This window comes from Quercus robur, chromosome 4, assembly GCF_932294415.1.
Source record: "Quercus robur chromosome 4, dhQueRobu3.1, whole genome shotgun sequence".
Lineage (NCBI taxonomy): Eukaryota > Viridiplantae > Streptophyta > Magnoliopsida > Fagales > Fagaceae > Quercus > Quercus robur.
This window is the reverse complement of record NC_065537.1, coordinates 28,032,906-28,104,686: the sequence shown is the minus strand read 5'-3', so window position 1 is coordinate 28,104,686 and position 71,781 is coordinate 28,032,906. Positions and strand designations below refer to the sequence as shown.

Here is a 71,781-nt window from a genome sequence, read left to right as displayed (position 1 = left end):
GTTATGTGAGAAAAATATCGCAAAATTGCATAAGTGTATACATGTTATGACGATCTGAGATATGAGAAAATCACTTTAACTCATACACAATCATAATTGTTTGATGGGGACTATCACCTTCGAGGTACATCCTATAACTCTCACATCTCCTAGAATACACGCTTGCAATCATATTTAAAAGCATTTTGATCTTTTTGCTTTTTATTTTTCTCTGCATATTTTTCTTTTAAGCAAATCATTCATGGGCATATAAGAGATAGAAAAGAAATACCCAATTATGTTAAGCATTTGACATTCCAATTTTGCTATGCCGAGGCATATAAATTTCATTTCATGATTGGCGGGCAACAGTGGTGAGATGGTTATTTATGCCTTTCTCTTAGGATTTTCTAGTCCTTCCAGTCAAAAAGAGTGATACGAGTGTTAAGTATAAGAGATTACTTAATCTTACTCATTACAAACAAGAGCCACAAAGCTCACTTGCTTAGTTGTGCATAGAGATGCTCATCTAAGCTACAAACGATACAAAGTTTAGAAAACTTTGTTTCATTGGTCATCCAAGTTACACAAGTACAAATGTACACAAAACACACTGTTTTTGTATTTTTCTGATTTTTCAATTTTTTTATATGAAAAACAAAATAAACAAAATTGAAAATAAACAAACAAAAACATGTTAAGCAAAGTAAAGCATAAAACTAGATACAAATGCATGAGGAGGAAGGAGGAGAGAAGGAGATCAATCCATGGAGATGACACCGATGTTTTGATGAAGGAATTCAAAACTTTTACTATCCAGAGGTTTGGTGAACAAATTAGCCTTCTAATCATCAGTTTGAATAAACTCAAGAGTGAGAGTACCATTTTCGACAAGCTCCCTAATGAAGTGATGTCGAATTTGTGTTTAGTTTGAGAATGTTGAATCAGATTCTTAGAGATGTTGATGGCATTGGTATTATCACAGTAGATGGTAAGATGCTCTTGACAAATACCATAATCATGGAGGAGTTTTTGCATCCATAGAAGCTGGGTGCAACAGCTACCGGCAGCGATGTACTCAGCTTCTGCAGTGGATAATGAGATGGAGTTTTGCTTTTTGATCATCCAGGAGACAAGATTATTACCCACATAAAAACAACCCCCCGATTTACTCTTTCTATCATCAGCATTCCCAGCCCAATCAACGTTAGAATATCCAGCTAAGACATCATTTACTCATCTCGAACTCGGCTTGCATGAGTTTTGAGAAGCCATGAGCAAGTTCATCCTTAGTCGACCCAAAGATGATATCATCAACATATACTTGAGCAACTATCAACTCGCCATATTCATTTTTAATGAAGAGAGTCTGATTAGTTTTTCCTCTTATGAACCCATGTGATAGCAAGTATTGTGTGAGCTGATCATACCAAGCTCTAGGGGCTTGTTTTAAGCCATAAAGTGTCTTCTTGAGATACAACACATGATCTGGAATGTGTGGATCAATGAATCCTTTTGGTTGAGCCACATAGACATCTTCTTTAAGTAGCTCATTCAAGAAAACAGTCTTTACATCCATCTGATAAAGCTTGAACTTTAAATGACATGCTAGGGCAAGGAGAATTTTGATGGACTCCATACAGGCAACTGGGGCAAATGTTTCATCATAGTCCACTCCTTCCATTTGTGAGTATCCTTGAGTTACAAGTCAAGCCTTGTTGCGGATCACATTGCCCTCCTCATCAGTCTTATTGCAGAATATCCACTTTATGCCGATGATGTGCTCACCCTCCGGTCTAGGTACTAAAGTCCAGACATCATTCCTTTAAAACTGAAGCAGTTCATCATGCATTGCTTCGACCCAACTTTCATCCTGAAGAGCTTCCTTAACTTTAGTGGGTTTAACCTGTGACATATAACAAGAATAAGACACAAAGTTAGCAACACATTTATCAACTATACGTTTCCTTAATGTGAGTTCATTCATGTTTCCCACAATAACTTCTGGAGGATGATTTAATTTAATTTTGGAGGAAGGTCCTTTCTCTTCATGAGATTCAGAATCTAGTGAAGTGGGTATATCTGCAGAATCTTCCACAACACTGGGAGTATCGGGAATACTTGGAAATGCAGGTTCTTGTTCAGCAATTTCTTGAACTTTCATAGGCTCAGGAGGAAGAATTTCTTTGGGGAATTCCTCAATACCTTTCTCAGGACCAGAATCTGAAGACTCATCAATAATAATATTCACTGTCTCCATTACCTTCATAGTTCTTTTGTTGTATACCTTCATCGCTCCAGGAGTCAAACTTTCCCACATTCTCTCTATCCTTGAGGATGAAACAAGTACTTCCAAAGATTTTGAAATACTTCACATTCGGCTTCCTTCCTTTCCATAACTCATATGGAGTCTTCTTGGTACCGGGTCTGAAGTACACCCTATTAACCGTATAACATGCAGTGTTAACGGCTTCTCTCCACAAGTTTCTAAACACATCCTTGTTGTTCAACATGGCTCTGGCCGTCTCCTGAATAACCCTGTTCTTTCTTTCTACTACACCATTTTAGGTAGTTGACCACCCTAAGAAATCTTGCACTGTGTTGTTTCTCAACTTCTTCCTTGATCTTAAGAGTCCATTCTGACTTCATTCTTCTCAACTTCTTCTTGATCGACTTTATGGTTGGATCTATTGGAATGCAATGCTACACTATATTTGTATCAATCCCAGGCATGGCTTCGTATGACCAGGCAAATACCTCTTTGAATTTTGTCAGTAGGGCAACTAATGCATCTTTCTTAAAGGAGGTTAGAGTGTTGCCCAGTTGTATCATCTTAGGTTCATCATCAGTTCTCAGGTTAACAGGTTGGGTTTCTTCTTTTATAGGTTCTACATGCCCTTGTTTCAATTCCTTATTATTAAGAGTTTTTTTACCAATTTCTAAAATAAAAACATTCAAAGCCAACAAATAAGCATAATAAAAAATCATATTATAAGGAAAAGAGTTCTCAACAGGCTCAACAGAAACAGACTTTATAGGAATACAATCACAAACGGACTCAACAGCAACAATAATACTAGCAGAAACAGACTCAATTGGGATAGAAACAATATTTTTGGCAGGAGTGATTGGCTTAATGGTCTTGATCTTTTTCACAGAGTCTTCTATGGGGTGGGCGGCTCTCTCCCATGCCCAATTCTTTAACTCGGTTGTGGTTTCAACGATGGCGGGTGGCTCCAGTGAGTTTCTTCTTCCCTCAGCATTAGTACCATGGGGTCTTCATCCATATAATCTGTGCCTTCACCATCAATCTCCATATCTATCTAGGTGCTCTATACTGTCCAACCACTCACCAAACAGATCTTGCTTTCCTTTGTTGCTCGAGCGAATGTATTAAGGGAGGTATTCTGAATCATTCCCTTCCATTCTCTCATCTTCACCTTCAAGACTCTCCAGTGTTAAGTTTCTAAAACCGTGGATCATTAGCTTTCTGTCTAGGGTGGCCAATCTAGCATCTATGTCATCTTCTTCCTCAGTGCATGGGGTTAGTGAGCCAAGTTCTGAATTGTGGAATGACTCTAACTCAAGAATTTCTCTACCATGTTTGTCATAATGAGGACCTGACCTTGAACTAACACCAGTAATGCATCATTAGTGGGCTTATAACCTAGCCCAAAAGGTGGTGTGGTAGTGGGAATTATTGGGACTTGAGCAGTTGCCTTCTTCACAGTCTTCCCTAAGTTCACCCCTGGAAGGTAATTCATTCTCCTCATCATTGCCACCACATTATTGTTGCTGGAAAGAGCAAAGTCCATGGGGATCTTCTCCATTTCTTTTCTCTTCTTCCAAAACTAGGCTTCTCAATTTCAAAGCCATCCAAGGTCAATGGCTCATTCTTAGAATCAATACCAAAAATGGGCTTCGGTATGGTCAGAGTATCACCATATATGGTAACTATGGCTCCTTTATGAGGAAACCGAACCATTTGGTATAGGGATGAAGGTACGGCCCCTGTGTCATGGATCCATGGTAGCCCAAGGAGCATATTGAAGCACGATAGCATATTGAAGCATGATGCTATGTTCAGGACTTGAAATTCCACCTTCTTGATCATTGGCCCTATAGTGAGCTCCAGTGTTACGGTTCCCAAGACCTCTCTTTTACCATTGTCGTACGCCCTCACATGATGATCAGTTGGCACAAAATCTTCGATACTTAGGCCTAAGCAACTTGCAGTTTTTAAAGGATACACATTTAAGGCACTTCCACCGTCAATTAAGACCATTGGAATCCTCTTGCCTTTAGCATTTATAGTAATGTGCAATGGGTCATTGTGGTGCTTCCCCTTCTTTGTCAGAGTAGGAAATTGTGAGTTCCCTACTTATAGACCCAATCATAGCATTCAAATCTTGAGAATTAGTGGTTGTGGGGACTTGGATTTGATTGAGAAGGTCTACTAGATTCTGACGGTGCTTGTATGAGGCTATGAGTAAACCCCATAAAGATATACTGGCTTTTGTGTTTTGTAGCTGTTTGAGGACCTCATCCTCTTCAGTGGGTGTTTGTTGAGTGGATTTGTTCAAGGCTTCTATCGAGTTGTCTGTCTCCAAATGTGCGGGTTTGAAATGTCTCCCATCTTTTGTGATGTGGGCAATTTTTGATGGGTCACTTAGATCGGTATCTTGGGGTTTAAAGTATCTCCCCCTGTGTGTGGGTGTTGGGTTATTTGATTGGGGTTCGATGTGTCTTCCCCCATATGTAGGTCTTGGATTGTTTGATTGGGGTTCGAAGTGTCTCCCCCCATATGTAGGTGTTTGGTAACTTGATTCGAGTTTGAAGTGTCTCCCCCCATTTATGGATGTTGGGTAGTCTAATTGGGGTTTGAAGTGTCTCCCCCCATTTGTGGATATTGGGTAATTTGGGGTTTCTATAACATATTCACTCATCAACTCTTCCCATGTCATCATAAATCACTCGGGTAGGTCATAAATCAACTCAAACGGGTCCTCTTCACTTTCCTCTTCAGTCATCAGGCAATTAATTCTCGGTCCTCTCCCAAAATTGTGGTTAGGCAAGGGATTATTAGTGATGCTAGGCCTTGTAGGTGGTGCAATCACCTTAGTGTCTATTAGAACTTAAATTGCATGATGAAGGCCAAAACACTTGTCAGTGTCATGGCCAGGGCTTTGATGGTAGGCACATCTCCTACTCACATCAAATCTTGCAGGCAATGGGTTTGAGATTGGTCTTGGGTCTAAGGGCTTTAGCAACCCCTTTGCTTTTAGTTTTTCAAACACTTAACTCACGAGCATATACAACTTATAAAATTCTCTCCTAGGCCTTGGAGGCGGCCCTTGTGATATTTGCATGGGAGCAATAGGAGCAATAAGTTGGTAAGGATCATTCTTGTATATATTAGAAACTTCTGCAGTTTTAGAACTAGATCCTAAATTCTTTTTAAACCTTGGTGGGTCCTCATTCTTTATAGTGCCATTATTTATTGCATCCTCAATTTGGGTTCCAGCAGCAATCAAAAGTTTAAAATTAGGACAGTATTGAGCAAACAAATACTTATGATATAGAGGCAATAAGTGTTTTACAATCATGGTTAATTTTTCTTTTTCACTCAGCCTATTCATCATTTGTGCAGCTTTAGACCTCCACTTGGTAATGAAGTTAGTGAAAGATTCTTTTGGTTCTGGCCTAGTGGTCTCCAAATCTCTCCTTGTCACATCCACCTCTATGTTGTACTTGTATTGATTGTGAAACTCGCAGTAAATGTCCTCCCAACTCCTTGCTCTAGCATCATTTAGGTTGAGGAACCACCTAAGAGCAGCTCCCGTCAAGGTATTTTGAAACATTTGAGCAAGTAATTCTTCAATTGCTCCTAGGGGCTGCATGGCCCTCATGTACATCTTCAAATGGGACTTTGGGCAGCCAGTCCCATCGAACTTGTCCAAGGTTGGCATCTTGAACTTGAGCAACAATCTCACATCGGGGAAAAGTGAGAGTGATTGGTAGTCCATGAGGTCTTCCATCTTACGGGCTTTTTTGATCATCTCTTCCACCTTGTTTATCCTCTCATTGATCTTCTTCTCACCCTCCATGGTTAGGGGATTATGATTAGTCTTGTCATTCTCTTGGCCACCCTTCAAGTTTTGAAATTGTTACACAATAAGGTTCATGTTTTCCCTCAATTGGATTTGGCTAGCTACCATGGTGTTTAGTAGCTCTTGAGTGTTCATGGGTTTTTCAGTGTTTGGATGTTCTCCCCCTTCTGCCATAGTGATGGAGTCTTTGAACTTCTTATGGCTTGGACTATCTTGTAGGTCGAACACGGGATTGTGATGTTGCAGCAGTGGAGTGTCTTTTATGCTCAAGGGCTTCAGTACCGTGATGGGCTTGGAACTGGAACTACTAGCTTGAATGTCGATCTTGGGTTCTCTTTGGAGTCTTCCCTCTGATCTTGACCAAATTCTCCCCTAAGAAAAGTGTTAAGGACATATTTTATGTAATTGGTTAATCCTTTGACAAAATGCATTTTACTTGTAATTGGGTAGATCTATGATGGGTTTAGTACTTTAAGAAACAAGAGTTCAAGTAAACTATTAAAGCCATGAAGATTGGACCAAGAAACAAGTGAAGAAAAGTTGTTTATTAAAGCTCGACATATACCTCAATAGAAACAGTATCTATCGAGATTTAAGAACGAACCTCATATTGCCTGTTTATTAACTCCATCTTTGCTTGATCTCATATTGCCTGTTTCATATGCATTTATAATTTTCTGCTTACAATGATCATGGTGTATTGTTGTGTTTCAGGAGTTTATGTTCATATGATTCAAGTGCTTCACAGCTTCTAGAGTTAGGTGTGAGTGAGTTTTGTTCAACTGTTCCCAACTCACATGTTAAGTCTAGAGTCTGTTTTAGGGTTTTGTCACGGAATAGCCAAAGGGGGAGATTGTAAGGTTGAATTTATTCAACCATCTAATTGGCTTTATTCCGTGCCAAATTTGCTTGTAATTCAACATTTAGTAACCCTGTATTTTGGTGGGTTTATTGTAAGGGTAGTGAGTGAGATAGAGTGAAGATTGCTCAAGAGTGTGCAAGAAAACAGAGTGTCGCGGCTGGGACTCGCGGGTGGACTCGCGGCTGCAAGCCGCCAGAAGCTGCACACGAGCCAAGCATGCTGGAAGATGAACAGTCATGCTAGCTGGAGCACTACAGGACAAAATAGAACAACAGGTCAAGCCGCGAGGTCAAGCCGCGAGCCACCCCTGTTTTGCCAAAACCTGACGTTTCACATTCCTCTCCACTCTAGTATAAATACCCCTTTAACCCACGATTGAAAGAGAGCCTCCAGAGAGAATTTTGAGAGAGAAACCCTAGAGAAAAACAAGATTGATTCATCCACAATCTTCACCTAAGAGACTCTTCAAATTCCTCTACTCTCTTCCTCTCCATTGATACATCCTTGAGAGGTTCTTGGCCAAATCCTTTTCTCACCATACCCATATCTGTGAGAAGGTTTATTTGGTGCTTTGGGAAGCAGTTAGGAAGGAACCAATCTACATTGGTTGATGCTATGGTCAAGTAGCGAAATCCGGGAAGCTAGAAAAGAAAACGGTTCGGCGCAACCTCGTTGGAGCAAGAAGCTTGGAGGGCTTAGGTACATCGGGTAGATTAGGCTTGGAGGGTCTATTGCTGTTCATGTATCCCAACTACATTTTCTAGTGGATTATTGACCGCTTGGAGGGCGGCGGAGAGGTTTTACGCCGAGGGCTTCGGTTTCCTCTTCGATAACACATCGTGTGTTGTCCTTGTGTTTGCATCTCTCTTCCCTTTATCTTTGCCTTTTATTTTCTGCTGTGAATGTGATTTTAATTGGCTTAGATTGTTTATCAATTCTGTATTAAGCTTTTGTTCATGTTCCGCACATTAATTGTTTGATATAAAGCTTGAATTGGTAATTTGTAATTTGGGGGTCTAAACGTTCAAAGGTGTTTATACACGTTTTTGAACTTTCAATCTCTAAATGTGGGGATTTGAAGTGTCTCCCCCTCTTATGATGTCGGCAATTTTGGTTGAATTATGGGGATCAGTGTTTCAGGGTTTGAAATGTCTCCCCCCATTTATAAGTGTTTGGTTATTCTCTTAGGATTTGAAGTGTCTCCCCCCATTTATGGATGTTTGGTTGTTTTCTTGTTCTGGTACTTCATTTCGTATGTCAGATCCTATGGTGGTAGTAGAGGTTCTATCTATTAATGCATCCCATGTCATCATGAAACACTCGGGTAGGTCATAGATTAAGTCAGACGGGTCTTCCTTATTCTCTTCTTCGGTCTTTGAGAAATTAACTCTCAGTCCTTTCCCAAAATTGTGATTAGGCAAGGGATTGTTAGTGATGCTAGGCCTTGTAGGCGGCACAATCACTTTAGTGTCTATTAGGTCTTGAATTGCATGACGAAGGATGAAACAACGGTTAGTGTCATGACCAGGGATTTGATGGTAAGCACATCTTTTATTCACATCAAACTTTGAGGGCAAGGGGTTTGGAATTGGTCTTGGGTCTAAGGGCATCAATACCCTTTTGCTTTTAGCTTGTCAAACACTTAACTCATGGGCATGTACAACTCATGAAATTCTCTCTTGGGTCTAGGCCCTTAGGGTCCTTGCATAGGTGTAATGGATGCAATCAATTGATAAGGATCATTTTTATGAATATTGGAAATTTCTACAGCCTTAGAATTAGACCCTACATCCTCATTGTTTATACATCCTCAATTTGAGTTCTGGCAGCAATTAAAGCTTTAAAATTGGGAAAATACTGTGCAAACAAATATTTATGATATACAAGCAATAAGTTCTTTACAACCATGGCTAACTGTTCTTCTTCACTCGACCTACTCATCATTTGTGCAGCCTTGGCTCTCCACTTGGTAATGAAAACAGAGAAGGATTCTTTCAGCTCTTGCTTGGTAGTCTTAAGGTCTCTTCTTGTGAAGCCCACTTCCATATTGTACTTGTATTGCTTGTAAAACTCTTGGCAGATGTCCTCCCAACTTCTTGCTCTTGCATTATCCAAGTTAAGGAACCACCTAAGAGCGACTCCAGTCAGTGTGTTTTGGAACATCTGGGCAAGTACCTCTTCGGTTACACCTAGGGGCTACATAGCCCTCATATACATCTTCAGATGGGACTTTGGGCAACCGATCCCATCAAACTTGTCTAGGGTTGGCATCTTGAACTTGGGTGGCAGCCTTGCATTAGGGAACAAGGAGAGTGAATCGTAGTTCATAAGTTCCTCCATCTTGCGGGCTCTTCTAATCATCTCATCCATTTTATTCATCCTCTCATTGATCTTCTTCTCATTCTCTAGGGTTGGTGGATCATGATCAGCCTTGTCCCCCTCTTGATTACTCTTCAAATTCTGAAACTGTTGCATCATACTCTTTATGTCTTCCCTCAGCTGAATCTGACTAGCTACCATAGCGTTGAGTAGCTCTTGGGTGTTCATGGGTTCCTCTGTGTTTGGGTGTTCTCCCTCTTCTGCCATGTTACTAGGAGCTTCAAACTTCGTGTGACTTGAACTATCCTGGAGGTTGAGGATGGGGTTGTGATGTTGCAGCAATGGAGTCTCTTCTACGCTTCAAGGCTTCAGTATTGTGATGGGAGTGACAGGCTTGGAGCTGAAGCTACTGGCTTGAGTATCGGGCTTTGGTTCTCTTTGTAGCCTTCCTTCAAATCTTGACTAGATTCTCCTCTAATGACAAGCTTTGTCGAGTTAATCAAAGCTAAGACCCTATCCACATCCATTAGTCAATCAAAACAAACACACATAACATGCAATGCAATTTTAAACTGGACCGACCTAAGGGTAGGCTCTAATTCATTATGTTGTATGGTAGGTTTGTTGTTTCATTGTTTCCCATAGCTCGAACATTACATATCCCAACTTGTAATGTAATGAACATTGCGTTGGTCTAAATAGCATGGTTTGTCCTTACAGTCAGTAGGAAATGATCCAGTGACTTTGGGCTATAAGTTGGTGAGTTCACCACTGGGTACCCGAATCTAATGAAGACCGGTGATCCATGGTTACTACTACCACAAATTGTTGAAAGGGGTGTATACATTATTGTTTGGATGGCACACACTATAACAGTTTGGGAAAGATTTTAACAACCAAAACAAAAAAACAAAATATCATACACCACAATATTATGCAACATCCCATCAAACATAAATAAAAAAAACAAACAACTATATCACGCAAGACCATTCAAAACAAAGGTACATATTTGGTCACATAAGTCTAATATGAAGCTTAGCCCTTAACATCCCCAGTGGAGTCGCCACTGTGAGAGACCTCAACGAAAAGCATCCCTCAAAAAAGAGATTCGAGTACCTTTTAAGGCACCTCTCATTTTGAGTAAGTGGTATGGAGTCGCCACTTATTTTTCTTTATACAAAAAAAGAAAAAGAAAAAATACTAATTATAAAATACATGACTGAATAATTTCATTCATTGATTGAATAAAAATTACATTTCTTGAAAAACATGAAAATTATATAGCTTTGGGTCCTAGTTACAATTTACCAAATAATTACATGGCCTATTGTCCTAGTTACATTCTACCAAAAATAAATAAAGACAAGGCTAGATCTACTAAACCAAAAACCTAAATCTGGAGGCTAAGTTATGGAATGGGAAGGTGTTAGGCACCCATTCCCCCTAGTCTTCTAGACTCTTGTGACCAATGTACTTTCTTATGCATGTTAAGAATGAAATGTTGAACATGTGAGACAAAACTTAAATCACATAAATTTATTTATGAATGAAATCTCTTTTTTTGTTTAAAAAAATCAGATCTGTTTTTATTGTTAAAAAAAATTGATTTTAGTTTGTTAAAATATAGATCTGTTTTGTGGGATGTACAAAAAAAGGGTTTTTGATGATAAAAATTTAGTTTTTGCTATGTTTAAAAGAATGATTTTTTGATGACAAACATTCAGATCTGTTTTGCTATATATTTAAAAAAATGATTTTCTAAGAAGAGAATTCCACTCACAATCTAAATTTATGCAATCATGAATTAAAATAAACACAAACACAGTAATACATAATCTCTTTCTTTATTTCATCAATTTGCATGTATTAAGAAAATCAGATTTGCATCTTAAAAAAGATGTAAATCAGTTTTGATTTGAGAAAAATTTAGATCTGCATCTCATAAAAATGCAGATCTCTTTTTGTTTGAGAAAACTCAGATCTACTTCTAAGGAAGATGTAAATCTATTTTTATATTGAAAAAAGCTCAGATCTACATCTTATCAAGATGCATATCTGGTTTTGTATTGAGAAAAATTCGGATTATAAGATGTAGATCTGTTTTTTGTATTGAGAAAAATTCATATCTACATCTTATAAAGATGCAGATTTGTTTTGTTTTAATTAAAATAATTGTTCACATGAAAATTTATTGACATTCAAGAAAAAAGATTATAAAAATCACATAAAAAACAATCATGCTTTAACAAAACAACAATTAACAATTCATTTTATGGATATTTGAAAAAAAGAAAGAGATATAACATGTATCATCACATCACAAGAAAAATTATTTTTATTGTTATCCAATCATCCATTTTTTTCTTATCCATGCATCTCTATTTTAAACACTAATTGTCAACCATTCACAAAATTATTTAATTAATTTTAATTGTTTAACCAATCAAAATTAATTTAAATTGATCATGTGTGGTCGATTCTACCTAGACACAATGCATGTTGACCGTGCAAACTTGATCATGCGATATCTTTCAATCCAATAATCTGATTTGATAGCCAGAAACACCACTGCGACCATAGAATCTCAAGATCCTATTTATGGTATGCAATGAATAAATTAATGCATGTAATGCAAAGACAAAATGATGAATGTAATTCAAGAACAAATTGATACATGTAATGCAATTATGATTTTTGGGGTACATGGATTGGTCATTCAAGTCATTCTCCTTGATTAAATTATGGGTGCAAAATTGGGTGTCTACAAGACCATTAGATTAGATCACACTCCTGATATGTCAAAGAAGTCTACATTTCATAATTGGCTTCACAATTCTCTCAGAATTGAGATTCTATGAAAATAGAAGATGTGAGATTATAATATTCAAGTGACAGTTGCTAATTGAATAATTAATCTTATAGCAATCCCGTTCAATGTGTCTTACAAACTTAAAACATGTCAACGCATAAACTAGAAGTCTCTATTGCCATAATTAAGACAAACCATCTTAGTTGACATGTGTTGAGGTCTAAAAAAAAGGTCATAATAAAATAAGCCCAAAACAGAAGAACAAGTCAATCCCAAAAGGAAAAATTCAGGCTAAGCCCAAAGCAATAGATACGGATGACCCATGGGGGAATAAAAGAAAGGCCCAGAGGATCCTGAAGCCCAGAAAAGAAAGAAGCATCCAAAAAAGAGACCACGGCAAAGTATAAAGAAGCAAGGATCCTCAATAAGCGCAGATTCCTTCAAGCACAAATAAAAAGGAAGACTGGGATAGATCGATAGAAAGAAGACAGAAAAAAAGAAAACAAGAAAACAAAAGAACGCAAGAGACCTCTCATGGCACAGACAGAAGAGGCCTCGGGGAACCAAGACAGGGAAGAAGAATGATAACAAAACGATTTTTAAAAAGGTAGAACAGGATTCCGCCCAAATAGGAAAGAAACGGAAAAGTAGAAGGCGCCAGAAGTGGGGATGCCGAGAAGGGCATACCTCAACACGTCCCAAAGAGGATGGCCAACCAGAAGCTTTTGAAGGAATCAGAACCAAGAGAAGGAAAGAATGAGAGAAAACGGAAAAGGGACTTACCGAGACGATGGGGACAGAACATGCTCTGTTTGCAAAAGAACAAAACAGGGGAACCAACGGTTCCCCGGGACGCCCAGAAAACTCCATTATAAAAGGAGGGGATGGGTTGTGAAGAAGGCAGCGAGAAAAAAAGAAAGAAACGCAAGAAAGAAGAAATTCTCTAGGAAAAACTATCAGAAAAATCTGTGCAGAAAGAAAATACTAAGGGAAAAACAAATATTGCTTCCCGATATCCTGTAAAGGCCACTATTGCACATACTCGGATTCAACAAGAATCAAACTTTGCAAGTTTTGAAAGCTGAAATAGCCATTCAAGACTGCAATTTTTGAGCTTGATTGGACCTTGTATCACGTCCTAGTGAGCTTTCTGTAATCAAACAGATAATGTATTAATGAAATACTGTTTCATAATTCCCAGGATCCCCACAGCACTTCTTTCTTTTTTTTTTTATCGTCTTGCTAATCCTGTTTTTCTTTCCTTCTGAACTTACGTTGTTAATTTTTGGCACTCTTCGATATCCTTGTTTGTCATTTTTTTGTATATTGTCAGAAGTATTCTTTGCATTCACTTGATTCTTAAATAGCTCGATTAGCTGCGGTGAGTCAAGGCCCGGTCCACCAAACCCTTCCTTTTCATTCAGGCCCGGGATCCTTGGGCCTGAGTATCCCGAAAAAGGCACTCTCACATTTTGGCGACTCCACTGTGGACTGGGCAAAGAAGAAGGAAGAAACAACCCCTTCACAGAGAATGCCTCCAAGACAAAGAAACAGCAAAGGAACTGATGTGCCACCTACGACCTCTGAGCCTGTAGGAGAAAACGAGGAAGTCTCCAGGCAAGGAGGTGGGATACCCTTGGTAGAACAGGAGGTTGTGTCAGAACAAAGACACGCAAGACAAGAACCAGACCTAATGGCCAGGATGACAACAATGTTAAAGGATCTGGAGCAAGAAGTTCGTCTTCTCAAAGAAGGCAGGACATAGGAAATTAGAGACAATATTCCCCCTACTGGCCACCAAGATGGGACACAGTCAAAAGGAGGGTCAGCAGTGGGAGGAAGAGCCAACCCTCAGTACTTGACACTGGCAGACGTCAATGCCCTCCTGGAGCAAGAAAGGGAAAAACTCTCAGGGATCCCCAAGCAATTCTCTCGGGATCCCCCGTTCCCTCCAGAACTTCTTGGCAAACCATATCCTAAGAGATACGAACCCCCAAAGTTCCATCCTTTCGATGGGAGGAATGGAAGTGCCGTGGAACATGTGAGCAGGTTTGTCCACACTATGGCCCCTATGCAGGAGACAAAGAATTATGTCTAAGGGAATTTGCCAAATCCTTAGTGGATAGGGCATACACTTGGTACACCACGCTGAGACCCGGGTCCATCAAGACCTGGGATGAGATGATGGAAAAATTCTGCGCCAAATATTACCCTGGTGAAGACAAAATCACTTTCCAGAACCTGCAAATGGTGAGGCAGAGACCTGGAGAAGATCCTGTTCAATTCATTAAAAGATTCGAAGATGTGTCCCTAGACTACTATGGAGACCATGAAGAAAAGGAGCTCGTGGAAACCTGTATAGCCAACATGCTTTTTGATTACAGACTCAACCTTGAAAATTTATGTATCACACAGTTTGCTGACCTGCTACAGAGAACTAGAAGGACGACGCAAACCATGAGAACAAAAAGGCTGCCCGCGTCCCAAGCTATGACAGCATCAGCAAGAGAGAAAAGGAAGAGACCAGATGGGAAGGTGTTTGAGGAACCACCGGTGATCCCATGCACAGCTGAAGAGTTAAGCCATGTCCTAGACAAATGGATTGGAGATGGGGTTGTCAGGCCATTCACTGTGTCCAGGCCACCAACCGAAGAAGAAAGGAAGAATCCTTTATTTTGCAGAATCCATAATTATGTGAAGCACTCCACTAAGGACTGCTGGACCCTTCGCAGACTCTTCCACAAAAAGTTGAGAGAAGGAACCTTGGAACTCACTCAGAAGGAGCCAGAAGTGCAGAGGAACCCCTTGCCTAACCACAAAGGAAAAGAGGTGGTAGCAGTAGTAATACACGGGAACCCGGCAGAAGCAGGAGAATCTGAAGGATCCTTTCACCCGAGCACAGTCAGAACCCTCCAGAAGAATCCTAAGTTCAGGTCACTATTCAATCAATTAGGATTCGGACCAGAAGCAAGAAGGGTGGCCACAGAGTCTCTCATGAGCATAGCAGCAGATTCAGGGATGGAATGCTTTACAGCTGAGTCGCATGCTAGTCGAGCTTTCCTGGAAACAACCAATGCAATAACCTTCACTGATGAAGACATGGAGATTGAGCACCTAGACCACCGTAGACCCCTTTATCTCATGGCCACCATAAACGGTGTTCAAGTCAGAAGAGCACTGGTGGATACGGGGGCAGCACTCAACCTCATAGCCTTAAGTACCCTGGAAGCTATTGGCTTAGTTGACAGAAGGATCCTGGGGGCTCCCATGGAAATAACAGGATTTGGAGGATCGGTGGAATCAAAAGAAGGATACGTGCAGCTAGCCTTAAGGGTAGGGCCAATAGTAGCTTTGACAAGGTTTCATGTGATTAATGCAGAAGTTTCTTATCACGTGTTGCTAGGACGCCCGTGGCTTCATAAACATCGCCTTATTCCATCCACGTTGTGTTCAAGTCAGAAGAGCACTGGTGGATACGGGGGCATCACTCAACCTCATAGCCTTAAGTACCCTGGAAGCTATTGGCTTAGTTGACAGAAGGATCCTGGGGGCTCCCATGGAAATAACAGGATTTGGAGGATCGGTGGAATCAACAGAAGGATACGTGCAGCTAGCCTTAAGGGTAGGGCCAATAGTAGCTTTGACAAGGTTTCATGTGATTAATGCAGAAGTTTCTTATCACGTGTTGCTAGGACGCCCGTGGCTTCATAAACATCGCCTTATTCCATCCATGTTCCATCAATGCATTAATGGGAGGCTGAATGGAAGGCCCATAAGGATCCCTGCCAACCATAATCCTTTCAGCCAGGGAGAAGTAAACTTTGCAGAAACAATGTTTTATGATGAGTTGGAGCCAGATGATGAGAACCCCGCCCCAGGAATCCTAGGGGCACCTATCCTAGAAGAAGAAGAAGGAGGGAGGGGCACCCGTGACTTGAGGAACCTTCTAGAAAGAAAAAGACAAAAGAGGGAGCCTATCTCTTCATGATCCCGAGAATGTGTGGTGGTGCGGGAACCTGGGGGAATGCTAATTTATCATTTGTGAAGGTGCGCGGGACCCGAATGCATTGCGTAGAAAGGTCCCGGACCACCAAGCTACATGATGGCCCAAGAAGAAATCCCAGAAGAACCAGTTAAGGAGGCCCAGATTCAGCCTGAGGAAGAACTAAAGGAAGTAGACTTGGGAACAGAACCAGGATCCCGAAAACCTGTTTTCATTAGCAGTCAATTGGTGGCTCAAGAAAGAGAACAACTGGTAACCTTGCTTCAAAAATACAGAGATGTGTTTGCATGGACCTATGATGAGATGCCTGGTCTAGACCCGGAGTTGGTAGTCCATTCTCTTAATGTGGACCCAGGGATGAGGCCAGTAGTCCAACCAGCTAGGGTCTTCCACACTGAGGTAGAAGCTCAAATAGTCCAAGAGGTTAAGAAATTACTAACAGCTGGTTTTATCAAACCCATCCAACACCCAAAATGGCTTTCCAACATTATACCTATGAAGAAGAAAAATGGTCAAATCCGTTACTGTGTAGACTTTCGCAACTTGAACAAGGCATGTCCTAAAGATGAGTTCCCCTTGCCCAATATCGACCTCCTTGTAGATTCAGCTGCAGGAAACTCAATGTTCTCATTTATGGATGGGTACAGTGGATACAACCAAATCCGCATGGCAGCCAAAGATGCAAAGAAGACGGCATTCAGAACTCCGATTGGGAACTTTTACTACACTGTAATGCCCTTTGGCCTCAAAAATGCGGGGGCTACGTATCAACGGACCATGACAGCCATTTTCCATGACATGATGCATGAGGAGATGGAAGATTATGTAGACGATATTGTGGTCAAGTCAAAAACCAGAACAGGACATTTCCAAGTACTCGAGCAAGTTTTTGAAAGATGCAGGAAATACAAGTTACGTATGAACCCCATGAAGTGCGCCTTTGGAGTGTCTGCTGGAAAGTTCCTTGGGTTCCTGGTACATCACAAAGGCATAAGCGTGGACCCAGCCAAGGCCACAGCTATTGCCACGATGAGAAGACCAACTACTATTAGGGAACTCAAAAGCTTCCTGGGAAGGGTCTCCTATATCAGGAGGTTTGTGCCTGGTTTAGCCTCAGCTACAGCAGGCCTATCCAAACTATTGAAAAAGGGAAATGAATTTACCTGGGGAACAGAGCAGCAGGAAGCTTTTCAAAGAATTCAGGGCATTATGAATCATCTGCCCACCCTCCAGGCGCCAGTACGTGGGCGACCTCTGTTGCTATACTTAGCATCAAACTCTCAGGCAATAGGAGCTTTGCTGGCACAAGAAGATGACCAAAGAAATGAGCAGCCCATATATTATGTAAGCAGAACACTCAAGGATACCGAGACCAGGTACCCCAGAATAGAGAAAGCCTGCCTAGTGATCGTTTATGCATCCCAAAGGTTGAAGAGGTACTTCTCAGCTCACCAAATCCTCTTGGTAACCAAGTCCCACCCCATAAAAGCACTCCTGCACCAGCCCCTTCTCACGGGAAGGATAGCACAATGGCTAGTGTTGCTCTCACAATATGATATAGGTATGAGAACTCCCAAGGCTGTCAAGAGCCAGGCCATAGCAGATTTGCTAGCTCAATTCCCAGGGAAGGAAGAAGGCCCGCTGAGCGAAGAAATCCCTGGTGAGGTAGCAATGATGGAGATCCCAGGGAAGAAATGGACCATGAGGTTTGATGGGTCAGCTACAGCAACTTCAAATGGGGTAGGAATTGTACTAAGCTGTGAAAATGGGGATATCATGCCCCTGTCTTTCAAGCTTGGTTTCTCATACTCTAATAATGCAGCTGAGTATGAGGCATACTTAACTGGGTTGACTATAGCACTCAACATAGGAGTGAAACATATGAGAGTACTGGGAGATTCTAATCTTGTAGTCTCCCAAATGAAAGGTGACTTTGCATTACGGGAACAAAGTTTAGCAGCCTACAGGACTTGGGCACAAAGGCTGGAGATGGAATTTCAAACCTTCAGCATAGAATACACTCAAAGAAGTGAAAACAGGTTTGCAGATGCTCTCGCCACCCTGGGATCCCAAATACCATTTAATGGGAGGGATACGCTGATAAAAATAGGAAGGCAGGAACATTCTATTGTAAGGATCCTCCAAGGGATGTACCCCGGGGAATCCAAACAGTGGGACTGGAGGGACGAAGTCAAAGAAAGGATGAAAGAGGCGAGCCCTAGAGGGAACATCAAAGAACTAATGGATTACACTCAGATAGAAGGAGAATTGTATAGAAGACTTCTAGGAGGAATACTGTCCAGATGTATCACCGAGAAGGAAGGAAAGTCAAAACTAGGAGAATTACACGCCCAAGCATGTGGAGTTGCAGAAAAAGTCAGCCTATACAGAAGGATGCAACGCATGGGGTATTACTGGCCAGATATGGACAAGGAAGCAGCAATCATACAAGGGAAATGCCAGGAATGTCGTTTGGCAATCGATAAAGAAGAAAGCTACGCGGTGTTTATTGCAGAAGATTGGCGGGTTCCTTTCATAGGATACCTGGCTCGAGGGATCTTGCCAACCGACAGGGAACTGGCCCACAAGCTCAAAAAACTAGCGTGCATGTATTTCTTGCATAACGACATTTTATTCAAAAAGAGATACCATGGGGATCCCCTCAGGTGCCTGGGACCAAAGGAAGCTAGAGAAGTAGTCAGAGAGGTGCACTTTGGAGATTGCGGAAGTCACCCAGGGAAGAGAAGGCTGTACAAGCAGTTACTGTTGTTGGGATATTACTGGCCAACGATGAAAAGAGACTCTGAGGAGCTAGTCAAAACATGTCATGCTTGCCAAGTCCTAGGAGATGCAATTCACACTCACCCAAATGTCCTACAGGATATGACGACGCCATGGCCTTTTCATACTTGGGGGCTCAATCTCATAGGGCCCATAAATCCTCCATCTAATGGTTATATATGGATCCTGGCAGCCACGGAGTACTTTACAAAATGGGTAGAGGCCATCCCTTTGAAAAAAGCTACTGGAGCAGCTGTAGCAAATTTCATTCGAGACCACATCATTACAAGGTTCGGGATCCCCAGAAGATTGATCAGCGACAATGGAACCCCATTCATAAACAAAGATATGAAGGGATTAACTGAAACATACCACATCAAGCATGGAAGATCTACCCCATACTACCCACAAGGAAACGGCCAAGCTGAAGCTACTAATAGGGTAATATTAAAAATCCTTAAGAAAATGAAGCATGAGTATGGAGGAAAATGGAGTGACCATCTGGCAGATGTGCCTTGGGCATGTAGAAGCTCTGTAAAGACAGCCACAGGATTCTCCCCATTCTCCCTGGTTTATGGAACAGAAGCCATTAGTCCTGTGGAGTTAGTCATTCCTACACCAAGGGTAGTTCTGGAGGAAAATCAGAGAGAAAGTGAGGACGCAAGCAATGAAAAGAGGCTAGTAGATCTGGAAGGAGTAGAAGAAGAAAGAGAGTTGGCCAAGAAAAGGAGCCAGAGATACCAGCAAAGAATGACCAGAGCATATGCACAAGCAGTACGCCCAAGAGTGTTCACTAAAGGGCAATTAGTGCTAAGGATGGCGGAGCACGTGAGGAGGAACCTGCCAGGGCCTTCCAAGTTCACCCCAAAATGGGAAGGACCCTACATCATCAATGCAGCTCATGAAAGTGGGTATTATTACCTTACCAAAGAAGATGGAACAGTCCTGACAGAGCCCATAAACGGGAAATGGCTGAAGCAATACTATGCATAAGGACAAGGGGATCCCGGTACCTCAGGGTCCTTTCACCAGCTTCACTATCTACTAAGTTCTTTTTATTTTTGTCTTTTTATTTTTCAGCCTTTATCATGAATTCTGGTCTAAGATAATTTTGTTCAGGAACATGTGATAGATTGACACTTTGTGGTCAATACTGCACCAAAAGACTTTTTTCTTTGTTCCTTAAAAATGACAATGTTTTAATGAAATTCCTGTTTCTTCAACATTTAAGTTTTTCTTTAAATACTGCAAGAACCAAATTTGGATAAATTTAAGGAAGGATACCTGAGTCAAAAAAAAGGGGAGAGTATGTAATACCCTTTTACATATGGCCCAGGATCCACCTCACAAATAATTTCAGATATCCCACAAACAGTCCCAAGTGCATAGGTCTAGGATCACAGAATAAAAGTAAAATATCTAGGATACCTAGCTTAGCACTTGGCAAAAGGGGAACCTGTCAAGGTTCATGAACTGGGACCGTATCTCAAAAAAAAAAAATATACATAGGGAAGGATACCAGTGTACCCAGTTCAGTACTTGCATAATAGATTACCGGGTACCTGGACCAGAATTTACAGTGAAGCCTGTGGAAACCATGGTCCAGGACTCAGGAAAGAAAAGAGCCATAGGAAAGAAAAGGCAATATACCAAAGAAAAAGACAGATTCACATACTAAGAAATAAGAAGCAGTTTTGAAACACAAAAGAGAAAGCAAAGAGCAGAGCAATGTTAAAAAAAAAAAAAAAACTTATACAACCCCAAATTGTTCATGTAAATCTGAAAAAAAATAAGCTAAGGAATGAGGCCGGCCAACAGGGAGGCATCCGGAGAAATAACAGGCACAGCCAAAGTAGAAAGGATCCTCTGCCGCTTGACCTTCAAGTCTTGTAAAACCTTGTGAGCATGAGCCAAAGCTTCCTCAGCAGCAACTATCTCAGTGTCTATACTCTTGAATGATTGCCTCTGAAACAGCATATGAGTTAGCAGACGCAAGTGATCCAGCAGAAAAGACAAATTGAACTTGGCCTCTAGAAGGTCTTGCACCACCCCTCTCCACTCTAGAAGCTTTTCTTCAGACAAGGAATCTACAGAGGAATTCCTTAGGGAAATCAGCACAGCACACAGCAACTCCATCAAAATATTGCCTAGAAAAACGCCTCCCCTGAAGCCACTGGTAAAATCCCCGTGACTCTTGAGCAGGCTCTCTAGCAGCGGCAGGCCTTCCACAGGAACAGAGAAGCGCAGGAAGCTGCCATAAGAAGACCCAAAAACATGGAAGTGGCTGGCAGGAAGACTGTTGAATTCCAAGAGATTAAAGCGAGCCAGGAAAGAGGAAAGTCTTGAATCAAGATCTGAGGCAGCCATCTTCGAGGCATCCCCCATCGCCGTGTCGTCACTTGCAGAGACAGGAGGATTTGCAGCCTTTTGCTCTGGATGAAGGTCAGCAACTTGAACAGGTCTCACAATTCCTTCAGGGATAACAGGCTCAGAACCTGCAAAGCCTGTATCAATATTCAAAAAAAGAAGAAAAGAAAAGGAAGAACAGATTTAGTCTTTTTTTTTTTTTTTTTTTTTTTTTTTTTAAAAAAAAGGAGAAAAAGAAGAACAAACCGGTTCCAGTTTCTTGGGGCAGAGCCTCTTCTTCCTGATCTCCTGACTTCCCCGAAGATTCTAGGAAGGAACATAAGGTAAGTTGAAGAAAAGGTGAAGGACCAATGGCAAAGTGGCTAAAGGAAGGGATAGATGCAGGGGGCTTCGCCGTATAAAAGAAAAAAAAAGGGGGGGAAGAAAAGGAAACACGATGGGAGCAGCTTGCACTCACCTTCTGAGCTTTCTGATTCTAAAGAAGAGGCAACACTGGGAGCGGATTTCTCACTGGTTTGACCTAAAAGGAAAAGGAAAAGGAGGAACTCAAGAAAAAATGGAAAGAAAGTAAAAATATAACGCTATTTCAAGGAAACAAGGTTTACCTATTTGTTTGGATAAAGGAGTGTCTCCCAAAGCACCTTTATCTGACAAGGATTAAGGAAACACAGTCCTGATAGGACTAGGAGTGCGTTCAAGATGGGGACTTTGAGATGACGGGATCCTAGAAGCTTTGGGATCCTGAGAATCCTGGGAACCTTGCATCGGTTGCCCGGTTTCCTCAGCTGGATCATCAGTAGGGGGCTCCTCCCCCATAACAGGAAAAACAACAGAAAGAGCTGTGATAGTTTCCTCCCCCAGAGCCTTGTCAGTCATAGGAGGGGATACCTCCACCTAAAGGAAGAAGAAGCGGAGAAGGCAGTGCCAAGTGAAAAAAAGAAGAAGAGAAAAACACAACAGCAGGAAATGCTAACAACACAATGTCAGAACAAAAGGGAAAGAACAAAAGAAGGGGGGGAACACACGTACCACGTCGTCTCCAGAAGATTGGCTCTTACCCTTCTTGTGATCAGACTTGCGCTTGGACTGCAAAGGAAATCACCACTCATCAGCAAAATAGAAATAAGTGCAACAAGGTGAACAGGTAAAAAAAAAAAAAAAGAGAAGAAGGAAAGAAGTCTTGCCCTTCTCTCTCTCTCTACAGATTCTCTGGAAGTCTTTTGCTTACTACGAGTACGCCCAGAGGGTCCTAAAGGAGGCTGGGATACCAAACCAGAGGATCCTAAAGAACCATGGACTGAAGTAGTCACAGGAACCTGGGGAAAAGAAGACTCTACCTTGGTCTTCTTCCGGGTCCTTGAAACCAAAGGTTCCCTGACATCCTTGCCTCCTAAGATGCCAAGTGTGCTTGAGATTTCCCCGTTTTCCTTCTTTTCGCCTCAGAGCCTATCTCCACACCTCCTGTACTTTCGCCAACATCAGCAGCTTTCATTTTCTTCGACTTGACATCCTTACCTTTACTCGGAGCAGTGGCAGCACTTATTGTCTCTGTTGCACCCTTTTTGATGGGCACCCCAGAGGAAGCACCAATGATGAGACTATCACCCAGCCAGGTCTTAGGAAAATCCTGTCCATAAGCCACCCAACCTCCCCTGGAGGCATGCCACTCTGCAAACCCAGTCTTGCTGCTTGCAGCAGCAGAAACAATCCCAGCAGTAGGAAGGGATAAACGTCTATTGGATGTCGAAGCAGAAACAATGCTAGGATTCGGGGCTTCCCGAACTGTACCAGTGCCAACATAATCAACAAAAGACTTTTGTACTCTTCTCCAATAACTGGTATAGCCACTAGAAGCAAAGACTCCTCTCTGGGAGTTAGGCACTGCAAATTGGGGGCTTCTCCGTGACCAATAAGAAAAGGCCTACAGCCTCAAGAAAGGATCCAAGGAAGGAAGGGATGACACCACATCCTTAAAAACTGGAGGAATGTCCTAATCAAAACCAAATTGTCGGAGCACCCGGTGTGCTGAATAATGAGTATATTTTGGGCCACTTGAAGAAGGCACAGGAAGGCAGGAGGGGCTAATGCAGGTAAGATAAGCCAGACTGCCCTCATCACCACGGCGCAAGTCAAAGGTATTACCTATAGAAGATAAAAAAGAAGACAACACAGAATCACACACAAAGCCAGGACCAAACTCACGAGGGGATCTCCAATATAAGCTCCCTGCTTGGTCAAACAATTCCACAAGATTGAGGCCACCACCTTTCAAGCTAATCCAACGAAAAATAATGGGAAAGGCATCGGTAGAATTGCCACAAAGACCCTTCACTATGTCGGGGGATCCTTGGAACTTGTCCTTCACAAATTTCAAATTCCTGCACTTAGCCAAAGTAGCTGCAGAGCGGTCCCACATGAAAATCTGAAGAATAGCACAGTGAAGAGATGAAGTGATCACATAACAAGAATCACCCTCAGCCTCATCTCCATGAAGCTAGTCCAATTGAGAATAAACATGACCCAAAAACAGAGGGGCCAAAGGATACTGGGTACCTCGAGCCAACTTGATTGCCAACGGAAAAAACGAAGACTTAACTCCGTACCCAGGGAACTCACTAAACAAAAACTTACTAAGCCAAAAAGCCAGGAAACCGGCCCACCTCACTTCCTTATCTTTTTCACGAGAGAGGGTCATCACCCATCTCCCCATCCTAGCCGGCTTACCACCAGAAGAGGCGGCGCGACCACCAAAATGACCAAATAATTTTTCTTCTACCACGAGATCCTCACCAGAAAGGTTAATATCAAAGGGATTCTCTTCACCAAACACCGGAAGGAGGAAGTTATTAACCACATCCTCCAAGGTGATCGTCAATTCACCAGTAGAAAAGAAAAAAGTATGAAGGGAAGGACACCAACGACGTACCAGATGCCTGAGCCCTTTGGCGTCTCTGAAGCCCTCAAGGTTTCTGGAAATAGCCACTGCCTTTAGGATACCGTCGCGCTCCAAACGACCCACAAACTCAGCATCAGACAGTTCCTTGTCTACCCATATAGGCCAACCCTGAATCTTTCCCGGAACAAAATCAAAGAAAATAGGAACCGCCTCTCGGATTCCTTGTCTGATCTGGAGATCGAAAATCTCTCTAGGATCAGGAACCTGGGCGAAACCAGCGAAACCCGCTTGGCCAGAAAACATCCAAACGTGAGGGGATGGAGGAGCCTCACCATGAGATATATGAGGGAAAAATAAACTGAGAGAATACCAAGGATCCCGTAAAGGGAAGGCCGGACGTTCAGTAACCTCGTGAGAATCACTCGGAGCAAAACCAGAAGAACCTTCACCCTCAGAAGGACTGGGAGTACGCTCTCTCCTCTTTCGAGAAGAAGAAGAAGCCATCGAAACAAAGAGTAACAGAGAAGAAGAGAAAAGGAAAGAGAAACACAAAGAGTGAAAAACTCAGAGAAGCAAAGTGATAAGATGAAACGGCTACAATAAAGGCACAAATAGTAGTTGGGGAAAACAGTTTATGGAAAGACGCGCCAGTTGCCAAGAAATTTAATTTGAAGTAGGGATTAATCAGCAGTTATTAATGAGAAATAACGGGAAACGAGAAAAGTGGGTAGAGGAGTTTTACCTCAAATACCCAACTGCCACGTCCCGTATAAAGAGGAAGCTGCAAAAAGTAATAATTATAAGGGAATGCAACACGCAAAAAGGAGGTGACTAAAAGCAGCAGAAAAGGGCCGGGATTCCAAGTAAAAAGGAAGGGAACCCAGTAGAAGTTGAAAAAAGGGGGATACCACGAAAATCTTAGGAAACCTAAATCACTCACGCGTGGGTTTCAGGCAACCCACGAGCTCGGGGGGCTAAATGTTGAGGTCTAAAAAAAGGGTCATAATAAAATAAGCCCAAAACAGAAGAACAAGTCAATCCCAAAAGGAAAAATTCAGGCTAAGCCCAAAGCAATAGATACAGATGACCCATGGGGGAATAAAAGGAAGGCCCAGAGGATCCTGAAGCCTAGAAAAGAAAGAAGCATCCAAAAAAGAGAGCACGGCAAAGTATAAAGAAGCAAGGATCCTCAATAAGCGCAGATCCCTTCAAGCACAAATAAAAAGGAAGACTGGGACAGATCGATAGAAAGAAGACAGAAAAAAAGAAAACAAGAAAACAAAAGAACGCAAGCGACCTCTTATGGCACAGACAGAAGAGGCCTCGGGGAACCAAGACAGGGAAGAAGAATGATAACAAAACGATTTTTAAAATGGCAGAACAGGATTCCGCCCAAATAGGAACGAAACGGAAAAGTAGAAGGCGCCAGAAGTGGGGATGCCGAGAAGGGCATATCTCAGCACGTCCCAAAGAGGATGGCCAACCAGATGCTTTCGAAGGAATCAGAATCAAGAGAAGGAAAGAATGAGAGAAAACGGAAAAGGGACTTACCGAGACGATGGGGACAGAAAATGCTCTATTTGCAAAAGAACAAAACATGGGAACCAACGGTTTCCCGGGACGCCCAGAAAACTCCATTATAAAATGAGGGGATGGGTTGTGAAGAAGGCAGCGAGAAAAAAAGAAAGAAACGCAAGAAAGAAGAAATTCTCTAGGAAAAACTATCAGAAAAATCTGTGCAGAAAGAAAATACTAAGGGAAAAACAAATATTGCTTCCCGATATCCTGTAAAGGCCACTATTGCACATACTCGGATTCAACGAGAATCAAACTTTGCAAGTTTTGAAGGCTGAAATAGCCATTCAAGACTGCAATTTTTGAGCTTGATTGGACCTTGTATCACGTCCTAGTGAGCTTTCTGTAATCAAACAGATAATGTATTAATGAAATACTGTTTCATAATTCCCAGGATCTCCACAACACTTCTTTCTCTCTTTTTTTATCATCTTGCTAATCCTGTTTTTCTTTCCTTCTGAACTTACGTTGTTAATTTTTGGCACTCTTCGATATCCTTGTTTGTCATTTTTTTGTATATTGTCAGAAGTATTCTCTGCATTCACTTGATTCTTAAACAGCTCGATTAGCTGCGGTGAGTCAAGGCCCGGTCCACCAAACCCTTCCTTTTCATTCAGGCCCGGGATCCTTGGGCCTGAGTATCCCGAAAAAGGCACTCTCACAACATGTTATAAACTTATAGTCTTCATAGATAAAACGTTCAATTTCATCACTGAGTACGAACTACATTTTTTAGTTTACAAGGAACTTGTAATTTATATTTTATGTAATTACATCACATAAATCACATAAAATGCATCTCAAAAACTATATGATAATGTCCAATTAGTTCATACAAATAACCTCATATAAGTATACAATTTATTTATTTATAACATGCCAATAAATTAGGTTTTAGGACACAAAATAATGTTATATATTTCGTTTCGTTCCGATTGAAACGATTGGAATATATCGTATTAACTTGCAATCTGGTACAGTAATACCACCCGTTCCATCTCAAGTTGAATTTTGACTAGTTTTGGGAAGTTTTGGCTCTCCCATTAAATTCCAGCCGAAATGAAAATTTCAGCCAGTATCTGGTTTTGACTTAAAAAAAAAAAAAAAAAAATACAAACCCATCAATAATAGGTCGCCACCATGTCACCGACTGCCACTTGCCTGAATGAACCCAGCCCACTGCTTTTCTGTTTCGCATTCAATGCTAGTGGAGATTGGTCTTTTTTACACTTCTAATTTCTACTTTCTTCTAAAGTCTTGTACCCCTATCCTCTTTTATTGATTAGGTTTCAAAAAGCCCACGTGATTAGCTTCGGAAATGTCAAAAAAAAAAAAAAAAAAAAAATCCAAGTGTCACACTAGGTATTATTTTATTTTTCCCCTATTGTCTAGGTACAACGGCATATAATATATATTAATGTTTATTTGCGCTAAAAAAAAATATTATTATTAAAAGTATTATATTTATAATATTTTCTTAACAATTATAGGTTGAAAATTATTATTAATTATAATTTAAATTTACTATTTAAATTATTTTTTTTTCTATTAATATCAACCCGTAATAATCTACCACAAATACCGTTTAAAATCCTGTCATTATAAATAGCAAAAAATAACTGGTTAAAATTAAAGAGTACACATAAATAGAAATAGAGAGGCGACGAAATGCAGAGAGGCGATGAGGACACGGAGACAGAAGCAGAGAAAGACGATGAAATACAGAGAGGATGAGGCTGCGACATGGAGAAAGAAACAGAGAAATAAATCGTGTTTTGAAACTTTCTGATTTCATGCAGAGACGTTTGTCATTCTATTTTTTCCCCGAAATAAGGAGGAAGGAAGATGAAACAGCCTTCAGCATAAGCACAAAAAACCCCTTTCCCAGGAACTCTCGATATCAGACCATTCTTTCTCGGTAATTTTCAACTAACCTCTTATCCTATTGTCTTCAATTATGTTTGCTGTCAATTTAGGGATATCGTTGAAATCAGGGAAACAACCTAGAAGATCAAATTCTAACTGAATTTTTATTAGGAATTTTATATTTCTGGGTTTTGTATCAAATTCTAACTGAATTGTTATTAGGAATTTTCAGTTTCTAGGTTTTGTTCCTTTGCTTTCATGAATTTCAATTTCGTATTTTTTTTTGTTTTGATTTTTTTTTTTTTTTGGCTTGCTATCTGGGTCATTAGAGAAGAAGAAGGGTTATTAGATAAATTATAGACTTGAATTTTCTTTTCTTTTTTTTTCAGCTAAAAGTACTTGCCTCTTTGTAGTAAAAAAAAATTCCTGCTGAGGTTTTGGACTTTCTTACTGTCAAGGACACTTTGATGATCGTTTCTTTCTTCTTTCTTTTATTTATTTATTTATTTATTTATTTTTATATAGGTTAGGGAAGAGTTTTAGACTTGCATTTTTTTTCTTCCTTTTTTTTTTTTTCAGCTAAAAGTACTTGCCTCTTTGTAGTAAAAAAATTTCAGCTGAGGTTTTGGACTTTCTTTCTTCAAGCTAGTGAGTTAGGCTGCTTAGATTTGGTGCAAATGTGAGTTGGGTGTTTTGTCATTTGATGAATTGCCTTGAATGTGTTTGATTATTGTTGTCAATTAGACATACATTAGAGTTGTGAATGAGATTTACACTACTTTGACTCAAAAGAACAAAAAAGCAAGCCCTCTCTCAAAAGTCTTTTTAAAGAATAGAGAATGCCAAGAAGAAATTTGCACTTGACCATAAATTAGGATTTAATATTGGATTGCTTCAAAGAATTATGTAGATTGTTTAATCTATCCTTTGGAATTGTTTTCCCAGTTTCAGGCTTCTTCTTTTTTTTCTTCTTCTTTGGGTAAACAATATTGAACTTCTTCTTTTCTTTGTTTGCAGCTTCATCTTGATGCCAAACTCAAGATTTACTGTCAAAATCAAAGTTTGAGAGGGAATTTGTAGCTTGAAAGCAGATGGATTTATTTCATCTTTGATTACTATGTTTTTAGTTATTTTAATTTTTCGACTAAGTCAATATAGTGTATTTAATTGTATTGTGGCTGTTTGGATCAGTTATATATCTGCTTGAATGCATCAAAATTTTCCTTATGTCTATTGAATTTTGCATAAGAATTTGTATCATGACTATAATGTAGTGATGTCAAATATGGTTCTCCAGTTTTTCCATATTTTCAAGGTAAATTTTTAAAGCAGTAAAGCACAATCTTGATACAGAAGTTTGATAATCTTATACAAGTTGTTTTGGTATTGCATGTCATATTATATAGGCTATTGTTTTCTTTTCATCATCTATTGAGTAATTTTTTTTTTTTTTGGAGAAAATCTTTTTAGTAGTTGAATGCATGCTCAGTTGCTTAATGGAACACTATGGTGTTTTACCCAAGAAATATGATAAGTTAAGACACTTTGTTTTCTGAAACAGTATGCCATGGTTCAGATATACAGATATAACAATCTAAATTTTTCTTTCCATTTATTCTCCTCTCTTCACTTTTTTTTTTTTAAAAAAAAAAGAAAAAGAAAAAGAAACATAATGAGAACAAATTCTTATGACTTTATTACTTCTAATTAAACCATTTTTACAATTATACAGAGATTATTGTTTTCACCTCTTTTATCTTTTGAAAAAAAAATCATTTCCAAAAACAAACAAAAAAGGAGGAAAATTATAAATGCAACATATATACTTGGTTATCTGTGACTTTAAATGAAGCTAAGCATTGTTGGCCACAGAAATTTAAAAGCAGAACAAATTATAAATGCAACATATATACTTGAATGCATGTAGTGGAAGCATGACAACTAAGTTTATATTGAATGTAAAGTTTATTAATACATAAAATGATCCCGCGCATTGCGCGGGTTAAAAGCTAGTTTTATATAATAGTAAAGATATGTGTGTGTGTGTGTGTGTGTGTTTTATAAAATCTCGAAACAACTTAAAATTGTATGTCAAAATAGGCCAGTACTAAAATATTATATTCTACTAAACAAAACGAAATGGACTCGAAATGAAATTAATAACATATACGATAGACTTTAGTGAATTTATTAACAGATATTTTTGATGTCACAAAAGTTTGGAGAAAGCACACATGGTTCATTAAATCTTGAGTAGTAAATTTCGAATTCACAAAAGGTTCATTAAATCTATAAGGAGATAAACCAGAATTCACTAGAAAAAGAATATATATAGATCTATTAGATAATAATACTAAAATAGGGTACAAATAAATAGTCATGGTCATTGTAGTGTTCTGATGTGTGGGCAAAACACACAAAACGGATAAGTATTAAATAGTTATAATATTATATTAAAAAAAGAAAAAAAAGAAAAGAAAAAAGACGTTGGTTTTGCCACAAGTATCACTACTGAATTCTGGGCGTTAAGGGATGGCCTTATCCTTGCCTCTCATATGGGATTACAAAATATTGAAGTTGAAATTGATGCAAAAGTAATTGTGGATTTGGTGCAGTCCAATTCTGTTGTTAATAATTCTTTCCTTCCTTTGCTTAATGACTGCAGATCCCTCCTACGAAGCTTCCATCAGGTTAGCGTAAGTCACACATTTAGAGAAGCGAATAGATGTGCGGATGCCTTGGCGAGAAGAGGGTGTTCTCTCCAGGAAGATTTTGTAATTTTTGATTTTCCACCATCTGTAGAAATTGAATCCTATGTAACTACAGATGCTAATGGCATGTATTATTATGAGACATTATATAACCAATGCTAAAAGCTACAACTGAATATCAATTGCACATTGTATTTCTATTATTTTGCACATTTTCATACACATCTACGATAATCGAAAGAAAGGCCGGAGAGCAGAAGTTTTGATAAAATATCTGGTGAAGCAGACAATGGAGTTGATGTTCATTCCATTCCCGAGTATTAGTCACCTCATACCAATGGTAGAGCTTGCAAAGCTATTAACAGAACGAGACGACAGGCTCGTGATAAAGATCTTCATAATGAAGCAATCATCTGACTCAAAGGTTAGTGCCTACATTGAATCGCTTAATTCCTCCTCCATCAGCAATCATATCAAATTCATTGACCTCCCTGCTGAAGACGAACCCACCACTTCTTTCAATTCCTTTTCATTTATGGAAAGCCAAAAACCCCTACTCAAAGATGTTCTTTCCAAGCTTACTCTTGCCGAGTCGAGCTCTAATACATCTCAAGTAGCTGCATTTGTCTTGGACATGTTCTGTACACCGATGATAGATGTAGCTAATGAATTTGGTATCCCTACATACATATACTACACCTCAAGTGCTAATGCTCTTGGTTTCACTTTTTATTTTCAAACCCTTCATGATGAACACAACCAAGATATTTTGGCTTACAAAGACTCAGACACTGAGCTGGTTGTGCCAAGTTTTGTCAACAAAGTCCCAGCTAAGGTCTTGCCTTCTGGACTTCTAGGTAACCCTCTTTTTTTTATTAACCAAGCAAGACGGTTCAAAGAAACAAAGGGTATTATTATAAATACATTCATGGAACTTGAACCCTTCGCAATAAACTCCTTTTCTAATGCCAAAACACCACTAGTTTACCCTGTGGGACCTATAATGAACCTGAAGGGCGAAAACCATGAGATCCAAAAGCCCCAAAATGGTTTTGATGTCATGAAGTGGCTTGATGATCAGCCTCTATCATCAGTGGTGTTCTTATGCTTCGGTAGCATGGGAAGTTTTGAAAAAGACCAAGTTAAAGAGATAGCATATGCATTAGAGCATAGTGGCTGTCGTTTCCTATGGTCCTTACGCAAGCCACCACCAAGTGGTGGGATTGCTAGTCCAAGTGATTACACAAACCTTGAGGAAATTCTGCCACAAGGGTTCAGCAATCGAACACAAGGTACTGGTAAGGTTATTGGTTGGGCTCCACAAGTGGTGATCTTGGCCCACTCAGCAATCGGAGGGTTTGTGTCGCATTGTGGGTGGAATTCTACGTTGGAGAGCCTTTGGTTTGGTGTGCCTATTGCCGCTTGGCCAATTTATGCTGAACAACAAATTAATGCTTTTGAGATGGTGAAAGAGTTGAGATTAGCTGTTGAGGTTAAAATGGATTACAGTAAAAGTAAGCAAATTATTGTAACGGCTATGGAGATAGAGAGAGGAATAAGGGAAGTAATGGACCCCAATAGTGAGATAAGGAAGAACGTGAAGGAAATTAAAGAAAAAGGTAGGAAAGCTTTGATGGATGGTGGATCTTCGCACTCTTCATTGGATCGTTTGATTGTTGATTTGATGGGCAACATAGTTCATTGAGATCAATTTTCATGAAGCAAAGAAGAAGAATATATTTTTATCTTTGTGACAATGCAATGTTTATTTGTATACTAGTTTTGTAAGAATTCTCCTTTTTTATTTATTTATAAATATAGTCTATTTATCACTTTTATTAAGCACAATTGCTAGAAAGTCAATTGCGGCCTTAGAAAAAAGAATCCATCTACTTTCGGCTGAAACCCAGCCATGCCCAGTTTTGACCTCTTTTGTCTTGACATTCATACTTAAAAATTGTAAATGAATGGAAATATCGAATGACTTAAACAATATGCTTAAATCTCAAGAAAAATAAGAAAAAAAAAATTATATGTGAAATAAAACTAGCTTACAACCTATGCTTATACATATGATGCATTTACAAATAAACATAACTAAATGGGTATTAAAATTTTACTAAGTTTATATATAATGTTTGTACATTTGAAAATATAAAAATAGCTACATATAAAATAAATATAAGTTTATTTAAAACAATTGTAAAAAAATTATAAAAAAATTTGTTTATATGATTAGTTATTAAAATTCTCAATTTTAGTTTGTCCAACCACTATTTGTATAATAATAATAATCCTTAATAAGAAAAAATATATTCATAACAAATAACATTAATTTTCTATTATTTGTAGTGTATTTGATTTAATGGTCTAGATGGGAATGAAACCTAAGTGTTTTTTTTTTTTTTTTTTTTTTTTTTTTTTGAGAAGAAAATGAGTCCCAAGTTGAAGCCTAACTCCAATATAAATATAAATTCTATTTTTGTTATTTATTTATGTAAGGTTGAATTTATTCAACCATCTAATTGGCTTTATTCCGTGCCAAATTTGCTTGTAATTCAGCATTTAGTAACCCTGTATTTAGGTGGGATTGTTGTAAGGGTAGTGAGTGAGATAGTGTGAAGATTGCTCAAGAGTGTGCAAGAAAACAGAGTGTCGCGGCTGGGACTCGCGGCTGGACTCGCGGCTTCAACCCGCCAGAATCTGCACACGTGCCAAGCATGCTGGAAGATGAACAGTCATGCTAGCTGGAGCACTACAGGACAAAACAGGAACAACTGGCCATACGGTTATCTCGCGACTGGAACTCGCGACTTAGTTAAGCCGCGAGGTCAAGCCGCGAGCCACCCCTGTTTTGGAAAAACCTGACGTTTCGCATTCCACTCCTCTTCAGTATAAATACCCTTTTAACCCACGATTGAAAGAGAGCTTCCAGAGAGAATTTTGAGAGAAAAACCCTAAAGAAAAACCAGATTGTTTTACCCACAATCTCTACCTTAGAGTCTCATCAAAATCCCTCACTCTCTTCCTCTCCATTGTCAAATCCTTGAGAGGCCATTATACCAAACCTGGTTCTCACCATTATCATCTCTGTGAGACAGTCGTTTGGAGTTCTGGGAAGCAGTTAGGAAGGAGCCAATATTCATTGGTTGATGCTACGGTGTAGTAGCGGAATCCGGAAAGCTAGAAAAGAAAAAGGTTCGGCGCAACCTCGTTGGAGCAAGAAGCTTGGAGGGCTTAGGTGCATTGGGTAGATTAGGCTTGGAGGGTCTATTGCTATCCTTGTATCCCAACTGTATTTTCTAGTGGATTGATTACCGCTTGGAGGGCGGCGGAGAGGTTTTTCGCCGAGGTCTTCGGTTTCCTCTTCGATAACATATCTGGTGTTATCGCTGTGTTTGCATCTTCCTTCCTCTCTATCTCTGCCTTTACATTATCTGCTGTGGTTTATTTTGTTGTGGCTTAGATAGTTGTTTAATCAATTCCATGTTATAGCATATGTTAAGTTTCCGCACACTAGTTGTTTAACATATTGCGTGTGTTGATTAAATTGGTATTTGGGGGTCTAAACGTTCAAAAGTGTTTTTGTACACGTTATTGAACTTTCAATTGGTATCAGAGCGGGTACACATCTGTTTGGTTTCATTACCATTGTGTGATCCTTGACTCCCTTTCTTTTGAGATGGATAGGTCTCAATCCCTTAATGCACCTCCATATTTTGATGGAAGTAACTATGCATTTTGGAAGGTTCGTATGAGAGCCTTTTTATGCTCTATTGATGAATCCGTGTGGGATGCTGTTGAGATGGGTTGGACCAAACCTGAAGCAGCCAAATCCACATGGGATAAGGCAGCACTTACTGCATCTAATGCTAACAGTAAAGCACTAAATGCTATTTTCTGTGGTGTGTCTCCAGATGAATTTCACAGGATTTCTCACATTACTATTGCAAAAGATGCATGGGAGATTCTGGAAACAACTTATGAAGGCACGAAGAAGGTGAAAGATACCAAGTTACAAATGCTGACCACTCGGTTTGAGGAGCTCAAGATGAGTGAGGATGAGTCTTTCGACTCATTCTATGGGAAGTTAAATGAAGTGGTTGTCAGCAAGTTTAACTTGGGGGAGAAGATGGAGGATTCTAAGATTGTAAGGAAGATCCTTCGATCATTGCCGGAAAGTTTCCGTGCTAAGGTGACAGCCATTGAAGAGAGCAAGGATCTTGATGACATCAAGGTTCAGGAGCTGGTTGGTTCTCTACAAACCTATGAGATGACTCTGCCAAATCAACGGAAGAGTAAATCCCTTGCTCTAAAGACCACTAATGAGAAGGTGGAAGATCAAGGCACATCGGGAGAAGATATGGTGGACAAGGATGTAGCCTATCTTGTTAAAAATTTCAAGAAGTTTTTGAAATTCAAAAACAATGGAAAATTTGATGATAAGAGAAATTTCCAAAATTCTGGAAGGGAGAAAAGGGATTTCAAAAGAAAAGATGGAAAAGAATCCCAATCCACACAAGGTGTTGTTTGCTTTGAATGCAACGGACATGGACACTTCAAGAAGGAATGTCCTAATTATTTGAAGTCAAAAGGCAAGGTGTATGCCACAACCTTGAGTGATTCAGACTCGTCCGACTCAGAATCTGAAGAGAGCTGTGATGGAGAAGGGAACTACTCAGCTTTCATGACTATTGCTCATGTTGAGCCTTCGGATGAATTGAATTTGCTTGTTCAAGACCTTGGAGAACATAGTGAGGATGACTCACTAGGAATTGCTGAAGAATCAGAAGCTGAAGAAGAAGAAAGCACAGCAACTCTTCAAGAAAATTACAACTCACTTTTGGAGAAATCAGGTGAATACACAAGGGTAGCCAAGGCAGCTGTGAGAAAGATGAAGAAGGCTGAGGAGGACTACAAAAGTCTCCTAATCCGGTATAGGGAGGCCAAATGCGAGATTGAAACTCTTAATGGTGAGCTGTCCGAAGCCTACACTAAAGTGAGATTCCTTGAGAATGAGGTTGTTCAAGCAAATGCAAAAATAGAGAGGGTCACCACCAAGAAGCTTGATGATGTTATATCATCTCAAAAGAGCTTCTCAGACAAATCCGGACTGGGATATACCGGAGGAAGTAGCTCAACTGGAAATGTCACCAAAGAAGTGAAGTTTGTGAAGTCCAAAGATCCAGTTGTAGCTGACTCTACGAGTGTGAACCTCGAGGTGGAGAAAAAGAAGAATGTGGTAGACCAACGGATGCTGAATCATCGAAATCAGTCTATGGGCAGGTCCGAGTCTCGTGCCAAGTCACGTCCACGACCACAAAGAGGTCCTAGAGGAATGTATGTGTGCCATTATTGCGGACTTCAAGGGCACACTCGACCAAATTGGCAAAAGCTGAGGGCAATGAACAGTGCTACTCCTCAAAGGTCAGGAGGACCAAGAGTTGATAGGAGAACTTGGGCAGGTGATCAACCTAGAGAGCAACATGGAGATCCCGGAATGATGGACGTGATGAAGATGATTGGTGCATTCACCAACTGCTTGGAAAGCTTCTCACGAAGGTTTGAAAGCCCTAACTCCCGTACCCAATCCTCTAAGGAAATCACCCCAAACGCAAGTGTCGTGTGGGTGAAAAGGGGTACTCATGCATAAGCATTACAACATGTCCATGCATTAATACTTCCTATGCTTTGTGACTATGGTTGTTTGATATGCTTGTTGTTTTTGATTTTGTTTGTTTGTTTGTGAATTTTTCTTAATTGTGTTTTATCAATCTTTTTGTTTCTTGAGTCAAAAATCCAAAATTACATAAAAATTTGAAAATCAAAAGGCTTGATTGACTTTGTTGAGTTTTTGTCTTAAAACTCGTTGTGCCGTGTACCTTTGTGCTAATGGCTTTGTGCATTTTCGAACATTACTTGTTTTCATGCACTCATATCACTATGGGAAAAATCTTGAAATCTATGTGATTGTTGTAAATAGATCTTCAAACTTGTCATGAATGATTAGTGAATGGTTATGTTGATCTTGAAACTTGCATAGACTTGTGTCTATATCTCTTCCCATTTTTATTTTTTTTGCTAAAAAGAGCTCACTAAATGTAAATCTCCAAATGAAAAGAGATATTGAGCTGCAAAAGCCTGTCGCACATTCTAGTATTTGACTAGGAAAAAGGGTAAGCGACCTTATATCAAAAGTGAAATTTCTTTCAAAAAGGCCAAAGGCCTGTTCTTCAAAGAAAAATGTTGTCTATCCCTCTCACAATGAGAGATGATTGCCTCAAAAGATCAAATGTTATGGCTGAATGGAGTCAAATGAAAGGCTCCAAGTTATGTTATCAAGTTGTGTGGGAAGTCATATATTCATATTTCTATAATTGAGATTGGTCACATGATCTAGTGCTAATTGTGTATGCCTTGGTTGAATTGATCATTGAAGCTTCACATTAGACAAAGGACTATTTCATTGTTGATATCCACACACAACACACAAGTTTATGTTTGATAAATGCCATATTCATTTGTGTGATTGTACTTGATAAAATGTGTTTTCACATACTCAATCTTTGTTAATTCAAGCACAAAAAGATTTTTGAGTGTTTTAGGTGTTTTTGGAAAGTGTTTTGCTGAAAAATCTGAAAATTTCAAAAATACAGTTTTGCCCTGTTTTGGCGGCTCAGTCGCGGGTGTGTCAAGTCGCGAGTTTCAGTCGCATCTTCGCTGGTCAGTTTTGGCGACTTGTTCGCGAGTGGAAGGTCCAGTCGCGAGATTCACTCAGAGATTTTCGCGGCTCAGATCGCGACTCACTCGCGGGTAGACCTTCCAGTCGCGAAAAACACTTAGAAAAATTTTTCAAAATTTTCCTCTTGAGTGCTTTGGCGGCTTGAGCTGGCGACTGTGTGGCGACTTGAACCAGTCGCGAAAATCGCGTGTTTTGCAGAAACAGGAGCAGTTTTTAAACCTCTTTCAGTTTTCCCTCGAACTTTTGTAACTGTTCACCTTCTCTTAAAACTGCTGTTTTCTCCCAAACCTCTTCGTGAATCCATTTTTTCAAACCCTTTTGGTGCTTCATTTCTTCTCCAAATCATCAAGAAAAGGTATGGGTTTTGATTTTTTAATCTCAGTTTCTTTTTCCTGCATATTTCTGTTACTGTTTGGACTGGTATTGTGTTCGTTATTCTTATCTCTATGTGTAATGGGTTTGGAGTATCCTGTTTTTGATATTGTTATCACCCGCTTTCATGCTGAGCAGTCAATGTGTTTTTCATTGTTCTGAATTTTTGCTGATTATTGAATCTGAGAATCCTTTCTGAAATGGGTTTGGTGTTTATGTGACTTACTCATTACTCTTGCCTGAATATTGATGTGTGGATGTTAGGTTTCTTCATGATTGAAATATTTTCCCCATGTTCATGTCTCTGTTGGAGTGATGTTTGTTATCTGTTCTAAATGTTCATATGCTGTTTGTTATTGCATATCATGGTCATGTTAACCTGTCTCAATGACAGTTGTTGCGTCTCTCTTTGTCTTGGTGCACTTTCACCAAGTTTGATGCACGTATTGATTTGTGCTTCTGTGGTTTGGGTCTGCACTATATTCAGTCTGGGTTTTTATATTGAAATATTGTTTATAATGAATCTTGTTGACAATCTTTTGTGGGGTATTGTTGCTTGGTTCTTTTCTGTTGGTCTGTTCTCTTGCAGATGTCTCGTCGATCTTCCAGGGGTAAAGACATTGTTGCTGACGAATCAGCATCCCCAGTTGCTAAAAGGACTCGTCTATCATCTCAAGCATCTCAAGATCCCAATGAGGATAGATTCAGAGTTCCCCTGAACTCACACGCCTACTCAAATGTGTTTGACAAGTCAACAACTATAGTGGAGCGGGTAGTAGAGTTCAACACCTTAGGGACTACATTCATCCCTCGAATCTTTGAGAAACGAGACTGGGCAAACTTGTTCGGAAACTTTGATGATCCAATGGATGAGCTGGTCAAAGAATGCTTCTCCAATGCCTCTGATCTTGGACCTGTCCTCGTTTTCTGGGTCAGAGGAACAGAGTTTAGTGTTACCCCAGACTCCATCGCAGATCTTCTCAGCATCACCAGACCTCAGAATGTGAATTTAACTCCCTATGATGAACGAAATCCAGAGGTTGGGGAAATTCTACAAATCCTAGGACACGATCATGAGGTGTCTAGTGCAGGAACTTCAATCAGCACCGCAAAGTTTGCACCTGAGTTGACCACACTGAAGTTGATCATGTTCACCAACCTCTACCCACTGTCCAACACTACATTCATCAATCTTGGGAGAGCTATATTTCTGTGTGATCTCATTACCGGAGCCCCCATTGATATATGTGCTCACATCTACTACAACCTGAGGAAGACCGCTTGTCGATCTACAGCTCGAGGAATCATTCCATTTTGCAGTCTCGTCATGAAGCTCATCCTTAATGCAGGCATTACTCCTCCTGCAGATGGTAAAATGTTGACTCGTCAACGTCCCATTTCTTTGTTCACTCTTCAAGCAAGCAGAAGTCACTCCTCCAAATCACCAAGACATGCTCACATCTCTCCGGGTCCTTCATTTGCCCCTGACTCAGAGACACCTGCACATACCACATCTACATCTCGTGATGTTCCTGAAGCTTCACAGGCTGGTATTCCGCAAGCACAAACTGCTTCTCATACTGACAGAGTTGGCAGTGTTCTTGAGCATATTCAGAAACGAGTTGATGAGCTTGTGGCACTTCTCTACTCCACAAACAACCATGTCCAAATGCGCCTCGAGACTATGGAGACTCAGCTAGATGAGATTCAACGGAAGTTGGATGAGAGTCTTTAGCTATTCGTGACAAAAAGGGGGAGAGCATTCAGTAAGGGGGAGAAAAAGTTCAAAGGGAAGTGTGCATAGTGATAGGGGGAGTACACACACACACACATATTTTTGTTTTTCGTCTTATCTTCAAAACTTATGGTTATTTTGGTTTTGATACACTGTGTTTTGGTGTATAACTGTTTCTAACTTTCTTCATATACTCTTGGATAAACTTTTATATATGTTTGATGATGTTATTCAGGTATTTGTTAGTTTGTACCCATATGCTTTTGTAAGCTTTGAGGGTTTATGGTTTATGCATAGTTTGTAGGCCTTGTGGTTTGTACCATGCTTAAGTGCAGCCTTTATGTTATGTGAAATCAGTATTTTAAATCGAAATGTTCTGCATTGTGGTTTATGTACTGTCACTCTTGTGCCCTTGTAGGATTGTTCCTAGATGCATATGCCATGTGTGCTATGCATTGGTTGAGTGTTGAGCATACAAGTGTCTTGCCTTGTGCTTGTTAACTTCTATGTCTTTGTGTTCATTCCAAGTGTGAATGAACACTGTGATCACTACTTTGTGGTGTTCACTTGGTTGATCAAGCCATGGTTTGTTCATTAACTCCATCTTATGCTTGATCTCTTTTTGCCTGTTTCATATGCATTAATAATTTTCTGCTTACAATGATCATGGTGTATTGTTGTGTTTCAGGAGTTTATGTTCATATGATTCAAGTGCTTCACAGCTTCTAGAATTAGGTGTGAGTGAGTTTTTGATCAACTGTTCCCAACTCACATGTTAAGTCTAGAGTCTGTTTTAGGGTTTTGTCACGGAATAGCCAAAGGGGGAGATTGTAAGGTTGAATTTATTCAACCATCTAATTGGCTTTATTCCGTGCCAAATTTGCTTGTAATTCAGCATTTAGTAACCCTGTATTTAGGTGGGATTGTTGTAAGGGTAGTGAGTGAGATAGTGTGAAGATTGCTCAAGAGTGTGCAAGAAAACAGAGTGTCGCGGCTGGGACTCGCGGCTGGACTCGCGGCTTCAACCCGCCAGAATCTGAACACGTGCCAAGCATGCTGGAAGATGAACAGTCATGCTAGCTGGAGCACTACAGGACAAAACAGGAACAACTGGCCATACGGTTATCTCGCGACTGGAACTCGCGACTTAGTTAAGCCGCGAGGTCAAGCCGCGAGCCACCCCTGTTTTGGGAAAACCTGACGTTTCGCATTCCACTCCTCTTCAGTATAAATACCCTTTTAACCCACGATTGAAAGAGAGCTTCCAGAGAGAATTTTGAGAGAAAAACCCTAAAGAAAAACCAGATTGTTTTACCCACAATCTCTACCTTAGAGTCTCATCAAAATCCCTCACTCTCTTCCTCTCCATTGTCAAATCCTTGAGAGGCCATTATACCAAACCTGGTTCTCACCATTATCATCTCTGTGAGACAGTCGTTTGGAGTTCTGGGAAGCAGTTAGGAAGGAGCCAATATTCATTGGTTGATGCTACGGTGTAGTAGCGGAATCCGGAAAGCTAGAAAAGAAAAAGGTTCGGCGCAACCTCGTTGGAGCAAGAAGCTTGGAGGGCTTAGGTGCATTGGGTAGATTAGGCTTGGAGGGTCTATTGCTGTCCTTGTATCCCAACTGTATTTTCTAGTGGATTGATTACCGCTTGGAGGGCGGCGGAGAGGTTTTTCGCCGAGGTCTTCGGTTTCCTCTTCGATAACATATCTGGTGTTATCGCTGTGTTTGCATCTTCCTTCCTCTCTATCTCTGCCTTTACATTATCTGCTGTGGTTTATTTTATTGTGGCTTAGATAGTTGTTTAATCAATTCCATGTTATAGCATATGTTAAGTTTCCGCACACTAGTTGTTTAACATATTGCGTGTGTTGATTAAATTGGTATTTGGGGGTCTAAACGTTCAAAAGTGTTTTTGTACACGTTATTGAACTTTCAATTTACTTATTTAATTTCCTTTTCAAAGTCAAACCAAACCAAACCTTACCTTTTCTTTTTATTTTATTTTTGACTCTTCGGCTTTTGCGCTATTAACTCATTTGGCCCAAAAATTAAAAAAATTATATGGACATGTGGAACAAAATTATACTCTAATTGAAAATTTAATTTGATTTTCTCTCAGTTTTGACTTTAAATATATATTAGCTTGTAACTTGTTCTTATGCATAGGAATATTAAATAACGGTGATAAAAAGGACTGAAATCCAATAAAAATTAAACTGTTGAAGTTGCAAAATTCCTAAAGTGACAAAAATCCATCTGTATTCCAAATTAGAGAATCAAAACTAAATGGGAAATTCGTAGAGAGAGAGAGAGAGAGAGAGATGAACCTTCGTAAGAATGATAAAAAAAAAGAGAAAAAAAAAGAAGAAGATAAAGAAGGAAACAAACAAACAAATCTAGATATAATAATTGAACATAAAGAACTATTTACTTAGAGAGAGAAGGAAGGGACCTAAGGTAGAGAATGGTGGCGTAGTAAAGACAACGAGCTTCACTAAAACCTTTAGGTAATAACAATGTTACTTGCTTTGATTTTTTGCTCTAAAACTTCATCAACAATTTCATGGTTTCCATTTAAGAGAGAGAATTCAAAGATTTTAGCTTTTATGACAATCCAATTTCTACATTGCAGCATTTATATAATTTTATATAAACTCTTCGGGTTCATAGAATTTGTATAGTTTTTTTTTTTAATTTTTTTTTATATATAAACTCTTTGAGTTTTACATTATAACTTATTTGGCACAAAAATTAAAATTTTAAATAAGACACATGGTGCAAAATTGAGAATCCAATTGAAATCTATTTAGGTTTTAGACCCCTGTTATCACCAAATTAACCAACTTTTAACCAAGTAATTAATTAATTAATTATGATCTTGATTAAAATAATTAAAATTTCAAACAAGCACAAATCACATGAACACCAAGAATGATGACCTAGGAACACTTTTGAAATTGTGGTTTTAAAGTAAAAAAACCTAGGGAGGATTTAACCTAAAAAATCCTCAAGGCAACATTTCACGAATAGAAATGAGGACTTTACAATGGACTTAACCCTAAATCTATTGCTACCTCATGTAGTACTTACTGATGTGACCACACATAACTCCAAATCCATGGACTCTTCTACAGTGACATGGTTACACACAAACTCTTCAACTTGTCACTTTGCGATCTCCACTCAAAGATTTAGATCAACAACTCTGGTTGCCTAGATGCAGTAACTTTGCTTTTATAACTAGATCTGTCGTTTGCACAAGGTCCAATTTTAACTCCAAAAGGGAATGGAAAATTTCCAGATCTATGTACAGAACAATGCCTCTTGAATATATAAAAATGTGCTCTAGTTTTTGTATTTAGCAAACAAGGTCCAATTGTAACTCCAAAAGGGAATGGAAAATTTCCAGATCTATGTACAGAATAATGCCCTCTTTAATATATAAATATGTGCTCTAGTTTTTGCATTTAAATAAACTTAAGTTCCATCAAAACCTTAGATCAAACTACTGAGAAGAAAAATCAAATCTGTAACAGTTAGGCAATTGCAGAACAACATGCGTCATGAAAGGACACGCAACGACTTTCACAATAAATGTAACGAATATGGAAGTTAAAGTGATTTGACCTTTCATATTCCCACTATGTCCATAAGTGTGATGGAAGAAATAGAGGGGCAGCTGAAGAGGAGAAAAATCATCATCGTCCATGGTATGGACGACTACAATGAACATTAAATGAGATCCTCATAAATGACAGGAGTGACAGTTAACATGCCAGAGATGCAAAGCTTAACCGACGAACCAATGGGCAAAAGATCATTAAAGTTTATAACACCCTAGCATTCATTACCAACAAATCCAAAATCATAAAGATTAGCAATTACTCTCATCCTGAGAAGCAAAGACCTATAAAAAGGCACAAAGAATAATAGCCCTAATCCTGGCTCTATCTTCATTTGGGAAGAGGAATATTATGAGAAATGGAGGCCATAACCATACATTGACTATCTTGAATAAAAACCCCAATCCCCGCTCTATCTTTATTTGTAAACACTACTCCATCAAAGTTTATTTCATAAATCCCACCTGGAGGCGTTGTCCACCTATGTTGCACGGACACGGACACGACACAGACACGACACGGACACGGACATGGGGATACGACAATTTTTGAAAAATAAGGACACGACACGGCGTGGACACGGTGGTTAAATAATTAATTAAATTTTATATTTAGACATATTTTTAAATATTTTTAGACATAAAATACGTTTATGTTTGGAATTTAAATTATGTAAGAACTATATATAAGTAAACTAACACCCAAAGTAGTACAATAATATACATAAACATGTTTAGAGTACAAACCATAAAAGGATAACAAGTTTAACATCAAACTAAAAACATAAAAGGATAACAATTTTTCACTTTTAGTATTCATTTTAGTAAAATCACCTACAATATTTAACTTTAATAAATAAATAAAACTATAGCAGGACACACAAAAACAAAAATCACTAAATTCATAATAAATATTATAACGCAAAAACAAAGGTGAGTAAAGAAATACAGTGCCACTGGGACAGTGAGACTGTGAGAGTGGGATTAAAAAAAAATGCGTTATAACTTATATAAATAAGTGAGTAACAGTACACCCATGACCATTCACCAAAATTAATATCTGAAGGAAAAAAAATAAAAAATAAAAAAAACACAAACAAACAAACAAACAGAGAGGAGGTTGGACCTGTTGTCCACGCCGAGAGAGAGAGAGAGATCGCCGGAAGGGACAGGGCACGACGTCACTTGACGTCATGGAGCTCACCGATCGGCCCGATCTAGCTTCGGCGAGGATAGAGGGCAACGACAGAGCTTAGAGGGAGGGTGGGTTGAGATCTTCAGATGTGGGTTTCTCAAAATGACTTCTCAGACTCTAAATGGCTTCTTTGTTCTAGGGTATATCACAACATCAATGGTATTGGTAAGTCCATCTGTCAAAATCTGTGATTTTCTCTTTTTTTTTTCACTGCCGGCGTGTCGGAAGCGTTGGAACCGCGTCGGAGCCATGTCAAAGCCGCGTCGGAGAAGTGAAAAAAAAAAAAAAAAGAGGACACTTGCCGGACACCGGAATCCGGCAAGTCGTACCCGTTCCGGTGTTCGACACCGACACAAAAAATGGCGTGTCCGTGCAACCTAGTTGTCCACCTTGCTCTTGGTCTAACCATTGGGGACTGCCTCTTTGGTTGTGTTTCCCGAAACTCCATGAGAGAAGTAATTGCTCGCTGTGAAACTTGATCAAAAGGAAAACTTGGTGGAGAAAATCTGACCTTGTTGCGCCTAAACCATATGGTCCATGTGAGCTTTGAAAAAAAATTCTGGGCTGCATTCTAAATCTAGAACAAAGGATAGCAACTGTGGAAAGTCCGAGAAACTCATATTTCTTCTAAAATTCCATTGTGGCTCTTTGTCCCAAATTGAAGATACGCTTGGACAGTACCAAAGCGCATGCAACACATCTTCATGTTGGTTTGTGCAATCGGGACATGTTGGATCATCAATGACACATAGGCGAACCAAATTGGACATGGTAGGAAGTGCATTACGGCTTGCTCTCCATAGAAAATTTTAATTTTACTAGGCAACGATAATTTCCATATGCGTTTCCAGAATGTTTTTGCGTGAGCAAGTTGTACATGATTTGGAGCAACATGGCAGCTAGTTTTAGACTTGAGAAAGAAATATCCTGACTTGACTGAGTATTGACTCGATTGCACATTGGGCCAATACAGAACATCTTCTGAAAAGCCACGGCTTAGTGAGATTTTCTGTATAAGTTTAGCTTTTGTGGGGCTAAACACAGTAGACAATAAAGTCAAGTCTCATTGGCATGTAAATGGATTGATTAGAGTACTTACAGTAGCATCATGGATTTCAACCATCAAAGTTCCCTAGATTCAGGGAGATTTTAGTGAGGGCAGCCAATTCTCACCCCAAATCTTGATAGAATGCCCCTTTCCAACTCTCCATTTTGCTCCTTACCTGATAACTTCTCTACTCTTTAAAATGTTCTTCCATGCATAAGATCCTCCATGACCCTCTTTTGCTTCCATAATAGAACAATTTGGAAAGAACCTTGATTTAAAAACTTTGTAAAACAATTTTTTTTTATTATGCAGCAACCTCCAAGTTTGTTTTGCTAAAAGGGTCTCGTTAAGTAGTGTCAACTCCTTAAAACCCATTCCACCCTCCGACTTGGAATCACACATATCTTCCCATTTAACCCAATGAATTTTCCGATGATCACCCCATTGCCCCACCAAAATTTGCAGATAAGACCTTCAATTTCATGACAAAGACCTAATGGAAGCTTAAAACAACTTATTGTGTAAGTTGGAATGGCTTGAACCACAGCTTTGATCAAGATTTCTCTTCCAACTTGTGACAACAACTTCTCTTTCCAACCTTGTAATTTCCTCCAAACTCTTTCTTTGATTTAATCAAAACTCGCTTTTTTGTGTCTTCCAATTAGTGATGGCAAACCCAAGTACTTGTCATAGTGCATAATTTCAGTAACCCCAAGTAATTTCTTAATTTCCATTCTTGTTGCTTCTGTGGTGGACTTGCTAAAAAATAGAGAAGTTTTCTTCGATTTAATTGTTGTCCAGAAACACTTTGATAGGTCGCCAATATTTACAACACCTTTTGACAGTCATGTTTATTAGCCTTGCAAAAAAGCAAACTATCATCTGCAAAGAGCAGATGGGTTAGTCTTGGACTCCTCCTACAAAGGGAGAAACCCCAAATAGAATCATCATTGTCCACCTTGGATATAATACTATGTAAGCCTTTAGTGCACAAGAGAAAAAGGAATAGGGATAAGGGATCGCCTTGATGAATCCTCCTAGTAGGATGAATAAGATCTTTTGGTTTGCCATTCACTAAAATCGAATAGGAGACTGAATTAACACATATCATCATAAGATTTATCCACCTCTTATTATCCCCAATTTTCTCATTACTTCCTCCAAAAAAGGCCACTCCACTCTATCATAAGCTTTGCTCATATGAAATTTGAGAGCCATAAAGCCAGTTTTGCTAGATTTGTGACTTTTCATACTATGGAGAGTTTCAAAAGCTACAAGGATATTATCAGAGATCAGGTGATTTTTTTTGTGAATGAACTTTGGTGTTTTGTAATTATGGAAGGAATTTTTTTTTTTTTTTCAATCTATTTGCTAGCATCTTGGAAAATTTTTTGCAAATGACATTACAAAGGCTTTTGGGACGATATTCAAAAATAGACTGTGGGTTTTTTATTTTTGGGATTGGGGTGATGAAAGTATGATTAATGGGGTGGTTGTATTTAGGTATGACGGAATGGTTTTTGTAATATCACAACCTACCAAATTCCAATAATTTTGATAGAAGAGAGGAGGCATACCATAAGGACTTGGAGCTTTAAGTGGAGCCATCTGTTTCAAAGCTGCTTGTACTTCCTATTCCATAAATCCTGCAATAGTTGAGCATTCATATCATCCGTGAGTAACTTTGGAATTGGATTCATTGCTTCCTCATTCATGACCGAAATTGTGGATGTAAAAAGTCCCTGATAATAATCTATGAAGGTTTCTGCAATAGCTTCCTGATTGGAAATCCACTCTCCACCTGAATTATAGATGCCTGTGATCTTATTATGCCTGTGATCTTATTATGCCCAGCTATGAAAATATTTTGAATTTTATCTCCCCCAACCAGCCAAAAAGATTTAACCTGTTGTCTCCACATCTTGGTTTCCTTAATCATTAAGTCATTCACCTATTTATTTAATTCTCTAACCCGAAGATTACAACCTGAATGAATAGCCAATTTCTCACCCCTTGCTAACAATTTTCTCTTCTCAACAAACTCCCGCCTAACATTCCCAAAATGTCGTCTACTCCACTGTGTTAATTAAGTACCACACTTCTCCACCTTTCTCATTACTTGTATCTTGGGATCACAATGGATTTGGTCTCTCCACACTACCTCAATCATTTGGCCACAACCCTTATCCAAGAGCCACATCTCTTCAAATCTAAATGGTCTAGAAAGGGGTGGAGCGTCTAAACTATTTGGGACAATCCAGAGAGGAATATGATCAGAAGTATTGCTGCTGAGATGAAAAACCTTAGTCATTGCAGACACCACATTTTGTACCCCTTACAACTCGAGCCTCGTTCCCCAATTATATTAAAACTCTAAAGCCCAATGTTTATTTAGGGTATAATCAGATGAAAATTGACTTGCGGAAAGTGTTTGTGGAAAATATAACTTTTTTTTAGAAGAATAAAACTGTTTTTGGAAAAGAAAGGCCACAGAAACCCTGGAGTGTGCACGCGCATACATGCATATGTGTACACACACTCAAGCTATGTGCACACATGCTTACTGCATGTGCATGCATACACAGGCATGTATACGCATGCTAGGATTCCAGGAACTATGCAAGGAAAGTTTTCTTCATTTAAACTTGGTTTGGAACAAATCTCACATCATCTGAGAGCTGTACCAAACCCCTATTCTTCGAATATATAAAGCCGTAAAAGGTACATTTTCAAAGATGACAAAATTCAATGGTAAAACACACAAGATTTAATAGAAAATAGTGAATCAAAGAGAGATTTTTCACAAAACATCCTCAAGTCAAATTTTATTTGTTTGAGATATTTTCTGGTTTAGATCTTCGGGTTTAAGTTTACTAACTTATTTCTGAATTAGTTGTGAATAGATTGACTGAAGGGAACAGTCAAAATCAAGCTCTAGAGAGTTCTAGTGTTAAGGTAAAGGTTCTAACTTTGGCTCTTCATTTTTTGTTTTTTTTTTGTTTTTTTGTTTTTTGTTTTTTTACTTTGTGTGTGTGTGTGTGTGTGTGTATATGTGCATAAGTGTTTATAATATGTTTATTTAGTGTTTAGGTTTGTTTTGTGTTTGTGTTGGAAGCATGTTAGGGTGTTAGATTTTTTGTTTTCTGAGTTTCTGTTCTTCTTTGTTCTAGGTTAGGGTTTTCGAGTGTGCATGTATGCGCATACTGCTTGCATGCATACGCATACTCGAAGTACGCGTACGCATACAATTAGGATGCATACGCATACCCTATGTAAGTGCACACATACTTTTGCCCAAAAACCCTAATTCGTTCCTATTGTTTTTCCCTTTGTTTTATTTACTTGTTATAGCCTCGTTTAACCTAGTTTACCTATGTTTAAGCCTCTGTCTCTCAGTTTTATTTTGTTTTGTTTTGTTTTATCTCTTTGAAGTTTGCTAGGGCTTTAGATGGTTTTAATGCCATGAACATGCATATGAACATGATCATGCATTGATGCATAAGTGTTGTTATGCAGTGAGATAAGCAAGGTAAGTCACGCATAATCACATGATCATGCATTATTTTGCTTGATGAGTATGATATGGGTAATGAACACAATATTCTTGATTGAATACCATGTTTTTGATATTTAGATGTTATAACATGTTTGTTTGAATTTGCTTTGTGATGTTGCTACCCTTGATGATAGATGCTTAATGCCATGATAGATGAATGCTAGGCTTGGGGATGATTATGTCATATTGTTTGCTTTAGATGCATGTTAGAAGTGTGTGTGTGTGAGTTAGAATAACATGTTAGATATGCCTTTAATGAGATTAAGTCTTGGAACACAATGAGTGGAAGCCGACCCACAGGTCGGGTGGGGTTGGGTGCCTAACACCTTCCCATCCCCATACCTAAACTCCAGACACGTGCTCTGATAAAAATTAGTCCTTCCATAAAGGGCGTTATATTTATGGTTCATAAACCAAAACTAGGTGGCAACTCCATTTACACCATCTACCATGGTTCACCCTAGACCAAGGCATACTCTCCCACGAGGACCGGTGCTGGCGCTTGCGCCCACTATCACACTAAACTGTTGTAGCCAATCATTTGTGCAAAAAGCTTTATCTAATTTCTCCCAAATTGATTGATTTCTGGCAAAGTGCTTCCTCCAAGTGAACTTTGAACCCAAATAGCCAAGATCAATAAATCTACATTTGTCTATTACATCTCGAAATAGCTACATCTGATTGTGGCTTCTCTTATTACCGCCTAATTTTTCATTGCTTCTAATCAACTCATTGAAATCTCCTGCACATAACCATGAAATTTGAAATGTTCGGTCTAGACTTCTGAGTAAATCCCATGATTCAAACCTTTTTTGAGTCTTCGATTTGCCATAAAATTCGATAAATTGCCATTCATTCTCCTTATTCTTGTTAATGATAGCATCAATGTAATTTTTGCTAAAACCCTCCACAGTTACATATATTATCGATTTCCAAAACAAAACTAATCCACCCTCCCCCCCCCCCCCCCTTGTTTGTTCTTCGGGCAATGAACATATTCTCAAACTTTATTCTTTGAAACACATCTTTTAGTCTTGTTTCATCTGCTTATGTTTCAGCTAAAAGCACGATAGAGAGATCTTTTGCCCCACACAGTTAGGGAATTCCAATATTAAAATTCAAATTTTCATTAAAAGAGTATATATATATATACACACACACACACATATACATATACATACAACTATTTTTAGGGGAAAAGAAAAAGAAAAGTAAAAACTAAAAATTGTTTGTATGTTCAAGTGTATTTTTCATAAGTAAATAAAATGGCCAAAATATTATTTACTTAGCTATGAAATAATTATATACTTGATTATTTCAAACCATCAAATTATATATTTCTAAATTAGTTGTCACAAAGATGATACAAAATTTAAAGTCTAAACACATTTTTATTATAGTCAGGGACGGAGCCAAGACTTGGAGAGTTAGGTGGGGGCGACTATTCTGTTGGCTACGTGCGATGACTTCAGGTTTTAGCTTTGCTGCTTAGCCAGTAAGGGTTTTCTTTTATTATTATTATTATTTTTAATATGTGTGTAGAGTTTGTCTTTTGCTAGTAGGGACAAAATTATTTTGTTTAAAATTTTTTAAAGGGCCAAATTGTTTGTTTTTGGTAAAATTAGTTGATTGGTCTTAATTTTTAATTTTTAATTTTGTTTAGCTTTGCTATCGGTAATTTTTATTGTTGGGATAATTTTTTGGGATTGTATATTTTGTTTTAAATTTTAGATTTATAAATTTTTTATGACCTTTAAAAAGATGAAAATACTATATTTACAAACTTTTTTACAAATTGTTGTTGTGATGAATGGTTATTAGTAAGTAAAAATGTTATGTATGTGGTGAGCCTAGATGTAAATCAGTAAGAATTTGCTACCTCAATAGTTTATAAAAATGTTATAAAAAAATTTATAGTTATAGCATTTCTCCTATAATGATCAATGGTATTATTAAGGGGAGTAAAATGTAATTTTATTGAAAGTTGCTAAAATTAGTACCTATATATATACTTCAATTCTTTTTAAAAAATATTGGGCGCGGGGGGGGGGGGGGGGGGGACATGAATTAATAGCTCCATACATGGTTACAGTGTTACTTAGAATTCAAATCTGTTTTGTATGTTTACACTCTAAAAAAACCTATAAATTTTCAAATTTGAACCTCCTAATACTTGAAGAAATATCTAGTATGTATGAAGGGAAACTAGGGAGAAAGACTAACGAAGAAAGGAATAGATTAGGTTTGGAAAAGGAGCAGCTGGTAATTTTTACCTCAATAGACTTATCGCATAGTGCTAGAACTTTGGTGTGCTTTGAATGCCGTGAAGAAGTTTGTCCTAGTTGTACTTAGCAGAAGGTTCGTATAATTAATTAGACAGCGTAAGAGCAATTGTGACATGGAAGTGAAATCCCCTATGCAATAGTAATCCACAGCAAATCCATATGAGAGAAATTCTTCAAGATTGGGAGCATTGATTTTTTCAATGATCCACAGCTAGAAGACATGGGATGCCAAAATATTCCAAGTAGTTTTGAGTTTCTCTTTTAAGATACTAATATCCGTGTGGTCATTGCAAGTTATAATTTGTAACATGTCAAGAGAGTTGACGGTAAACATACTCTTTATCCCACTTATTCTAGCAAGATTCAATATCTTAAGGACCTTGAAACATGAAAGCCATTATCCAAAATAGTTGTCTTGAACTTGCAGTTGATAATGCAAGCAGTAATAGCACAACCTGCAGTTAATAATGCAAGCAGTAATTTGAGAATCCCATTGGTGGTGTCGAGATTGAGGCAACTCAGGGATTTACAACCACGAAGGCATAATGGCAAGGCAAAGCTCTCACTAGTGAGTTTATGTTAGAGATCTTCTAATCCTAAATTCACTTAATGGTCCAATGACTGTAGATATGTTTCGTTTTTAGGGCTTTTTCCATTGAAAGACCAATGGAGTGTCCTCACCCCAGACAAGCGGCATTGAGCCATGAGCCTATCTACAAAACTAATTGTGATGCCCCAAGTTGAACTGAGTTTTATTAATAATTACAAGAAGTTTCAATTGTGACTTTTACTTTTGAGGTATAGCGCAGATATAGCTAGTGCTTTTCATTAAGTCGTTATATATGGTATTAGAGTTGACCTGGTAATTCCATGTGAACTCGAAGACAATATCTCACAAAATGGGCCCTAACAAAGATGCCTCAATTTTCCTTTCGAGTTTACTAGTTTTCCTTTTCGGAAAACTAAATAGTTTTCCTTTTCCACTTCTTCCTCTAATTTCTTGCATGAATCAGAAAAACAAAACAGAAATTTCTGTGGTTATCATCCAAACTTTACAACTTTCTCAGACTAAATTTTAATTTGTCATAGTATATTTACAAAGGGGTTCTTGTCAACCTCTAAGCTATGATTACCCTAAAAAATAAAAATAAAATAGTAGAGCGTTGTATCAACTTAATCTTGATTGGTTTAAAGAATACAAAAATTAGTTGGAATATATCATAATAAAAGGATGATGCATTTTATTTATTGTAAAATTTTATTTTATTAATTTTTTTAAAAAAATTTTAAGTTTCTTAATAACTACTCTACTAATACTAGTGCTGTTAAGTGTTAGAGAATTCTCATCAGGTGTGTTAAATGCCAAATATTTGGCATTTGACACACCAAACACCAAAAAACCCCTTTCATGAGATGTTCCAAATGCCATAATTTTTACCACATACGAATAGTACCGTTCTGTCTTTGGAATGGTACGGATTGAAATGCTAGAAAAAAAAATAGTTATTTATTTATTTTCTCTTTCATCCTTTATTCATTTTCTAGTTTTCTGGGTTTCATTTTTCTAGGTTTTTGGGTTTTTTGGGTTTCATTTTTCTGGGTTTTCTGGGTTTCATTTTTCTAGGTTTTCTGGGTGGGATTGATTGTGATGGTGGTTGGGTTGTGTTGTTTTAGCCATTCACAATGGTAGGTCTTGGGTAATTTTTCAAATTGGGTTCATGGGTTTTAGGTTGTGATTGTTGTTGTATCATGGTGGTGTTTGGAATTTTTGCGATGGTGGTGAGTGTTTTTGTAAATGGATTTGTTTGAGGTATTTGGCTAGATTTGTTTGGTTTTGTTTTGAATTATGTTTTGGATTGTGAGCGGTGGTCGTGGTTGTTGGTTGGTGGCGGTGGGCAGTGGCTGTTGCCTGTTGGGGTGGTTGGTTTTTTTATTTTGTATTTTTATATATTGTTGGTTTTTTTAATGTTATTTTAATATTGAAATATATTATTTTAATGTATAGAGTTGAAGAATAGAAGATGTGATAAATGGGGAATTGTAAAATAATGTTGTAAAATAATAAAGTAGACTTTTGATGTGTTAAAATGACATTTTTTATAAGAGAGCTGATTAGAATGCTCTTTAAGTCCTAAACAGCTTTAGAATTCCAATGACAAGTGACAACATGAGAAGCCGAGTAGGATCCCAATGCTCAAAGGAAAAGTGGAAAATCCAATTCTAAGTACTAACACCGACAGGAAAAAACCTTTAATAGTTTTCCGCTTATTCCTCTAATTTCTTGTACGAATCGGGAAAACAAAACCAAAAATTTAAATAAATGAATAAAATCCCTATTTCATTTATGTTTTGAACAAGTCTTTGACCCTTAATTTTTTATTTTTTGTCTTTTTCTTTTTACGGTTCAGGAAAACCTATTCCTCATTCACAAGAACATAAGCCTAATAAACAACCAAAACAGAACCCAGAAAACATAATAAAAAATAAAAAATAACAATTGCAAAAAAACCATTTTATCATTGGATTAATATCCAATTTCTATTGATTAAAAAAAAAGGAACTAACATAGCAGCCTAAAGGAAGAGCTGCCAAATGTGAATGTTCAAAGCTCTCAAGTTTTAGCTGCCCAGCCACATATCGGGTTAGCGAAATGTTGGCATCGTCCCATCGATCTGCATCTGTTATGTCTTCCCATCTCTTTCTCTTTACTTAATATATCTGTTAGTGTTGATCTCTGTTCCACTAGAAAAGTTACGGATTTATTCAATCGACATAAATTTCTATACCCATACAATTTGCACATTCATTGAATTACATCATTTGCACTATAGTTTTGCTCTTATACGCTCTTGAGCCCCCTTCCCTTGAAAAGAAAAAATACACAAAAAAAAAAAAAAAAAAAAACTATGGTCAAGCCACATCATACACAAAGATTTCCGTCTATAAAGGGCATGTTCACTTGCAAAGTTCAGTTTCTACTTCCCCTTCTCTTGGCGCTTATTTCTCTTTGGTGTCGTCTATTTCCAAAATTCTTCATAAACCAATCATGTTTTCTGGTGGTCATTATGTGCCCAATAATCCCTCCAATTATTAGTCCACATCCATACCCTAGCAGGATTGCTTTCCAATTAAAATCAAACGGAGACTCTGATCCATGATCGTCCTCAAAAATTGAAGGGGGTGCTAAGGACTTGGAATCGCCACATTTCCTTGTTATTTGGTCTCCACAGAGTCCAAAATTTCCTTCAAATGAACTCATTTGAAATGTATTAAATTGTTTCCCTTGCGGTATAGGACCTGTGAGATTATTATAAGATACATTGAAAAATTCAAGGAAAATGAGGTCTGTAAATTGCTGTGGGATCTCTCCTGAGAGTTTGTTTCGAGAAAGATCTAAAGATTCTAATTGATGTAGATCCCCCAAGGATGATGGAATACGATCAGTGAGGAAGTTGTTGGAAAGGTTGAGCAAATGAAGCACCTTCAGATTCCCAATAACTTCTGGAATCTCTCCATCAAACTTGTTGCATGATAGATCAACCGCAGTGAAGAAGTCCAAAATCTTTGCATACACTGTTTTCACACCCTTGTTTGTTATTGTCATTGAGTAATCATAATTTTCATTCAATGCAAAACCCAATAGGGAGATGGTGGCAATTGCTTGCATGTACGTCAAGTGTTCCTCTGGGACATTTTTCATTGCAATCCAATTTTTGAAGTATCCAAGTGGCAATTTACCTCTAAAATTATTGTAAGAGAGGTCAAGAATACGCAACTTTTGGAACTCAAAATTGGTTGCAGGACTCCCCATATCACCATGAAATCTATTAGATCGCAAAATGAGAACCTTAAGCTCTGGAAGTTTTCCCAACCAATAAGGGAAAACATCATGGAGTCGATTGTTTCCAAGAATAAGAAACTCTAGCTTTGCACAATTGGCCAGTGATCTTGGTAGCCATCCTTCTAATTGATTCTCACTTAAGTCTAACATCTTTAAGCTGCTCTTTTTCGTGCATACCTGAGGAGTCATGCCGTGGAAGTTGTTGTTTCGGAGATTCAATATTGATAGGAAACTACTGAAGTTTCCCAGACAAGGAGGAAGAGTGCCACTCAAGTGGTTATGAGACAAGTCTGGGGCATATAGTGAATTTAGACTGCAGATCAAAGATGAAACTTTGCCATACAACATGTTGTTTGAGACTAGATAAATGAAGGTGGAGGGTGGTGGAATTGGGAGTGGTCCTTGCAGCAAGTTCGACTTAAGGTCAAGGATGCCTAAACGAGGCCATGGAAAAACATCATGCATTTGGTCAAAGCCAGTCAGGAAGTTGTGAGAAAAATTCACAAAGCCCAGATTTTCTTTACTTGTGTTCCACATCCATTTGGGCACAAGGCCATGAATATGATTGTAAGCTAGGTCTACAAACTCCAGCTCATCTTGTTCTCAAAGAAAATCTGGAAACTCGCTTAAGTTGCATGATGCCAGTCCTATATGCTTAAACTTTTGAACTGTAGTGTTGGGACTGGTTTTGGAGAGGAATGTTATGTAGTTTAGTGATAGGTGAAGTTTAGTTAATTTTTTGAGCTTTATCAAGATTGCAGCAACTCACATCAGAAAGATAGAAAAGAAATGAAGCAAAAGAAGAAAGCAGCGAAGAAATAATATTTCTGTCTAAACGACATTAGTGTAGTTTAGTTGTTGTAGTTTTGTATTTTCTGTATGTAAAACTACTTGTAGCTTTCCATGTATTTAAGTTGGAAGAGTCACACGTGGAATAACAGAATGACACACGTGCTGTAACTGATTTGGAATGTAACTATTTTGGGATTTTTCCAGGTCTTTGTTTTTGGTATTTAGACGCAGAGCTTGTATAGATTCATTTATCAAATTGAAATCAGAATCTTTCATTCTCTCTCTCGCATATCATTTCTCCATTTCTCCTTCAAAGTTTCTGTACTTTCTTATATGGTATCAGAGCTTGAGCCTTTATCAATGGCGTCAAACACAGAAACTTCCTCATCTACTTCTTCGCATCGCGAGCTTTCTCCAATGGAAGATCCTCACAGTCCATTCTTTTTGCATCATGGTGAATCTCCTGGTGCGATCCTCGTTGCTCCACACCTGACTAAGGATAATTATCCAACGTGGGATAGAGCAATGATAATGGCTTTAGATGCTAAGAGCAAACTTGGCTTTGTTGATGGTTCCATCACTGTTGCAATGGCGATTACACCGCTTGAGAAGCAAGCTTGGTCAAAATGCAACTCGGTGATCTCATCTTGGATCTTAAATTCTGTTTCACCTCACATCAAAGCTAGTGTTATTTACAGAGACACAGCTCGTGCAGTGTGGAATGCACTAAAGATCCGTTTCCAACAAGCAAATGGACCAAGAATCTCTCAGCTCCAGAAACAGATTTCCTCTATCATGCAAGGAGATTCTACAGTAACAACATTTTTCACTGATCTTCAAGCTACTTGGGATCAACTGTTGAATCTCAGGCCTTTGCCAAGCTGTTCATGTGGCAAATGCACTTGTGGAGTAAATGATAAGATTACGCAGCTTTATCATCAAGATTCAATAATGCAGTTTCTCAATCGATTGAGTGATTGTTATTCACAAGTCAAGACTCAAATCCTTATGATGGAGCCTGTTCCATCAATAGATAAGGCTTTCTCATTGGTAATTCAGGAAGAAAGGCAAAGGTTTTCAACCTTTAATGGTGCTCCTTCTATTGAATCAGCTGCACTTGCTGTTAAGAACCAAGTCTTCAATCAAGGTTCTCATTCAAACAACAGCAATGGTAGAAATTTCAAGGGTAATGCTACCAAAGGAAGACCTGTATGCAGCCACTGTGGAAAACTTGGTCACATTATGGAAAAATGCTATAAACTTGTTGGATTTCCTCCAAGCTACAAGCAAAATGGACGGGTGGCCAAGGCTAATCAGGTTATGGTAAATGATAACCAAGGACAATCTGAACTTGTGCAGCAGAATAATCCCTTTCCTTTCACTTCAGAGCAGTACCAACAGTTGCTCTCTCTACTGAATTCTCATGCATCTACCTCTGGTAATTCAAATGATGCCATAGCCACAGCCAATTCTGCCATTTCAGGTAATCTTTGTGACTCTTTTCATGATTCTTTCTGCCTAAGTATGCAACATTCCATTTTTGCAAATAATCCAGCTAGTAAAACAACTTTTGATAGACAAACTTAGGTCCTTGATACTGGGGCAACAGATCACATTGTTCATTCTGTCAATTTGTTCACTAAATCTGTCTCATCTTTTGTCCAATTACCTAATGGTGAAAGAGTTCTTGTCACACACATTGGCACCATTCAAGTGACAGCCAACCTTATACTTGAAAATGTATTATATGTTCCTGCCTTCACTTTCAATCTGATCTCTGTGAATCAATTGACAAAAATATTGTCATGTTGTTTCATTTTCTTGTCCAATTTGTGTTTTATACAGGACCTTTCTTGTTGGAAAACGATTGGAGTGGGTAAACTACATAACAACCTCTACTTGCTATCTACAACTCCTTGCAAATCTGATTCTGCAGCTTCTTCTATTTTGGATTCTGTTTTTGGTACTTTTGTCAATAACATTTCAAATGTTCCTGTCATAACCAAGCCATTTCTTTGGCACCTTAGACTAGGACATGCTTCAGATGCTAAACTTCATGCCTTACATGATTGTATTCCTGATGTAAGCAATGTTCATAGCAATAAAACTTGTACTCTTTGCCCCATTGCTAAACAGAAACGTTTTCCATTTCCTTTCTTTAATCATCTGTCTGCAACTCCTTTTGATCTTATTCACTGTGATGTATGGGGCCCTTTTGCTAAGTCCACTCATGATGGTTTTAGATATTTCCTTACCATTGTTGATGATGCCACTAGATCCACATGGGTGTACCTCATGAAAACCAAATCTGAAACCAGACCCTTGTTGATTTCATTTTTCAATATGATATTCACACAGTTTAGCACTAAAATCAAGGCTATTAGGACTGATAATGCTCAGGAATTCACTCTAAAAGAATTTTATGCTAAGCATGGCATTTTGCATTAGCATTCTTGTGTAGCCACTCCACAACAAAATTCAGTTGTGGAGAGGAAACACCAACATATATTAAGCATTGCAAGGGCCTTAAAATTTCAGTCCAATATGCCTCTTACCTTTTGGGGTGAATGTGTCTTAACTGCTGTGTATATTATAAATAGGCTGCCTTCTTCTACTCTTGGCAACAAAACTCCTTTTGAGAAACTATACAACACAACCCTTTCCTATGATCATCTAAAGGTGTTTGGATGCCTTTGTTTTGCATCTACTTTGTCTCACAATAGGTCAAAATTTGATCCTAGATCCTTACCATGTGTTTTTCTGGGTTATCCTTATGGGGTTAAAGGTTTCAAGGTGCTTGATCTGGCAACCAAGAAAATTTTTGTCTCTAGGGATGTTCTTTTCCATGAGACTGTTTTTCCCTTTATCTCTTCCACATACTCTTCTTCCCCTCATTCCACAATCACCTTACCTCACATTTTTCCTTCCCCAGACCCTTACCTTGACCCTTTACCTTTTGTTGCCACTCCTATTGTTGATTCACATACCCCACCAGCTCCCATTACAGATTCTACATCTGTTTTATCCAATCCTATCTCACCTTCCCCTACTTCACCCTTTACCATTCCAGATACTACCTCTGCCCCTTCCTTTGATTCTGTTCTTCCTCCTTCTGTAGACCCCATACCTGATCCTATATCTCATTCTATTCCTGCTTCAGTCCCTACTTCTATTCCTGATTCCATTCCACCCTTAAGGAAGTCTACAAGAATCAGTAAAGCTCCTGCTTATTTGCAAGATTTTAAATGCAGTACTGTTGTTCATGCTAAGTTTGATCACTCCAATTCAACCATCAAGTCTGGTTCCAGCTCCTCTATGTTAGGTATTAAGTATCCTCTCTCTGATTATATCAATCCTTCTGGTCTTTCACCTTCATATGCCCATTTTTGTTCCTTAATCACTGCTATTTCTGAGCCAAAATCCTATTCTGAGGCTATCAAGGATCCTAAGTGGCAGAATGCTATGGCTGATGAGATTGCAGCCTTGGAATCCAACCAAACTTGGTCTCTTACTTCTCTCCCCTCTCACAAAAAGGCCATTGGGTGCAAATGGGTATATAGAATCAAATATAAGGCTGATGGTACAGTAAAGAGGTACAAGGCCAGACTTGTGGCCAAAGGGTTCACTCAGCAGGAGGGTTTAGACTTCACTGACACTTTCTCTCCTGTGGCAAAGATGACTTCAGTGAAGACTATCCTTGCTATTGCTGCTGTGAAGGGCTGGCACCTTGTTCAACTTGATGTGAACAATGCTTTCCTTCATGGTGATCTCCATGAGGAAGTTTATATGCATATGCCTCCAGGCTTTCACAGCAAGGGGGAGCATTTGGTGTGCAAGCTAAATAAGTCATTGTATGAACTTAAGCAGGCTTCAAGACAATGGTACTCAAAATTCTTAGCTACCATTTTGAAATGTGGTTTCAAACAATCTAAGTCAAATTACTCTCTATTCACCAAGAAGTTTAATCAGTCTTTTATAGCTCTCTTGGTGTATGTTGATGACATCCTTATTGCCAGCAATGATGCTCATGCTATTGAAGAACTTAAGGTGTTTTTGGATCAAGAATTCAAGTTGAAAGACCTTGGAAACCTGAAATTTTTCCTTGGTCTTGAAGTGGCCAGATCAGAACAAGGCATTTGTTTATGCCAAAGGAAATACACCTTGGAGATACTTAAAGATGCTGGGATGTCAGGCTGCAAACCAAGAAAGGTTCCTATGGAACAAAATTTGAAGTTAAGCAAGTTTTGTGGGGAGTTACTGCCTGATCCTAGTGTTTACAGAAGGCTAGTAGGGAGATTGTTGTATCTCACCATAACTAGACCAGACATTGCTTACTCAGTACAAAAATTGAGCCAATTTATGTCCAAGCCACGCAAACCTCATCTGGATGCAGCTTATAAAGTGCTGCAATATCTTAAAGGAACTCCTGGTTAGGGCATCATTTTCTCATCCAAATCAGATTTACATTTAAAGGCATACACATATGCAGACTGGGCTTCATGCATTGACACTAGAAGATCTACTACTGGATTTTGTATTTTCTTAGGTGATTCACTCATTTCATGGAAGACCAAAAAGCAATCTATAGTCTCTCGTTCCTCTGTTGAGGCAGAATATAGAGCCATGGCAATCACTACATGTGAAATAACTTGGCTTCTGGCTTTGCTAAAGGATTTGGAGGTTTTTCATCCTAAACCTGCTATGCTTTTCTGTGACAATCAAGCAGCCATATACATAGGTGAGAATCCTGTGTTTCATGAAAGAACCAAGCACATAGAAATAGATTGCCACTTGGTTCGGGACAAAGTTGAAGATAAGGTCATTCGTTTGTTTTTTACTCCCACTCATTCTCAGCTAGCTGATCTCCTCACAAAGGCTCTTAGTGGCCAGCAGTTGCAAGCATTACTATCCAAGATGTGTATTGTGGATATCCATAATCCCAATTCTCATCTTGAGGGGGAGTATCAAGATTGCAGCAGCTCACATCAGAAAGATAGAAAAGAAATGAAGCAAAAGAAGAAAGCAGCGAAGAAATAATATTTCTGTCTAAACGACATTAGTGTAGTTTAGTTGTTGTAGTTTTGTATTTTCTGTATGTAAAACTACTTGTAGCTTTCCATGTATTTAAGTTGGAAGAGTCTCACACGTGGAATAACAGAATGACACACGTGCTGTAACTGATTTGGGATGTAACTGTTTTGGGATTTTTCCAGGTCTCTGTTTTTGGTATTTAGACGCAGAGCTTGTATAGATTCATTTATCAAATTGAAATCAGAATTTTTCATTCTCTCTCTCGCATATCATTTCTCCATTTCTCCTTCAAAGTTTCTGTACTTTCTTATAAGCTTAGCAAACATGTCCAGCTCCACTGTTCCGCTCAAATGATTTCGGAAAAGGTGAAGAAATTCAAGATTTTTGAGTTGAATGACTGAGCTTGGAATAGGACCATGCAGCTTATTAAATGAAAGGTCTAGATGGATCAATTGGGTAAGGTTCATAAGCCAAGATGGGATTTGACCAGTTAATTGATTGGATGAAAGGCGTAAAAAACCAAGCTGGGTCAAGTTGGCAAGATAAGGAATCTGACTATTTAAATTGAAGTTGCAAATGATCAAATACTTGAGTTTGTTCAACTCACCAAACCTAGGAAAGTTACTGCCACTGAAATTGTTTTGACAAAGTGACAAGTAAGTCAATTGGGAAAGGTTTTCCAATGAAGAAGGGACCTGGCCTCTAAAACTGTTGTTTGTAAGATCGAGAACCTTAAGATGGCTAATGCTACCAAGTGAAAATGGAAGAAGCCCAGAGAAATTGCAGCTCCAGATTTCCAATTCATTCAGGGAATTGAGGTTTCCAATTGAAGTTGGTAACTCGCCAGAGAAACTCGTCTCTCCGAGATGTATAGCTTCAAGGGTGCTGTTCCGTTCGAAGTTGGGCAAATGGCCTGTGAGATACTCGTTGCCCTGCACAGAAAGAAACTTCAGATTTGGTAGCTGGAAAATGCCTGGTGGGAATTCACCAAGCAATCCACAATCATCAAGATGGAGAGAGGTCAAAGAAGATAAATTGTTTAAGACTGAGGGAACTGTGGATGACATGTCAACATAACTGAGATGAAGTTTTTCAATGCGGGTTAAGTTTGGAAGTAGGCTGCTGAAATTGGGACTTGTGAGTTTCAACAACCTTTGGTAAGATGAATCAATATTGAAAGATAGATCAAGAGAAACCAGATTGGACAGTCCAGAAATTTGTGATGGAATTTGGCCAGAAAATGATGAATTGGAGAGGTTAAGATGTTTTAGCATGGAAAGATTGGCCAATCCGACTGGGATATTTGAATTGTTGAAGTCATTAAAGGCCATATTAAGGTTTTGGAGGTGAACAAGGCTGAAGAGGCTGCTATTGGTGTTGATAGAACCATAAAGACAGCTACTACTGAGGTCGAGGCCGATGACATGACCACTGTCCTTATCACACTCTATCCCATCCCATGAGCAGCAATCCCCGCCACTAACTCAATCAAGCTTCCATGATGCAACCTTTGGGAAAGAATAAGGATCATGAGATGCACAGTTGTTAACGACAATGCTTTCCTTAAACTGCAACAACGCTGACCTCTCAACTTCATTGCAGAGTGACTGCGTAGAAGAAAAGGTGTCGGCAACTACTATGATATCATGTAAAGATTGTATAAAGAGGAAGCCCACCAACCCAAACAGATACAACAATAATTCCATACTGTTAATAAAGTTTAATTTTTAGGAATGATGAAAAACTGGTTAGTATTTATAGACTCGTGGGGTTTTTTTTTTTTTTTTTTTTTTTTTCCTCCTAGTTTTTGCTTTTTGTTTACTCAATAGTGGAAGAAGTCAGGGACGCAGTTATAACTTTAGGTTCAGGGGCCAACGTTAGGTTCCTCCATTTGCTATTTTACAATCTAAGCTACCCAAAAGCCACTACATTCCGGTTTGTAAATTTAAAAAAAATTGATGCAACTTTACTATTCATAGGTTGTAAAAAATATATATATTATTTTAATGTGTGGTTGTGTGTGAAAAGAAAAAGTGAGTGGGGGAAAAAGAAATAATAATACCTTTTATTATTTTATTAAGCAATTTATATTATTCTATTAGGTTGTATGTAAAAATAAAAACTGGGATGTAAAGTGAGTTGTAAAATAAGTTAATAAAATAGATAAAATAGAGTTTGATGATGCAAAATAGATTATTTTTTGCATCCCCGGTTCAAGGGGCCAACGTTACACAGTGGTGGAACCAAATTTTTTTCCGAAGGGGCCAAATTAAATATTAAAATAAAAGCTTAAATAAAAAAAGCTTTCAAATGATAAAATTTCTAATTAACAAGATATTCTTGTATCATATTAATCAATATTTATCATCGTAATTTTCATTGAGGAAGCAATATTGATTTATATTGGTCCATCAAATTGCATTTATTTATTTTGTTATTGAAGTGAAACTAATTAAATTCATTATTATATTAATTTAAAATTTTTTTGTCCTAAAATTTATAGCAACTTTGACATTTTTTAACAAAAGATATGAATGGTATCAAAAACATATGAGAGAGTCTAAAAACACACCAAATTTTTTTTTCACATTCCCTAATAATGTGGGAGATTGTTAGTGGTTGGTGGTAAAGTGATGTCAACAGTGAGTTCAGATAAGAATCATTACAAGCTTGTCAACTCAACTATTGGAACAAATGTCGTGAAAGTTTAGTGTTTGTAGTATTACTCAAAACATATACACAACTTAATCAACAAAATAGTCACACATATTAAATTATATAAAATAATACGTAGAGGTTCACATGGGTCCATAATTCTACCATTCACAAGTCGCCATGTTAAGAAGTTGTGACAAAGTTATGGAAATAACTGTGGTAGTAGAATTATGCAGCTGTAAAGCACATTGTTGACATAGGTATCAAAATTTTTTTATTTTTTCTTATTTTTTATTTTTTCTTATTTTTTATTTTTTTTACATTTCTAACATACACAATCAATCACTTGAACAATGCTATGATTACAACTTTTTACACAACTTTTGTCATAACTCGTCGCATGGTAAGTTGTGAGTGGTGAAGAAAAAATAGTGAGTTTACATTTCCACTACTCACAACTCGTCACATGGCAAACAGTGTAAAAAGTTGTGGTTTTAACATTTTTCCAGTTACTTAATTTACTTCTCAACTCAAGCATAACAAAGAATGAGAGAGATAGAGAGCCAAACAACTAGTGAGAGAAAAATACAAAGCTGAGGGTGCTGATAAGGATATTTACAAATAGATTTATGATTTTATTAGTACTAAGACAAGTATTTTAGAAAATTAGGGGGATCATGGCGGTCCCACCCCATAGCTCCGTCCTTACAAGAGTTGAACTATAAGACTCTTTGCAAACTTGTAGAATTTTTACAGTAATATTGCCTATACTATTGATATGGCGTTGTAATATATGGTGTCGTAAGATTGATATGTGTTGTAATATACGATACATTTAGGAGTACCATCTAAGTCCTATTGTATTGAAGTATATCTCGTGATATAACCATGTAGTTATTTTGAGCTTTATAACGTGAATATAGGCCAATCATGTTATAATAATCTATATTAAGAAAATATGTTATATGTAGTATAACTTGTTCATTCTCGCTTAAAAGTTACTATGACTCTTTTTAGAAGAGTTTGTGATGTACTTTTTTTTCTTTTAATATTATATTTTTATACGTACTTGATTATATTTAATGATACATAATTAAAATAATAAAGATATATAATAGACATTTGGGATTTTATACTACAGGATGTAAGCCAAAACGTTGAACAAATTTAGTCTGTTGTGTTATTTCTCCATCTCGGTTTTAATCTTTGTTTAATATTTCTCTTTCATCTTCTCTTTTATAGATAATAATCATAATATAGAATTTCAAATTATATGGTTTGCTATATAATGATTGCGTTTTATTTTAGGCCAAGACACCAACTCATTTTTAGAATACTCTTTATTTGATAACAGAAAATTTTACGAGTTTTTTTTATTTTTTATTTATTTTTTTATTATTTTTTTATTTTTTTAAGAAACAAGCATGCACCCACGTATGCACAATAAAGTGGAAATGAGTTTTAATATGAAAGCACACCACAAACTCTATTCAAAATATCACATAATTATGATAATAGTTTATTTTCAATGATTAGTATTATACAAAACAAAAAGCATCCAAATTTCAAAGTCAAATTAAGAGAGAGTATTAATAGACAAAATCCAAAGTCTCATGTATTAATATCACACTAACATTAATGTTATAGATACAAAATTTTTACAAATTTACCACATACAATTACTACATAGGATTTATTGTCACATAATTTTTTATTTTTTATTTTTTATACAAGATAGATGTTCTACTTCTCTTTTCTAGAGACTAGAACTCCGGCCCTTGTCCCCACATCCCACAAGCAATTATACTTGTGGAGTGACCACCTCACCAAAGATGCACGGTGGTTTTGTCACATAAAATTTATTATGAAAATGTTGAGAAAATGTTGTAAATGTAACATTTCTCTTATACAATTATATCACTTCTGGTTTAGATATAATATTGATACAACTTCTACGAACATTTTGTCTTTCTCAATATTAATGAAAAACATTGTGAAATTTTTTTATATTTCTAGACCTCTGTATCACAGTGCATGCAGGGGCAGAGCTACATTGCTCCCCCCAAAATTTTTTTTTCTCCTACAACTATACTAGTAATAGGATATAGTCCTCCCAAAAAATTAGAACTGGCCCCCCAATTATTTTTATGATTTCTAGTTAGTCCAATGGATTTTTAGTTGGCCTACTCAATTGTTCAAAACTTTATTATTTGTCCACCCCAATTATTTCTAAGATTTATAGTTAGTCCAAAAGATAATGACTAATAGTTGATCTTCATCATTGTCCAAAAATTTTATAATTAATCCAATGGATAATAACTCACTCTCTAGCATCATTGACAACCCATTTCCCAACATAATTACAATTTTTTTTCATCTTTAGGTACCTACGGAGCTTTGTTGTAGCTTCTAGTGCCAGCCCATTGCCCCATTTTCTTTCTTCTCAACACAAAAACTCCTATCTCAACCAAAATTATTAATCCATTTTTTTTCCTGGTGCAACATCACCTTCTTGACTCTTTAAAGAAGTGAATATGCAAGTGCATTTTCTTCTCTCTTTTATCCATTATCATTGTTATTTTACCATTAGTATTATTTTTGTTTCTTTCTTCGGCCACTATGTGTGTGTTGATATGCATAAGGGTATTTAAGATTTTTTTGTTCACATTTTTGTATTGCTATCTTTATTCCATTAAAGATTGTTGGGCATAATTTTGATGTGAAATGTTCTTTTATTGGATTTTTTTTTTTTTTTTTTTTTTTTTTTTGTATTTGTCTATAATAAACTAATACTTAACTTTCATTGACTAAGTATTAAACGAAACTTTAGTTATACCTGGTCTCTCGGACCACATGTTTTGTGTAAATTAACACTTAAATTTCTTTTAGTAAGTGTTAAACATAACCTTAGTTACGCTTGGCCTCTCGGACCACATGCTTTAGGTTAATTAATACTTAGGTTCCTTTTACTAAGTATTAAACAGAACCTTGATTATTCCTAGTCTCTCGAACCACATGCTTTGGGTAAATTAATACTTAACTTTCTTTGACTAAGTATTAAACAGAACTTTAGTTATGCCAGGTCTCTCAAACCACATGCTTTGGGTAAATTAATACTTCAGTTCATTTTACTAAGTGTTAAACAGAACCTTAGTTATACCTGGTCTCTCGGACTACATGCTTTGGGTAAATTAATACTTCAATTCATTTTACTAAATGTTAAACAGAACCTTGGTTAAGTCTAGTCTCACGGACCACATGCTTTGGGTAAATTAATACTTCAGTTCATTTTACTAAGTCTTAAAAAGAACTTTCGTTATGCTTACTCTTGCGGACCATATGCTTTGGGTAAGTTAATACTTCAGTTCTTTTTACTAAGTATTAAACAGAAATTTAGTTACGCCTGATCTCTCGAACCACATGCTAAATAGATCCTTAGTTATGCCTAGTCTCCAGGATCACATGCTTTAAGTAAATTAATACTTTAGTTCATTTTACTAAGTGTTAAACAGAAACTTAGTTATGCATGGTCTCTTGGATCACATGCTCTGAGTAAATTAATACTTCAGTTCACTTTAATAAGTGTTAAACAGAACCTCAGTTATGCCTGGTCTCTTGGACCCCATGCTTTGGGTAAATTAATACTTCAGTTCATTTTAATAAGTGTTAAACAGAACCTCAGTTATGTCTGGTCTCTCGGACCACTTCCTTTGGGTAAATTAATAATGCAGGTCATTTTACTAAGTATTAAACAGAACCTTGGTTATGCTTGCTTTCTCGGACCATATGATTTGCGTAAATTAATACTTCAGTTCATTTTACTAAGGGATAAACAGAACTTTGCCTATGCCTGGTCTCTCGGACCACATGCTTTGGGTAAATTAATACTTCAGTTCATTTTACTAAGTATTGAACAGAACCTTGGTTAGGCCTTGTCTCTCAGACCACATGCTTTGGGTAAATTAATACTTCAGTTCATTTTACTAAATGTTAAGCAGAACTTTAGTTATGCCTGGTCTCTCAAACCACATGCCTTGGGTTAATTAATATTTAGGTTCTTTTTACTAAGTATTAAACAGAACCTTAGTTATGCCTAGTATTAAACAGAACCTTAGTTATGCCTTATCTGTCGGACCAGAAGTTGTAGGTAAATTAATATTTTAGTTAGTTTTACTAAGTATTAAACAGAACCTTAGTTATGCCATGTCTTTCGGACCACATGCTTTGTATAGATTAATACTTAAGTTCCTTTTACTAAGTGTTAAACAGAACCTTAGTTAAGCTTGGTCTCTCGGACCACATGCTTTGGGTTAATTAATACTTAGATTCATTTTACTAAGTGTTAAACAGAACCTTTGTTATGCTTGGTCCCTCGAACCACATGCTTTGGGTAAATTAATATTTATGTTTCTGTTACTAGGTATTAAACAGAACCTTTGTTGTGCCTTGTCTCTCGGACCGCGTGCTTTGGGTAAATTAATACTTCAGTTCATTTAACTAAGTGTTAAACAGAACCTTAGTTATGCCTAGCTTCTCGAACCACATGCTTTAGGAAAATTAATACTTTAGTTCGTTTTACTAAGTGCTGAATAGAACCTTAGCTATGCTCGGTCTCTCGGACCACATGCTTTGGGTAAATTAATACTTCAGTTCCTTTTACTAAGTGCTGAATATAACCTTAGCAATGCCTGGTCTCTCGGACCACATGCTTTGGGTAAATTAATACTTCAGGTCATTTTACTAAGTGTTAAACAGAACCTGGGTTATGCTTGGTTTCTCGGACCACATGTTTTGGGTAAATTAATACAACAGTTCATTTTATTAAGTGTTAAATAGAACCTTAGTTATGCCTGGTCAATTGGACCACATGCTTTGGATAAATTAATACCTCAGTTCATTTTACTAAGTGTTAAATAGAACCTTAGTTATGTCTGGTCTCTCGGACCATATGCTTTGGGGAAATTAATACTTCAGTTCCTTTTACTAAGTGCTGAATTGAACCTTAGTTATGCTTGGTCTCTCGGACCACATTCTTTGGGTAAATTAATATTTCAAATCATTTTACTAAGTATTAAACAAAACCTTGGTTATGCGTGGTTTCTCGGACCATATGACTTAGGTAAATTAATACTTCAGTTCATTTTACTAAGAGTTCAACAGAACTTTGGTTATGACTGGTCTTTCGGACCACATGCTTTGAGTAAATTAATACTTCAGTTCCTTTACTAAGTATTAAACAGAACCTTGGTTGGGCCTTTTCTCTCGGATCACATGCTTTGGGTAAATTAGTACATCAGTTCATTTTACTAAATGTTAAGCAGAACTTTAGTTATGCCTGGTCTCTTAGACCGCATGCTTTAGGTTAATTAATATTTAGGTTCTTTTTACTAATTATTAAACAGAACCTTAGTTAAGCCTTGTCTATCGGACCAGAAGTTTTAGGTAAATTAAAACTTCACTTCCTTTTACTAAGTATTAAACAGAACCTTGGTTATGCCTTGACTCTCAGACCACATCCTTTGTATAAATTAATACTTAAGTTCCTTTTACTAAGTGTTAAACAGAATCTTAGTTATGCTTGGTCTCTCGGACCACATGCTTTAGGATAATTAATACTTAGATTCCTTTTACTAAGTATTAAATAGAACCTTAGTTATGCTTGGTCCCTCGAACCACAAGCTTTGGGTAAATTAATACTATAGTTTCTTTTACTATGTATTGAACAGAACCTTTGTTGTGCCTTGTCTCTCGGACTTCGTGCTTTGGGTAAATTAATACTTTAGTTCATTTTACTAAGTGTTAAACAGAATCTTAGTTATGCCTGGCTTCTCGAACCACATGCTTTGGGTAAATTAATACTTCGGTTCCTTTCACTAAGTATTGAACAGAATCGTAGTTATGCCTGCTCTCTCGTACCACATGCTTGGGGTAAATTAATACTTCAGTTCATTTAACTAAATTTTAAACAGAACCTTAGTTATGCTAGGTCTCTCAAACCACATGCTTTGGGTAAATTAACACTTAAGTTTCTCTTAGTAATTGTTAAACATAACCTTAGTTATACTTTGTCTCTCGGACCACATGCTTTAGGCTAATTAATACTAAGGTTCCTTTTACTAAGTATGAAACAGAACCTTAGTTATTCCTAGTCTCTCGTACCACATGCTTTGGGTAAATAAATACTTAAGTTTCTTTGACTAAGTATTAAACAGAACTTTAGTTATGCCATGTCTCTCGGATTACATGCTTTGGGTAAATTAATACTTAAGTTCATTTTACTAAGTGTTAAACAGAATCTTAGTTACGCCAGGTCTCTCGGACCATATGCTTTGCGTAAATTAGTACTTTAGTTCCTTTTACTAAGTGTTAAACAGAACCTTAGTTATACCTGGTCTCTTGGACCACATGATTTGGGTAAATTAATGCTTCAATTCATTTTACTAAGTGCTAAACAGAACCTTGGTTATGCCTGGTCTCACAGTACACATGCTTTGGGTAAATTAATACTACAGTTCATTTTACTAAGTGTTAAAAAGAACTTTGGTTATGCCTAGTCTCTCAAACCATATGCTTTGGGTAAATTAATACATCAGTTCTTTTTACTAAGTATTAAACAGAATTTTAGTTATGCCTGGTCTCTCGAACCAAATGCAAAATAGATCCTTAGCTATCCCTAGTCTCTTGGATCACATGCTTTAGGTAGATTAATACTTTAGTTCATTTTACTAAGTGTTAAACAGAATCTTAGTTATGCATGGTCTCCCGAATCACACGCTTTGGGTAAATTAATACTTTAGTTCATTTTAATAAGTGTTAAAAAGAACCTTAGTTATGTCTGGTCTCTCGGACCATATGCTTTGTGGAAATTAATACTTCAATTCCTTTTACTAAGTGCTGAATAGAACCTTAGTTATATTTGATCTCTCGGATCACTTACTTTGGATAAATTAATAATTCAGGTCATTTTACTTACTATTAAACAGAACCTCGGTTATGCTTGGTTTCTCGAACCATATGATTTGGGTAAATAAATACTTCAGTTCATTTTACTAAGGGTTAAACAGAACTTTGGTGATGCCTACTCTCTCGGACCACATGCTTTGGGTAAATTAATACTTCAGTTCCTTTTACTAAGTCTTAAACAGAACCTTGGTTAGGCCTTGTCTCCCGAACCACATGCTTTGGGTAAATTAATACTTCAGTTAATTTTACTAAATGTTAAGCAGAACTATAGTTATGCCTGGTCTCTTAGACTACATGCATTGGGTTAATTAATATTTGGGTTCTTTTTACTAAGTATTAAACAAAACCTTAGTTATGCCTTGTCTGTCATACCAGAAGTTTTAGGTAAATTAATACTTCAGATCCTTTTACTAAGTATTAAACAGAACCTTAGTTATGCCTTGTCTCTCGGACCACATGCTTTGTATAAATTAATACTTAAGTTCCTTTTACTAAGTATTAAACAAAACCTTAGTTATGCTTGGTCCCTCCAACCACATGCTTTGGGTAAATTAATACTTATGTTTCTTTTTCTAAGTATTAAACAGAACCTTTGTTAAGTCTTGTCTCTTGGACCACGTGCTTTTGGTAAATTAATACTTCAGTTCATTTTACTATGTGTTAAACAGAACCTCAGTTATACCTGGTCACTTGGACCACATGCTTTGGGAAAATTAATACCTTAGTTCATTTTACTAAGTGTTAAATAGAACCTTCGTTATGTCTGTTCTCTCGGACCATATGCTTTGAGGAAATTAATACTTCAGTTCCTTTTACTAAGTGCTGAATAGAACCTTATTTATGCTTGGTCTATTGGACCACATGCTTTGGGTAAATTAATACTTCAGGTCATTTTACTAAGTATTAAACAGAACCTTGGTTATGCTTGGTTTCTCGGACCATACGATTTCGGTAAATTAATACTTCAGTTCATTTTACTAAGGGTTAAACAGAACTTTGCTTATGCCTGGTCTCTCGAACCACATGCTTTGGGTAAATTAATACTTCAGTTCCTTTTACTAAGTATTAAACAGAACCTTGGTTACGCCTTGTCTCTCGGACCACATGCTTTGGGTAAATTAATACTTCAGTTCTTTTTACTAAATGTTAAGGAAAACTTTAGTTATGCCCAGTCTCTCAAACCATTTGCTTTGGGTTAATTAATATTTAGGTTCTTTTTACTAAGTATTAAACAGAACCTTGGCTATGCCTTGTCTCTCAAACCAGAAATTTTAGGTAAATGAATACTTCAATTCCTTTTACTAAGTATTAAACAGTACCTTAGTTATGCCTTGTCTCTCAGATCACATACTTTGTATGAATTAATACTTAAGTTCCTTTTACTAAGTATTAAACAGAACCTTAGTTATGCTTGGTCTCTCGGACCACATGCTTTGGGTTAATTAATACTTAGATTCCTTTTACTAAGTATTAAACAGAACCTTAGTTATGCTTGGTCTTTCGAACCACATGCTTTTTTTTAAATTAATTGTTAAGTTTCTTTTACTATGTATTAAATAGAACCTTTGTTATGCCTTCTCTCTCGGACCTCGTGCTTTGGGTAAATTAATACTTCAGTTCATTTTACTAAATGTTAAACAGAACCATAGTTATGCCT

General features: G+C 37.9%; 3 protein-coding genes and 1 long non-coding RNA gene across 4 annotated transcripts; 2 read left to right on the top strand and 2 right to left on the bottom strand.

Moving 5' to 3' along the window:
* The first annotated feature begins 27,287 nt into the window (after nucleotides 1–27,287).
* LOC126721065 (uncharacterized) lies at nucleotides 27,288–28,803 on the top strand. The gene is made up of 2 exons (XR_007653802.1): nucleotides 27,288–27,622; nucleotides 28,588–28,803. It is a non-coding gene; the product is annotated as an uncharacterized LOC126721065 (long non-coding RNA).
* A 1,661-nt stretch (nucleotides 28,804–30,464) lies between these two features.
* LOC126721064 (anthocyanidin 3-O-glucosyltransferase 2-like) lies at nucleotides 30,465–32,072 on the top strand. Its single transcript, XM_050424063.1, has one exon. It carries the CDS (start codon nucleotides 30,571–30,573, stop codon nucleotides 31,984–31,986), a length of 1,416 nt encoding a protein of 471 aa, XP_050280020.1. The 5' UTR covers nucleotides 30,465–30,570; the 3' UTR covers nucleotides 31,987–32,072.
* Nucleotides 32,073–53,810: 21,738 nt separating this feature from the next.
* LOC126721683 (receptor-like protein 12) lies at nucleotides 53,811–55,148 on the bottom strand. Its single transcript, XM_050424738.1, has one exon. The coding sequence runs from the start codon at nucleotides 55,146–55,148 to the stop codon at nucleotides 53,811–53,813; it is 1,338 nt and encodes a 445-aa protein (XP_050280695.1).
* Nucleotides 55,149–60,775: 5,627 nt separating this feature from the next.
* On the bottom strand, nucleotides 60,776–61,837 carry LOC126721682 (receptor-like protein 6). Its single transcript, XM_050424737.1, has one exon. It carries the CDS (start codon nucleotides 61,835–61,837, stop codon nucleotides 60,776–60,778), a length of 1,062 nt encoding a protein of 353 aa, XP_050280694.1.
* Between the last annotated feature and the right edge of the window lie 9,944 nt (nucleotides 61,838–71,781).

What these genes read in the sequence shown, in the direction of transcription:
- LOC126721682 (XM_050424737.1), bottom strand. Translation starts at nt 61,837, where the DNA reads ATGGCCTTTAATGACTTCAACAATTCAAATATCCCAGTCGGATTGGCC.
- LOC126721064 (XM_050424063.1), top strand. Translation starts at nt 30,571, where the DNA reads ATGGAGTTGATGTTCATTCCATTCCCGAGTATTAGTCACCTCATACCA.
- LOC126721683 (XM_050424738.1), bottom strand. Translation starts at nt 55,148, where the DNA reads ATGCATGATGTTTTTCCATGGCCTCGTTTAGGCATCCTTGACCTTAAG.